This window comes from Hemiscyllium ocellatum, chromosome 8 (genome assembly GCF_020745735.1).
Source record: "Hemiscyllium ocellatum isolate sHemOce1 chromosome 8, sHemOce1.pat.X.cur, whole genome shotgun sequence".
Lineage (NCBI taxonomy): Eukaryota > Metazoa > Chordata > Chondrichthyes > Orectolobiformes > Hemiscylliidae > Hemiscyllium > Hemiscyllium ocellatum.
The window spans coordinates 104,184,189-104,245,211 of NC_083408.1; the positions used below are offsets into that span (position 1 = coordinate 104,184,189).

A 61,023-nucleotide genomic window follows, 5' to 3' on the forward strand; every position below is an offset into this window, starting at 1 on the left:
GCACCACTAATCCAGAATGTGGAATTCCCTGCCCAGTGAAGTAGTTGATGCTACTTCAGTAAATGTTTTTAAAGCTAAGATAGATTGGCCTTTGAACAGTAAAGGAATTAAGTGTTATGGTGAGAGGGTGGGTAAGTGAAGCTGAGGCCACGAAAAAGACCAGCCCTGATTTTATTGAATGGTGGAGCAGGCTCGATGGGCCAGATGGCCTTTTCCTGCTCCTAGTTCTTAGGTTATTATTACAACTGATGTGTTTCTGCAGTTTGAGGATTGGGTCGGTGAAGGAGAAATGGAAAACAGATGCGTTATTTTTTAATAAACGGTAGAGACGTGAAATAAAAAAAACTTGAAAATCCGTAGTTTGGTTGGAAAGATGTGTCTGATCAGGAGCACAAGCGGCCTTGAAGTAAAAGTCACCGATGCTACACGGGATCAATTCATCGACGCACCTATTGTACAACAACACAATATATCCCTGAAGTGAAACTCTGCCAACGATCCCGTCATGGAAAAACAATAATAAAGAGAGAGAAAGAAAACAAAATCCAGGTTTCGTTGTTGCTGTTTAAATGCGACCTTTCACTTTCTTCTCATGTTCCTGGATAGTGGCGACCGAGTTCTCACTGCGCCGGAAACCCATGTCCTCGCAAGGGCTGACGGGGGTTGTAGTCCACGGATCCTGTTGGAAACTACAGTTCCCGGCGCCCCTCGAGTGTCGGTGCATGCGCATAGCTGTCGAAGATACTGCCAGTTCCTGAGGGGCTGATGCTGGGAAGTGAGTGAGTTCAGGGGTGAGTGAGGGGGGGGTTAGTGCATTCATTTACTTTAGGTAAGCACTGGTGTAAGGGAACAAACAAAACATGTGTACCTGGTGGTGTAAAACAGAAAGTGGGGTCTCTGTTTGAGCTGTTAGCCCCAGACCTCCACCAAGTGTGTGAGCCTGAGTGACCAGCTGTCAGTCTGTGTCCTGAGATTTGCTGTTGACCATCAGGAACACAGTAGGGCAGCTAAGGCCCTCCAGAGGGTCATCTTCCAATATTCAACTGGCATTGTTTTATGTGAGCAAGTGTTCTCTGCTGACGTTGTGTAATTTGCATGAAATCAGGTCCCAGTTTACTTCCTCTCCCTCATTCAAAACGTACCAGTTTCTATCCAACCGATTTTCAGCTTTCTTCCCCCAGAAACCAACCTCCCCCCCACCCCCAACATTGGACTGCAGTCCTGCAACTTGCCTGCTGATGTCATGTCCCAAGTTATTGTTGTGGAGATTTACAGCACAAACAAATGGTCCAACTCGTCCATGCAGATCAGATATCCTAAATTAATCTAGTCCCATTTGCCAGCACTTGGCCCATATCCCTCTAAACCTTTCCTATACAGCACAGAAACAGACTCTTTGGTCCAACTCATCCATGCTGATCAGATATCCTAAATGAATCTAGTCCCATTTGCCAGCACTTGGCTCGTAACCCTCTAAGCCCTTCCTATTCATATCCCTATTCATGTGCCTTTTAAATGTTGTAATTCTACCAGCCTTCTCTGGCACCTCATTCCATACATATACCACCCTTTTTGTGAAAAAGTTGTCCCTTAGGTCTCTTTTAAATCTTTCCCTTCTCACCCTAAACCTATGCCTTCCAGTTCTGGACTCCCTCACCCCAGGGAAAAGACTTTGTCTATTTACCCTATCCATGCCCCTCATGATTTTATAAACCTCTATAAGGTCATCCCTCAGCCTCTGAAGCTTCAGGGGAAAAAAGCCCCAGCCTATTCAGCCTCCCCCTGTAGCGCAAACCCTCCAACCCTGGCAACATTCTTGCAGATCTTTTCTCAAGGGAGAACGTGTCAGGTAGTGCCCTTTTCTGGCAGAAGTGTGGATTCTGGTCTGCCAGAAGTGGTGGCAGGTAGGCGATGTCATGATCAATGACATTGTTCTTTGTTGTGTTTCCATTGCTGCCTTGCTTACAATGAGCTAACCAGGCTGGTTAGTGCATCCCTTAAAAGTCACCAGTGAACTCGGGCAAGAGACTTTGCAAAGAACAGCAGAAACCTCAATATCGTTAAACTTGGGGACCATTCCTGTATTGCATAAACATTGTGATTTATTTTCATCTTTGTTTTCAAATCCTTGTATGGCCCAACCCTTACCATCTCCTGCAATCTCCTCCATTTCGGGCAGCACAGAGGGTAGCACTGTTGCCTCACAGCACCATGTATCTAGATTCGATGGGTCAGGGTAGATGCTGCTCTTGCGAAGATTGATGTACACTCAATGGGCCAAATGGCCTGCTTCCCCACTGCAGGGCTTCTGAGATTCCCACAGCCCTCTGAAACATCTGCATGCATCTAATTTAAGCTCCTTTTGCACTCACAGTTCTAAAATATCCACCATTGGTGGCTGGATCTGCAGTTGTCTACATCCCAGGCTCTGAAATACTCTCCTGAAATGTGGCCATCACTCTTGCTTTCTTCCTTTAACATAATTTGAAAAAGCTAGCTCTTTGACAAGGCTTTTAGTCAGCTGATCTATTATCTTCTTATATGTCAGGTGTCCTACTTTATAATGCTTCTGTGAACTACCTTGAGTGGTTTCATTACATGCACTATGCAAATATAAGTTGTAAATGCAACTTTTTCAGTTTTTCTATCATATTTGCAGATGAACAGAACTAAAAATGATGAAGAAGATTATTGGAACAGTACTAAATGCAAAGCTTTTGTATTTGACGATGATGATGAATTTACAGAGGTGAGTACCTTGCATGCATTTAAATTTGCAAATTAAGTTTTTGTAAGTTGCTTTGAAGGTACTCTTTGCTTACAATCCTCTTTTTGTCGGTCGGGGCGTGATTCTTGTCATATCTTCTCAGGCCTCAGGACATTCCAAACTCCTTGCAACCATTGAATTAATTAGATTAGATTACTTACAGTGTGGAAACAGGCCCTTCGGCCCAACAAGTCCACACCGACCCGCCGAAGCGCAACCCACCCATACCCCTACATACACCCCTTACCTAACACTACGGGCAATTTAGCATGGCCAATTCACCTGACCCGCACATCTTTGGACTGTGGGAGGAAACCGGAGCACCCGGAGGAAACCCACGCAGACACGGGGAGAACGTGCAAACTCCACACAGTCAGTCGCCTGAGTCGGGAAATGAACCCGGGTCTCAGGCGCTGTGAGGCAGCAGTGCTAACCACTGCGCCACCGTGCCGCCCAATCTCTGTAGACAACTAGGATACCAACCTTTGTGTAGCAGGATCCCACAACTATCTTGAGATAATGCTCTCTGGTTCTAGATACTCCCATAAGGGGAAACATTCTCCCAGCATTTACCCTGTCAAACCCCTTCAGAATCGTGTATGGTTCTAGGAAGAACAAAGAAAATTACCGCACAGGAACAAGCCACTCCAAGCCTATCCTGATCCTCTATCTAAACCTGTCACCTATTTTCTAAGGATCTGTATCCCTTTGCTCCCTGCCCATTCATGGATCCGTTAGATACATCTTAAATGCTATCATGCCTGCTTCTATCACCTTCGCTGGCAATGCCACCCTCTGTGTAAAGAACTTTCCACATATCTCCCTTAAACTTGTCCTCTCTCACCTTGAACTCGTGATCCTTTGTAATTGAGTCCCCCACTCTGGGAAAAGCTTCTTGCTATCCACCCTGTCTATACCTTCCATGATTTTGTAGCCCTCAATCAGGTGCCCCCTCAGCCTCAGTCTTTCAAATGAAAAAATCCTAATCTACTCCATGTCTCTTCATAGCTCACACCTTCTGTTCCATGCAGCATCCTGATGAACCTCCTCTGCACCCTCTCCAAAGCATCCACATCCCTTTGGTAATGTGGCGAACAGAACTGTGTGCGGTATTCCAACTGTGGCCAAACCAAAGTCCTATACAACTGTAACATGACCTGCCACCTCTAGTATTCAATACCCGGTCTGATGAAAGAAAGCATGCCGCATGCCTTCATGACCTATCTATTGACCCACGTTGCCACCTTCAGGGTACAATGGACCTGAACACCCAGATCTCTCTGTCCATCAATTTTCCCCAGGGCTTTTCAATTTACCATATAATTCGCTTCAGTGAAATCACCTCTCATTCTGTTAATCTCCAAAGAGTAGAGTTCCACTCTGTCGAGTCTAATCTCTTAAGAAATTCCTCCATACTGGGGATCGTCAAAGTGAATCTTCACTGAACTACCTCCAATGAAAAGATATTTTTTCTTAAATAGGGGGACCAAAACTGCATACAGTACTCTTGATGTGTTCTGACAGCACCTTGTCGAGTTGTAGTAAGGCTTCCCTATCCTTGTGCAACAACATTCCTGTACCTACTGCACCTGCGTTCTAGCTTTCTGTGTTTCAAGCACATGTATACCCAACACCCTTTATTTGAGGCTTTCTGCAATTTCTCTCCATATAAATAATATTCAGTTCTTTTGTTTTCCCTTCCAAAAGAACAGTTTTGCACTTACCTATATAGAGGAACCTCGATTATCTGAACGAGATGGGCGGGCACTATTTCATTCAGATAATTCATTATTCGGTTAATTGAATCATGCCTTTCCGCTGGGGCTTGGAGTTTTCTGTTAAGTCCGCTCCCTGTTCAGGAGATGAGGCAGCAACACACCGCGGGCAAGAGAGAGAAAACTGTTGGTGGTTTAACCTGAGGGTCACCACGCCTCAGGCAATGGCAAAGGAGAAATTGCGAAGGAGAATCCTTTATGGTAACCTCAGCCATTGCAGTACTACACTGTTGATGTTACGCTGCATCAGAAACCAGCATTCAGTGACCACGTGACATTTGAATATATCCGGTTTCGTACAATCTGACTCACCAACTCATAAAGAGCTTGTTAATCTTGTATGACAGCTTGCATTTTGTATTGTCACTTTAGCTGAAAGAGTCCAAGCGAGCAGTTAACAGTCTTGCTGGTATCGTGGATGATGATGATGATGATGTGGAGAAGGTTAGCTGGAGTGGGGAGCCTGTGGGAAGTAAGTATTGGGGGTTTCACTCACTTTACTACAACCTAAAACCTTTTTTTCCTCTCATTCTGCCACTAACTGTCCATATTCATACTTCCTCCCCGACTCTTGTTCACTGTCTCTGACACACACCAACTCTGTCACTTTCTCCCCCACAATTGTCTTATCTCTTCTCTAAATCTCTCAGCTTTACCCCCTCCAACTCTCTTGTCCTGTTCCCCCATCACCACTGTCCTGTTTCTCCCCTCCCGTACTCTCTTGTCTTGCACCCCTCCAAGTCTTGCGACTCTACCCATGTTCCTGCGTCATCTTTCCCAGCTCCACCCCCTGTTGTTGCTCTCTGCCCTGTCTTGTTTCCCCTCCACTCTCTCATCTCTCTCCACCCCCACACTCTCATCTATTCCCCCCCATCCCTCTCACCCTCAACTCTTTCTCAACTCTTCCCCACTCTCTTGTCTGTTCCTCCAACTCTCTTGTCTCTCCCTCCCAACTCTCTTCCCCACCCCCCCCCACAACTCTCATTTCACCTTCCTCAACTCTAATCCCTCCTCTTACTTTGGTGTAGCCATAAATACATTTTCCAAAATTCTTTAGATTTTAGACCTGTTGCAATGGATTGGAAGTTAAAATTGTTATTCAACGCAGTCAAGGGACGTCAGGTCAAATCAACTTGATTGAATTTTTTGAAGACGTGACCAGGTGTGTAGATGAGGGCAATGTTTTTGATATAGTCTGCTTGGACTTTGATATTATTTGCAATTCTGGAATCCACATTATAGGAGGTTTGTGATAGCGCTGCAGAGCGTGCAGTGGAGATTTACTAGGATGCTGCCTGGACTAGCGATTTTCAGTTACGAGGAGAGGTTAGACAGGCTGGGATTGTTTAAAAACTGAGAAGGGACATTATTGAGATATATAAAATTATCAGGGGCATAGACAAGATTGACAGGAAGGAATGTTTCCCCTTGATGGAAGGGTCAGTAACCAGGGGCATAGATTTAAGGTAAGGAGCAGAAGGTCTCAAAGAGGTGTGAGGAAAATTTTTTTTCATCTAGAGTGTGGGAGTCTGGAGCTCACTGTCTGTAAGGGGTGGTCGAGGAAGAAACCCTCAATTGTTTAAGAAATATTTAGATACGCACTTGTGATGTCAAGGCATAGAAGGCTATAGGGGAAGTGCTGGCAAATTAGATTAGACAGGTTTTGACTAGCATAGACACAGTGGGCCAAAGGGCTTTTCTCAGTGCTGTAGTTCTCTATGATACTTTAAAACATAGGGATAGTGTAAACAAGCGTACCTGCTTTCAGTCATCAGGGAAATGTTGAAACTTATTTTAAAGAGTTCTTTTTTTTAAGATATTTTTATTAGAAATTTAACATTTTTACAAGTTTACAAAAATAAACAAAACTCTCAAATACAAACATTGATATACAATTAAATCAAATATACAATAGTCAAAATTTAACAAAGGAAAAGAAAATACCGAAATAGGAAAATAACAAAACTCAACTTTCTACTAATCTAACCTACAACTAACCAGAGTGTATACTTAAGTCTCTTACATGCTCGGAATGTATTAACATCAAATGTAATAAAACCCATATTCGTGCGGGATTCCTCTCCTCAGGGGCCCCCGAGCAGCCAGGTTTGTAATCTCCATTAAATAAAAGCCCTTGTTAGGATGGCCGAAACATCTGCATTTATGTAATTCAAGAAGGACTGCCATATTTTATAAAATAATTCATTTAAAGAGTTCTTAATGATGTGCATTATTTTGCCCTATTTTGTGGAAAGAGTAAATGTGTATGCCAAATTTTGAGAATTTTACAACGAGTACATGAAAACAAATCAGTAGATGGGGTATTTATTTTCATTTTCTAATTAGTCTGTTCAGAAAGATGTTAATAAAATACCTCTGGAGCAGGTAGTACTTGAAACTGGGCACAGTTGCTTTTCTGACAGACGTTTCATAAGGTGCCATATGACCAGTCAATATAGTAAAATATGGAGTGAGGGATAATATTTTAGCTCAGACAGGAAGCAGAAAGTAAAACTTAAGCAGGGCATTTTCAAACTGGTGGGTACCAACAAGTATTGGGGCCTGAGCTATTTACATTCAATGACTTGGATAAATAAATTAAAAACCAGAAACTTTGGGAGACAAATTGCACGCTGATCTCTCGAACCCATCAAATTTTGAGTCAGACAGAGCCGGTTTAGAGAGGTCAGGGATCACCCTACAGTGGGAAAAGATGGGGATATAAAGTTGATAACTAGTCAGTGCCAGTGCAGTATCGAGTTGCACAAGGTCAGTTATTTTACTCATTTAAAAAGAATCAACCTTAATGACACCTGATAAAAATGTCTAGTTTCCAGATGGCTAGATTTGAGACAATGTTGCATTTAATTCTATTGACAATGCAAAATTTGTTGGGGATCCTTGTTGTGAAGAGGATATAAAGAAGCTGCAAAGAGATATATTGTTGGCAGATTAAGTGAGTGGGCAATGAAGTATCAGATAGAATGTAAGTTTGGAGATTGGACAGACTGAGGTTGTTTTCCTTGGAGCAAAGGAGTCTGAGAAGGGACATGATTGAGATGTATAAAGTTATTAATGGGCATGGATTGGGTAAACAGGAAGGAATTTTTCCCCTTAATGGAAGGTTCACTGACCAGATGGCATAGATTTAAGGTAAAGAAAGTTTAAAGATGCGAGGAAACTTTCTTTCACCAAGGCTGATGGGCATCTGGAACTTGCCTGTAAGAGTAGTGGGGCAGAAACCACTAAATACTTCTCAAATGTGCACTTACGGTGCTAAGTCATACAATGGTATGGTCCTCGGGATTAAAACATTTAGGTATTTGTTTTTTGATCAGTGCAAACTTGATGGCATGAAGGGTCTTTTTTTGTGCTCTCGACATCTGTGGCTTCTCCCCTCCTCTGTCACTTTTTCTCCCTCTCAGTTTTTCTCTAATCCCTCTGTGCTCCCTCCCCTGTGCTCTTTATTCTCTCCCCACCCATCCCCATGCGCTCAACTGCCCACCGTTTGCTTCCTTTCCCCAACCTGATTACTCTTCCTCTCCCCCGACTCGAACAGTCTCCCCTCCCTCACATTCATCCTTTCCCGTTCCCCTGACCTCTTTCTCCCACATCATCCCCATTCACCCTTTGCCCTGCCTTTCAAATCCCCATGTCAAGAATGCATCAAGAAAAGACTTTTTGGCATTGCCTTTCAAGACTTCAATATGTTCTAACATTTTACAAGTGTGAAATTACTGTTACCAATATAGAAAGCAGAGAAAAATCCCGAATGTGAAGGGATTCAAATTCTGATTGCACTAGGAAATGATCTGAATGTTGCATTGGAAATTGGCGACAATGTATTTAAAGTGTCTCAAATGCAACTGAGGTGAAGGCGATCTTGGCACCCCTATATCAGTACCTGATGCACTTCTGAATTATATATTTCTTTGTCCTCAGGTATCTCCTGGTCAATCAAAGAAAGCACAACAGGAATTCGGGCAGGTGACATCCGAGACTCCACTCCTACCAGGTCTTTTTCTGATGCAGCACAGCCGACTATTTCCAAGCCTGCCTCTACGTATTCCCTAAGCAGCTTCTTTAAAGGTAGTAACCACCATTTGGGCATTCACTGAGCTTGCTACACTGCAGATGAGCACACAAAACTACTGCACCAGGGTGGCACGGTGGCTCAGTGGTTAGCACTACTGCCTCACAGCGCCAGAGACCCGGGTTCAATTCCCACCTCGGATGACTGTCTTTGTGGAGTTTGCGCATTCTCCCAGTGTTTGCGTGTGTTTCCTCTGGATGCTCCAGTTTCCTCCCACAATCCAAAGATGTGCAGGTTAGGTGAATTGGCCATGTTAGGTACATTAGTCAGGAGTAAATGTAGAAGAATAGGTCTGGGTGGGTTGCTCTTCAGCCCAACAAGTCTGCACCAACCCTCCAAAGGACCTGTTTCCATACTGTAGGAAATCTAAGCTAATAAAAAAGGCCAGGTGGTCAAGCCTGTCTTTCCCTTACAGTTGTGGTTGCTGGAGCATTGTGTATATGCATATCCCACTGTTAACATAGTGCCTGCTCCACAGATGTCTAATCTCCTTAGATAGTGGGGAGGAGGACTCAGGATTGTTAGCAGAAGAAAGGATACTGGAAAATTACTCTCTGAAGACCACCCCACTTCCCCATTTAGGCTCCTGAATTGCTGAGTTTTGAACTGCTAATCACCTTGGCAACTGTGCAGTGATGAACCATTCATCTTTGAACTGTTCCATACCCTGAAACAAGATATGCTTTAGCAGTTTCTCCCACCCCACATTGAGAGGTGAGTGAATTTGACTGAATATGGCATCAAGGAGCCATAACAAAACTGTAATCAGTGGGTATCCACTGTTTGGAGTCATACCTGGCATGTAAAAATTGGTTGTAATTGTTGGAGGTCAGCCATCTCCAGAACATCTCTGCAGGAGTTCCTAAGGATAGTATCCAAGACCCAGCCATCTTCACCTGCCTCACCAATTACTTTTCCTCCATCCTAAGGTCAGAAGTAGGGATGTTAGCCGATGGCTAACAGTGTTCAGCACCATTTGTGACTTCTCAGATACTGAAGCAGTCCATGTGCAAATGCAACAAAATTTGTACAATATTCAGGCCTGTTAAGTGGCAAATAATATTCACCCCACACAAATGCCAGACAATGAGTATCTTCAATAAGAGACAATCTAACCACTGCCCCTTGACAGTCAATGGTGTTACCATCAGTGAATCCCCCACAATCAACATCCTAGGGTGACTATTGACTAGTAACTCAGCTGGCTTCACCACATAAGGACAGTGGCTACAAGAGCAGGTCCAAAAGCTAGGAAGACAATGGCGAGTAACTGTCCTCTTGACTCCCCAAAGCCTGTCCACCACTTACAAGGCACAAGTCAGGAGTGTGGTGGAATAGTCCCCACTTGCCTGGATGGGTGCACCTCCAGCAACACTCAACCATCCAGGGCAAAACAGCATGCTTGATTAGTAATACTGTACATCCATAAGCATCCACTCCCTCCACCACTGATGCTCAGTATCAGCAGTATATACTGTCAACAAGATGCACTGCAGAAATTCACCAAAGATCCCCAGATGTCATCTTCCAAACCCACAAACTCTTCTATCTGGAAGGACGAGGATAACAGATACGTAAGAACACCACCACCTGCAAGTTCCGCTCCAAGCCACTCGCCATCCTAACTTGGAAATATATCAGCATTCCTACCTTGTTGCTCGGTCAAAATCCTAGAATTCTCTCTGTAAGGACATTGTGGGCCAACCTACAGCACATGAGCTACAGTGGTTCAAGAAGGCAGCTTACCACCACCTCAAGGGCAGCTGTGGATTTGCAATAAGTCCTGGCCAGCCAGTGATGACCACCTCCCAACAGGGAATAAAAAAAGATTGACCATTTCAATCCCTTTCAGTCGTGCTAGCTCTCAGTGTCTTCCAATATCCCAACTCAAGATGCTGTCCTTTGTGTGAGTCCGAATGTTCACTGTATTCAAACAGTAATGGGAACCAAAACCTCATTGCCAGTTCCCTTTGCACCAAGTCCCATTCCTCCATCTACCTTGTGCTTGCAGACCTGGATTGGCTCCTGTCTGCCAACATCTTGACTTTAAATTCTTGTTCATGTGTTTAAATTTTCCTGCTGTATCTGTGATCTGCTCCAGCCTCACAACCCTCAGCACTGACTTAATTCAGGTCTCTTTCTTATCCCAATTTTCATTGCTCTGTCATTCCCTCCGAAAGTTCACTATCTCTTGATTTATCTGCTCTTTTTTAATATTCCTGAGAACCTGTCACTTTTAACTAAGCTTTGGTCACTTTTCCTAATATCTCCTTGTGTGACTGATGTCACAAATGTTTGAATGTCTTTTTGGAAACTTTTGCACTTGTGAAGTGTATTGGAAGGTTTTTCTCCCTTAAGGGCATTGAATGAATTCAAGTTATTTTCGACAACATGCAGGCAGTCACACCTCAAAAGTGCTTTGTATATATCATTCAGCAAGAGGAAATAGTTGAGGAGGTTGATCTCCAATGTATACTAATTGTGTTTAATTGTATGCAGATAGAGCATTAACTGGGAATGCAGGTAAATAGTAATGACTGAAACAGTGGTGATTGGGTTTGGAAGTGCATGCTTGGAATGTGTATCTCTATGAATATAAGCTTGTAAAAGTACATAAAGATTTGCTCTCGTTCTATCCTTCATTGCCTGGCTTTTCAGAATAGATTGGGATGTAGAGTCATCAATCTGTTTTTAAGTGGAATCCTTAATGTACTTTGAATGCTGTGAACTCTGCTTTTGGCTGTATGCTAGCTATTTCAATTTCTATTCCTGATGCCAAAATCACTAGATGTAATGCAATTGCAGTAGATCTGTGGCAAGCAGAGAGTCACTGAACACATTTTAAAAGCACGTGCATGTGTTTTATCACCAGAAAATGTGATATTCCACTAAAGTATAAATCCAGTTAAATCTCAAAGTCTGAAAGATAATGTGACATTTGTTCCTGCCAATCTATTCCGATGATGGATAAATCTGATTTTTGTAAAGTGAGTGTAATAAGTGATAGTCCTGTGCTGTATTGCATTCATCTGACTTTGGACTTATTTTATTTCACAGGTAAAAGGGATTCTTCAAGTGCTTTATTTGGGGTTGGTCGGCCTGGGAATTTCCAGTCACTTTCTGATTGTAAGTTTGTCCAGTGTTTAATTGAATTTAGATCAGTTGGTCCATTTTGAGTTTATTTTGCATGTAAACTTTCTCCCGTCCTTTTCAATATAACACTATTGCCAAATTCTATCCCTTTCTCCCTTGTATTTATCCATATTTCTCATACGAGTTTCTACGCTCATTGCTTCAACCAAATGGTAGCGAGTTCCACATCCTAACCACTTCACAATAAAAAAGTTTCTCTTCCTAGGTTTATTGGTGACAATCTTAGATTACTGCCCCTAGTTTTGGCTCCCTTTGCATTCAGAAACACTACATCTACTCTATCAAACCCTTATATAACTTTAAAAGCCTCTATCAGACCAGTCTGGAGAAAATAGAATAAAACAAAGAACTGTGGATGTTACTGATCTGAAGAAAACACAAACAGAAATTGCTGGACAAACTCAACAGGTTTGGCAGTATCTGTGGGGCGAAGACAGAGTTAATGTTTTGAGTTCAGTGACCCTGAATGGGTCTGACTAGTTTTGTATTCCTGTAGAATGTAGACCCAGCTTATTCATTCATTCCTGATTAATCTAAGTTCTTCATATTGTGTACTTGAGATCTTAATAATTTCCCCTAGTTGCCAGCCTTTACTTATGGCTTCACTACGGAGCTTGCAAAACTCTCTGTAAAATTATTTATGGAATCAGCTTCAAAAACTGCACTGGCCATCCTGATCCTTGACTCAGCTCTCCCCTCTTTTGAAGTGGAAGAATTAAAATGATGTGGAATGTTGGTGAGAGAGGGTGTTGGTTTTTTTTTGAAGACTGCTCATCAGAGGGATGACAGCATGATAGAATGTAGTTTCATACTTGTTGCTTTCTCTGCATGGAATATGTCTAATTTCTGCTGTGCTACAGTGATTGATTATGCAATTCTCTTCTCCCCATCTAAAAGGGGAGGAGGAAGAATTGGATGAAGGGTTGGCATGTTGTTAACACTTGAATTCCACAGAAAAGCAGGAAGCCTTCTGCCATTTCCTCAAGAGTCCCTCTTGGACCCTATGGGAGCCATCCTTTGAGTGAATTTCTTTTTTAAAAAATCATCGTGATGTAATATAAGCCTCACTAACTAGACTGACTTTTAATGCCCATTTGTATTTACACTTGAGAAGGTGATGCTGAGCAGCCATCATTGCGGTCCTCATGCTCTAGGTGGACCAGCAATGTGGTTGACTCTTAACTGCCCTCTGGGCAATTAGGGATGGACAATGAATGTTGCCTTGAGAGTGTGGCGCTGGAAAAGCACAGTAGGTCAGGCAGCATCCGAGGAGCAGGAGAATCAACGTTTTGGGCCAAAGTCCTTCATCAGAAATCAGGAATAAGTGCTGCCTAGCCAGCCTGCCTCATCCTGTGAATGATTTAATTTTTAAAAAAAGGTGCACCCACAGTGCTATTAGGGAGGGAATTCCAGATTTTTCATGTTTCTAGATGTTGTGTGGGGCATTTGGAGGGGATCTTGTTGATGATGGTGTTTCTATGAGTGTTGTCCACACGATTGCCACTGTGACTTGGTGGTGAGTAGTATGAATTTTTAAGGTGCTGAATAGGATGCTGATCAAGAGGCTGTTCTGGGAACGCTGAATGAGCAAGTTTTCGTGGAGGAATTGTCATCTGAGAGACTGCTCAACATTAGGACAAGGAGATTTAAAAACAAATTTGAGGTTGCTTTCTGTTAATATAGTCATGATAGTAATTGCTCTTCAATGCTTCTTTGTCAGCTGTTGTAGGCTCAGCCAACACAAGCTATGCACCTGATCTACGTAAATCAAAGGCCGATTACAAGGTAGGTAGAATTAATTAATTTAATTTGCCTTTGTTAAGTATTAGCTGAACGCTAAACTGATTGTATCACTGTAATATAAGTAGTAACCAGAAAAGAGGAGCATTTAGCCTATTGCAGTTCAAAAAGATTTTCTAAAGTGTTTTAATTTTTTAATTCCACATTACAATCCATACCTGATCCTGTGATGTTCAGACATTTCTTAGATATGTTCATTGCCTGAGCATCCATAATCCTCTGTTGAATTTCAAAGGCTCTTATTCACCTGAGTGAAGCGATTTCTCCTCAATAGCTAATCCCTTATTTATACAATATGATCCCAGCCTGGATTCTCCATACAGAGGAAACTCAGCACTTATGCTGTGAACTACCTGAAGAATTTTATATTTTTCAAATCCAGTAATGGCTATGAATATTTAAGTTAATCATTTTAAGCAATTTTTGGAGATAATGTTTGGAGAACTAGAGATTTATGGTAGCAGCAGACCCTCACTGGTTAACCATAACCTAAGCGGCTTAGAATCATGAAAGGTTATGGCACAGAATGAGACCATAGCAATATAGGAACAAGGGTAGGCCACTTGGACCTTCAGGACAATGCCACCGTTCAATAAGATCTCAGTTCCACTTTCCTCCTTGCACTCCATAACCCTTGCCTCCTTTGTCTGTCAAAAATCTAACCATTGGCAATTGCCTATGTGTCGGCAAAAAATGATCCATCAAGTCTAATCCCGTTTTCTAGAATTTTGTCCATAGCCTTGTAGGTGTGACATTTGAGGTGCATTTCCAGACATCCCTCTGAGTTAAGGGTTTCAGCCTCCACCACTCTTTCAGGCCATGAGTTCCAAACCACTATCATCCAATGGATGAAAAAGGATTTCCTTATCTCTCCGCGAACCTTTCAAAAAGTTACTTCAGCATTGTACTAACTCACTGCACCATCACTGCATTTCTTCTCTCCAACCCACCCCATCAAACAATTCCTCAGTCATCTTGCCAAAATTTTCCACCAGGAGAAAGTGATATCTGCAGATGCTGGAGGTTAGAGACATGAGTGTGGTACTGGAAAAACGCAGCATCAGAGGAGCAGGAGAATCGATGTTTCGGGCATAAGCCCTTTGTTAGGAATGAAGCTTGTGGGTCGAGGCTGAGAGATAAATGGGAGGGGGTGGGGTTTGGGGGAAGGTAGCTCAGAAAGCAATAGATGGATGAAGGTGAGGGAGAACGGGGGAGTGATGTACAGTCTGGATGGTGGTGCTGAGTTGGAGGCTTGGGTATGGGATAATGTCAGGGGAGGGGGAACGAGGCTGTTGAAATCCACATTTATCCCGTGTGGTTGCAGGGTCCTAAGGCTGAATATGAGGCGTTCCTCCTCCAAGCAGTGGGTGGTAATGGTTTGGCAGTGGAGGAGACCCAGAAGTTGCATGTCTTGACGAAGTGGGAGGGGGAGCTGAAGTGTTGAACCATGGGATTCTGGGGTTTGTGCATGTGGGTGTCCCAGAGATGTTCTCTGAAACGAACCAACAGAAGGCGTCCTGTCTCCCCAATATAGAGGAGACCACCTGGGGTGCAACGGATGCAGTAGGTGACATTGGGAGAGGTACAGATAAATTTATGGTGGATGTGGAAGGATCTCTAGGGGCCTTGGATGGAGGGGAGTGGTGTGGGTGCAGGTTTTGCACTTCCTACAGTAGTAGGGAAAGGTACCAGGAGTGGGATGTGGGCTGGCAGAGTGTGTGGACCTGATGAGGGAGTTGCGGAGGGAATGGTTTTTTCGGAACGCTGATAGGGGTGTGGAGGGAAATATGTCTCTGGTGGTGCATTGTATGTGGAGGTTTGTGGGGTGGAAGGTGAGGACCGGGGGGGTGGTTCTGTCCTTGTTGCGTTGGAGGGCTGGGGTTCAAAAGCAGTGGTGCGTAAAGTGGATGAGATGTGCTGAAGGGCATCGTTAATCACAGGGAAGGTTTTCCCACGTTTTTCCAGTAGTATATATTTAGTTTCTAACAATTTGGCCATCTTGGAATTTTACCATACATAAATATGTAGACAAGGTAAATGGTGTTTCTCACTGGACTAGTCATCCAAAGGCCCTGGCTGCTGCTTTGGGAACATGAGTTAAAATTCCATCATGGTGGCTGGTGGAATTTAAATGCAAATACTATGTCTGGAATTGAAAGCGAGTCTGATTTGGTGACCATGACTGTTAATTTGGTAAAAACAATGACTGCAGATGCTGGAAACCAGATTCTGGATTAGTGGTGCTGGAAAAGCACAGTAGTTCAGGCAGCATCCGAGGAGCAGTAAAATCGACGTTTCGGGCAAAAGCCCATCATCAGGAATACAGATTGTATTCTGTATTCCTGATGAAGGGCTTTTGACCGAAACGTCGATTTTACTGCTCCTTGAATGCTGCCTGAACTGCTGTGCTTTTCCAGCACCACTAATCCATGACTGTTAACTTGCCATGCCAAAGCAATCTGCTTTATTAGCACAAACACAAACAATCACACCTTCCACTACTAAACCATGACCACTTCCATCTAAAAGGACAGCAGCAGCAAAAAATGGGAACGGCACCACTTGCAAATCTCCTCCAAGCCACTCATCATCCTGACTTGGAAATATATCACTGGTCCTTCACTGCTGCTGGGTCAAAATCCTGGAGTTCCCTTTCTAACAGCATTATGGCTATACCTACACCAAATAGATTGAACTGTTCAAAAAAGGCACTCATCACTGCCCATTCAGTAGCTTTGCCATTACTATACTGACATGTTTGACTCTCCTCTTTAGACATGCAAACACATTAATGAAAAGTAAGCAAAAATAATGTTTTTGATGTTGTGCATTTTATAATCTTCCATATTCCCCTTTTTCTAAATCAAAAAATTAAACATTTTTAACCACAAAATAACCAAAGCAAAATTTTCTCTTTGTTATGTTAATATAAACTTGTTTGCCACCAGGTATCCCTCTTGGAGGATCTCTCATAATTCCTTTAACTTTTATCGTGAAACATTCTGCTGGTGACCTGCATCTGCCTACTTTATTTTATAAATGACTTTTCTATCTCTCGTTTCCTTTATGCTTGCAAGATGAATCCTCACTTTTTTTCAGTGGTGCCCTTTTGTCAAATAAACATTATCCCAAAAAGAACGGTTTTCAACATAATGGAGATTGCCTCTTGTAGGCAATTTCCTTAGAATACTGGATAAAGACTGCCCTGTATCTACAGCTTCTAATAGCATCAATGTTTCAGCAGATAAAGTACTTTTAACTACCCATTTTATCTTCTTGGTTTCCCAGCCCAATGAACAACATTGATTATTCCTTCTGGCCAAGAATGACAAACGTAGATGTACTCTCATATCTTACCAGAAGATTGACATGTCAAGTATTTGGAAAATGAGCTAGATTTCATACCTGTTGGTTTACCCAAGGCTGGAAACTTGACTGTGCTTTTTTCTGAGCTTAATTTTGTTAATATTTTAGTTGCTGTTAAGACTTCCTCAATGTAGTCTGTCTCCTCCTCATTTTCCTCTCCAATACACTGTAACTAGCATTGATCTAGTCAGAGTGCACAACATAAGACATAGGATCAGAAGTAGGCCATTCAGTTGATCGAGTTTGCTCGCCATTCAATGAGATCATGGCTGATCTGATGATTGTCAACTTCACTTTCTTGCCTTTTCTTTAACCCTTGATTCCCTGTGTAAAAATCTGTCTATCTCAGCCTTGCATGAAAGACTTCCAGAGATTCACCACCCTCTGACAGAAGAAATTCCTCCTTGTCTCTGTCTCAAATATTGTGACCCCTTATTCAGAGATTATGCTCTCTGGTCTGAGCTCTCCTACAAGGGAAAACCTCTTTCTATATCTATCCTGTCAAGTCCCTGAGAATCTTGTGTTTGATAAGGTTACCTCTAATTCTTCTAACTTCCAATGAGTACAGGCCCAACCCACTCGACCTCTCCTCATAATACAGTTCATCCATACCTGTGATCAGTCCAATGAACCTTCTCCAGACTGTGTCCAACCAATATCAATATATCTACACTTAGGCAAGGGGCCTAAGCCAGTTCACAATATACCAGTTGTGGTTGAACTAGAGCTTTGTCCACTTTTAGCAAGACCTCCCTACTTTTTTTACTCTATTTCCTTTGAAATATAGGCCAATGTTCTATTTGCTTTTCTTGTTCTTTGCTGAACTTGGATGCTAGTATTTTGTGAACTCCCAAATCTCTCTGCTGACTAATTTTCTGCAAGTTTTATTTTATTTTGTTTAACACATGGCCACACTTTGTTAAAAGGGAGACTCGCCATAAGCCATGATGGAGTTTTGGTTTTTTTTGTTGATATCACATTTTTCACTGGTGTCCTTTACAGATTTAGTTTCCTCATCTTACTTCTGTAACCTTTAATTGACTCTTTAACCTGTGAGCTGATGCATGGGCAAATTGCCAATGTAACTTTGATATCTTGAACCTTTTTTTCCTTTAAAATCCTATTGCCTGCTGCGAATGACACATAATATTTTGTTGAGAGACATGGGCGGCACGGTGGCACAGTGGTTAGCACTGCTGCCTCACAGCGCCTGTAGACCCGGGTTCAATTCCCGACTCAGGCGACTGACTGTGTGGAGTTTGCACGTTCTCCCCGTGTCTGCGTGGGTTTCCTCCGGGTGCTCCGGTTTCCTCCCACAGTCCAAAGATGTGCGGGTCAGGTGAATTGGCCAAGCTAAATTGCCCGTAGTGTTAGGTAAGGGGTAAATGTCGGGGTATGGGTGGGTTGCGCTTCGGCGGGTCGGTGTGGACTTGTTGGGCCGAAGGGCCTGTTTCCACACTGTAAGTCTAATCTAATCTAATCTAATCTAGTTCACAGGATATGATGATATCCAGATTGTGAAAATTGTAAATGCACTGGCTTGTCAAAAATGATTGCCTTGCTGTGTTCTGTTGCAAGTTTCAATTGAGCTATTTTCCTATGCTGCTGGCTCAGCAATACAGTTATTTCATTTGACACTATGACTAGTGTCCTCCACTCTTTATTATTTAGAATCAAAGTAACAATTTAACCAATCCGCTTGATGCACTGGGACTATGCATCCACTGTCCAAAACCACATCTTTAAGTCTACGACTAAAATCTTAATTATTGGATTGAATTAAGCTCCTTGTAAGTATTGCCCCTGCCTAGTCAGTATCACCACCTCATTGCAAATCTTCTGTGTCTTGCATAATTTCAAAAGCCTTATTGTTCCAATTAGGATTAATTTATCACATTTAAGATTTTTCGTCATATTGACGAAAGCTATTGACTATCTCTGGCCATTCTTGAGGTTTATTCTAATGTTATAGTTCCTTGGTTCCTGCTGAATTAATAAAATTGCTGAATGCATGTCTTTCCTCACTCCTTTTAATTATGATTCTCCTTTCAAATTGGTGATTGCAGTCTATAACTGATAGTTGTGCATTGCTGCCACCATCAAATCTTTTGTGTAAATGTAAATTCCCAGAATTTGCTTTAAAGCTTTGGACATTTCTCCAAAAGCATGCTTCTGTCTGAAAATCTGACCCATTATGCTAGAAATCTGTCCATGTTCAACACTTTAGCACAGCCAACAATTTAAAGACAAGTACTGAGCTGAGGGCTTTCATATACGTTTATTTCAATTTTGAACACTTTGCTTAAATTCCGTTACATATTATTGAATGGAACAGCAATCTAACTTTCTAAGTTTATTGTTTTGAACATGTCTCGTGTGCATTTAACAGACATTCTTATACATTTTGTCCATAAATGTTAATAGATCATCCAAACCATCATCATTATTCAATTTTCCTACTTTACATCTGATCATGCTTCTAGTAGGAGGTGACGGTGCCAAGTTCACATTGTTTTCCGTTGGTAAGGTTATAACCAGTATCTATATTATCGAGTCAGAGTCATACAGCACAGAAACAGACTCTTCAGTCCAACCAGTCATAGAACATTAAAAAGTACAGCACAGTACAGGCCCTTTCACTCTCGATGTTGCAACGACCTGTCATACTGATCTGAAGCCCATTGAACCTACATTATTCCACTATCATCCATATATTTATCCAATGACCATTTAAATGCCCTTAAAGTTGGTGAGTCTACTACTGTTGCAGGCAAGGCATTCCAAGCCCTAACTATTCTCTGAGTAACGAACCTATCTCTGACATCTATCCTGTATCTATTACCCCCTCAATTTAAAGCAATGTCCCCTCGGGCTAGCCATCACCATCTGAGGAAAAAGGCTCTCGCTGTCTGCCCTATCTAATCCTCTGATCCCCTTGTGTGTCTCTGTTAAGTTACTTCTTAACCTTCTTCTCTCTAATGAAAGCAGCCTCAAGTCCCTCAGTCTTTCCTCGTAAGACCATTCCTCCATACTAGGCAATATCCTGGTAAGTCTCCTCTGCAGCCTTTCCAATGCTTCCATGTCCTTCCTATAATGTGGCGACCAGAACTGCACACAATACTGAAGTGTGGCTGCACCAGAATTCTGTACAGCTGCAACATGGCTATGAAACTTAATCCCTCTACCAATAAAAGCTACCACACCGTACACCTTCTTAACAACCCTGTCAATCTGGGTGGGCATGATTTGGAGATATCGGTGTTGAACTGGGATGTACAAAGTTAAAAATCACACAACGCCAGGTTATAGTCCAACAGGTTTAATTGGAAGCACTAGCTTTCGGAGCGCTGCTCCTTCATCAGATGGTTGTGGAGGACACAATAAGACACAGAATTTATAGCAAAAGTTTACAGTGTGATGTAGCTGAAATTGTACATTGAAAACTACCTTGATTGTTTGTTGAGTTTTTCATCTGTTTGAATACCATGATAGTTTCACTTCTTTCCTGTGTAAATCACAAGACCTTTTTTTAAAAGTTGCATTCTCAGGTGAACTGTAACAATTGGTGTTAGCTAGACAATATGTTGAAGGTGTTAGCCCCCTGTGTTCTCTGTCCGTGGCATATGTTTAGACTGATTCTAATCTAAAAATCTGGGTGGGAACTTTTAGGGATCTATGAACATGGACTGATTCCTCTCTATTCATCCACACTACTAAGAATCTTACCACTAGTCCAGTACTCTGTATTCCTGTTGCTCCTTCCAAAGTGAATCACCTCATGCTTTTCAGCATTAAACTCCATTTGCCTCTCTCAGACCAGCTCTGCAGCTTATCTATGTCCCTCTGTAACCTGCAACATTCTTCTGCACTTTGCACAACTCCACTGACTTTAGTGTCATACACAAATTTACTAACCCTTCCTCAACGTCCTCATCCAAGTAAAAATGGTAAACAGTTGTGGCCCCAAAACAGATCCTTGTGGTACACCGCTAGTAACTGAACTCCAGAATGAACATTTCCCATCAACCACCACCCTCTATCTTCTTTCAGCTAGCCAATTTCTGGTCTAAACCATTAAATCACCCTCAATCCCAAGGCTCGGTATTTTCTGCAATAGCCTACCATGGGGAACCTCATCAAACGCTTTACTGAAATCCATGTACACCACATCAACCATTTTACCCTCATCCACCTGTTTGGTCACCTTCTCAAAGAACTCAATAAGGTTTGTGAGGCACGACCTACCCTTCACAAAACTGTATTGATTATCCCAAATCAAATTATTTATTTCTTAGATGACTATAAATCCTATCTCTTATAATCCTTTCCAACATTTTACTCATAATCAAAGTAAGGCTCACTAGTGTATAATTACCAGGGTTGTGTCCCCTCACCTTCTTGAACAAGGGGACAACATTTGCTATCCTCCAGTCTTCCTGTACTATTCCTGTAGACAATGACAACATAAAGATCAAAGCCAAATGCTCTGCAATCTTCTCCCTAGCTTCCCAGAGAATCCTAGGATAAATCCCAATCGGACCCAGGGATTTATTTATTTTCACACTTTCCAGAATTGTTAACACCTCTTTTTTCACCTCAATCCCATCTAGTCTAGTAGCCTGTACCTCAGTATTCTCCTTGACAACATTGTCTTTCTCATGTGCGATTACTAATGAAAAGTATTCATTGAGCACCTCTCCTACCTCTTCGGACTCCACACAGAACTTCCCACTACTGTCTTTGACAGGCGCTAAACTTACTCTAGTCATTCTTTTATTTCTGACATAGCTACAGAAAGCTTTACTGTTTTCCTTGATCCTACCTGCCAAAGACTTCTCATGTCACCTCCTGGCTCTTCTTAGCTCTCTCTTTAGGTCCTTCCAGGCTAACCTGTAACACTCGTGCACCCTGACTGAGCCATCACGTCTCATCTTCATGTCTCTTGACAAGAGGCGGCACGGTGGCTCAGTGGTTAGCACTGCTGCTTCACAGCACCAGGGTTCTAGGTTCGATTCCAGCCTTGGTTGACTATCTGTTCGGTGTTTGCACATTCTCCCAGTGTCTGCGTGGATTTCCTCTGGGTTCTCCGGTTTCCTCCCATAGTCCAAAGGTGGGTAGGTCAGGTGAATTGGCCATGCTAAATTGCCCATAGTGTTAGCTGCATTAGTCAGAGGGAAATGGGTTGAGGTGGGTTACTCTTCAGAGGGTCGGTGTGGATTTGTTGGGCCGAAGGGCCTGTTTCCACACTGTAGGGAATTTAATCTAATCTAAGAGATTCGACTTCTTTAGTAACCCACGGTTCCCTTGCTCGACCACTTCCTCCCTGTATGACAAGTACATATTTTTCAAGGACACGCAGTAGCTGTTCCTTGAACAAGCTCCATGCATACGGAATCCCAAACTAAACTAGTCCCACCTGCCTGCGTCTGGTCCACATCCCTCCAAACCTATCCTATTCGTATACTTCCATAGTGTCTTTTAAACGCTGTAACTGTATCTGCATTCACCACATCTTCAGGAAATTCATTCCATATGTGAACCATCTTCTCTGTAAAAGATTTTACCCCATGTCTTCTTTAAATCACTCTGCTCTCACCTTAAAAATGTACTGCCTAGTCTTGAAATCCCTTATCCTGGGAAAAGACACCTAACATTAACACTATTTATGTACTTCATGATTCTCTTATCAAACCTCCTATGCTCCAATAAATTCATTTTTTTCACAATAATCGGTTTCAGCTTCATGAAACAGTGCTGGAAATATTATCTTGACACCTTTAGATTAGATTAGATTACTTACAGTGTGGAAACAGGCCCTTCGGCCCTACAAGTCCACACCGACCTGCCGAAGCGCAACCCTCCCATACCCCTACATTTACCCCTGACCTAACACTACGGACAATTCAGCATGGCCAATTCACCTGACTTGCACATCTTTGGACTGTGGGAGGAAACTGGAGCACCAGAGATAAAAATTGAACTTGCTGGAAAAGCTCAGCAGAACTGGCCGCATTTGTGGAGAGCAATCAGAGTTAATGTATCTGATCGAGTGACCCTTCCTTGGAATTCCAGAAGGGTGACTCGACCCGAAACATTAACTCTGATTTCTCTCCACAAATGCTCCCGGACCTGCTGAGCCTTTCCAGCGATTTCTATTTTGTTTCTTTGTGTCCTCTGAAATGGCCTTGCAATCCATTCAGTCAAAAAGCATTTAGGGATGGACAACAAATGCTGGCCTAGCCAGAGGCACCCATATCCCACGGAAGAATAATATAAATGTGCTGCATAACTTCAAGATGAAGATTTGGGGAGGACTAACTCTTTTCTCCACAATAGTACAGAAAGCAAAGACCAGATATAGCAACAAAAATGATGATTATTTGTACTTCTATTCATTAAATGTATTCAGGCTAAAAACAACCGATAGATATGTGGAAATGTGCTTTTCTTCCACATACCTTGTCCTTTAAGAATTTATTTTTAATGAATGCTACTTATTGTGGCATTTGTAATGTGGTGATTATTTTACTGGACAATTATCAAACACCTGAACCAATGATCTAGAGCACTGATCTCTACATTGGAAATTTGAATTCAGTTCATCGACAAAATATGGAATAAGAAGCTATTCTACACACAATGGACTGCGCCTCACCACCATCTTCTCAAGAGTATTTAGGACTGGGCAGGAAATACTGGCCCTCCTGGCAACATCCACATCCTGTCAATGAATAATGAAAGATTTGACATTAAAGGAGTTGGCTGCGAACTCATTATGTTTTTGTGTAGCTTGTTCTGTTTTGATTCTGACTGGTGCTTCACCTTGAGTTTCCTGCTTTCTCTTCACAGGACATTTCAATTGATTGGAGTCCACTGGAGACAGTTAGACAGATGCAGAAAGGCAGGGTATGGTGAAAAACTGACAAAAATTCTTTTGCAGTCTACTCCTTTCTTTGTGATACAATGTAATTGACACCAGGGACTTGGCACTCCCTTTCCCCAGTGTCATTATAAACCTATGACACAGTGAACGTTTCCAACCAGAGAGTATCTAACTATTCAAAGGCATGATCATTGCTGCATCCCCACAGTGAACATCCCAGTGGTAACCATGGACCATAAACAACAATATAAGCCATATAAATATTGTGTTACAAGAGTGGGTCAGAGACTAGGAATTGTCCAGTGAGTAATTAATCTCCTGACTCTCTAAAACCTGTCCACCATCTACAAGACATGAGTGAGAAGTGTGATGGAATATTCCTCATTTGCCTGAATGGATGCACTGCCAGCAACACTGAAGAAGTTGAGACCCCTACTGTCTACAAGACGCAATCTGGCAATTCATCAAGACTCCTTTGACACCATTGTCCAAACCTATGACCACTATCATTTAGAAAAATGAGGGCAGCAGATACATGGGAACAGCACCTCCTGCAAGTTCTCCTCCAACCCACTTACCATCCTGACTTTGAAGTATACCCCGATTCCATCAGTGTCACTGGGTCACGATCCTGGAATTTCCTCCCTAATGTCATTGTGGATCTAGCTAAGCACATGGACTGCAGCATTTCAAGAAGACAGCTTGTCCTTCTCAAGGGCACCTAGACATGGGTAATAAATACTGGCCAGCCAATGTCATCCACATCTCAAGAGTGAGTATAAAAAAAAAGTGTAAGCAGGATGCTGTGTGTCTCCAGGAAACATTCTTTTCAAGAGGGATTGCAGGGGGAACGGAATAATAGGGTAGGGTGGAGACCATGATAGCTGAGACTAACCAACATTCACAGATGATTTATTTCCTGGGATTGTTGGTCACATTGTTTCATTCTTGCTTCACCTCCGGAACTACGACCGATTATAGTGAACCAATTGCTGGGGCATGTTGCAGTAGAGAGCCAGTAGGTTGTGACTGAAAACATTGAAAACACAGTACTTAAATTAGTTGGAGAAAGACTGATCTAAATGAAATGTAGTTGCCCTCTTCCTCTCTCAGACATTTACACACACACACATACATTGTTTCTTTATGAAACCAGCATTTATTTTTGCTGATTGTGTACCAATTTGTTTTTCAGATGTACTCCTTAGAGAGGTTTCGCTCCTTGAATGAGAAACTACATCTGGTGGATGAAGCTGTTCGTACACATGATGGAAATGTCATCACTGCAGTGAGTGCTTATTGGAAACACCACTTGGTTTATTATTTCTTTTGCTGAATACAATGTGAATCTCAGTCTGATGGAGAATAGTGAGAGTGTAAGGGATCTTTCGGACTGACTGGGATATTTAAACTTTTCTCACTCACTCTCACTGTCTCTCTCCCTCTTTTCAGATGCACCTTAAAGCTCACCAGTTTAGCCCAACTATCTTTTCCCTGTTTATCTGTTTAAGAGCTCTTTGGTGGGAGAAAATGAGGACTGCAGATGCTGGAGATCAGAGCTGAAAAATGTGTTGCTGGAAAAGCAACCCACCAACCTCCAGATACATAGTATCATCCTTCATCATTTCTGCCACCTCCAAACAGATCCCACCACCAAGGATATACTTCCCTCCCCTCCCCTATCAGCATTTGGAAAGACCACTCCCTCCGCGACTCCCTCGTCAGGTCCACACCCCCTACCAACTCAACCTCCACTCCCGGCACCTTCCCCTGCAACCGCAAGAAATGCAAAACTTGCGCCCACACCTCCCCTCTCACTTCCCTCTAAGGCCCCAAGGGGTCCTTCCATATCCGTCACAAATTCACTTGCACCTCCACACACATCATTTACTGCATCTGTTGCACCGAATGTGGCCTCCTCTACATTGGGGAGACAGGCTGCCTACTTGCGGAACGTTTCAGAGAACACCTCTGGGATTCCCGCACCAACCAACCCAACCGTCCCATGGTGGAACACTTTAACTCCCCCTCCCACTCTGCCAAGGACATACAGGTCCTTGGCAGCCTCCATTGCCAGACCATGGCAACATGATGCATGGAGGAAGAGTGCCTCATCTTCCGCCTAGCAATCCTCCAACCACAAGGGATGAATGCAGATTTCTTCAGCTTCCTCATTTCCCCTCCCCCCACCTTATCTCAGCCCCAACCCTCGGACTCAGCACCGCCTTCTTGACCTGCAATCTTCTTCCCGACCTCTCCGCTCCCATCCCCCTCTCCGGCCTATCACCCTCACCTTACCCTCCTTCCACCTATCGCATTCTCAATGCCCCTCCCCCAAGTCCCTCCTCCCTACCTTTTATCTTAGCCTGCTTGGCACACCTTCCTCATTCCTGAAGAAGGGCTTGTGCCCGAAACGTCGATTCTCCTGCTCCTTGTATGTTGCCTGACCTGCTGCGCTTTTCCAGCAACACATTTTTCAGCTAAGAGCCCTTTGGTGGCTGGTTCTTAAATTTTGTTTCGTGACTCTGCTGCGAAGGTCTTTGTGATGCTTCCCAGTGTTAAAGGTGCATTTTAGGTATGAACAAATTGTTCTTGCTGTGCTTTGGCTCCATGCAGCAATCATGACAAAATCTGATGTCCTTAGACATGTATCTCCACTCAGTTGGTTCTGCTGTAGTCAATGCATAATCAGAGACTGATCACCCAACAACGTCCTGGTTAAGCTGAAAGCAGAGGTGTTATGAGAAAAACATTCATGGCTAACATAAAGGGAAATCCCAATGCCTCCATAAGCATGTAAGCAGTAGATAGGTGGTAAAAGGGGTCAATTAGGGACGAAAAAAGGTATTTACAAATGGAGGCATGAGGCATACCTGAGGTGTTAATTAACACTCCACATCTGTTTTTTAAGTGTGAGCCAGATGCTGCCAAACCACGACGACAAAGTGTCACTGTGTTAATGTGCTGGAAATCAAGCCTGGCTATTCCCAGGGTCATCACAAAATTTAAAGTCATGATTTGGAGGTGCCAGTATTGGACTGGGGTGTACAAAGTTAAACATCACATAAGACCAGGTTATAGTCCAACAGGTTTATTTGGAAGCTCTAGCTTTCGGAGCCCTGCTCCTTCACAATCACCTGAAGGATGGTTGCAATGCCAATGAAGTAAAGAATTTATATAACTGTATTTCAGTTTGCAAGGTGGTATTTGAGGGGAGGAAGGATGTGAAGTAGTGAGGAGCTTGTAATACAGAATGTCCATTCAATGTAATATTTTGAAGGTGAGTGGGATAATTATATTCTCATTGAACAGCATTAGTTCAGTTTTTCGCTCACGGATGATAGAGAAGCTTGTTTAATTATCTGATTTTAATGTTTATTGTACTAGGGTCAATATTTACGAAAGCTTTCTCAAATTATTTCTTACAGGTTTTGATTTTTTTGAAAAAATCATTAAGCAAAGGTATGTGCTTGTTTAATTTCCATGTTATAGTAACTAGGGACCAGTATTGAGAACTGAAATCCTTGGCCAATTTTTATCATCAAGGTACCATTCACTTCTGGTGGCTTAGCAACTGGGCTTATACACACCAGTAATGTTCCATATGCAATCTTAACTTTGCATGGAGTAGGGCAATGTCAACACTGGGAAAGCAGGGAAAGGAGACTTACAATCAGTTTCAATTTTTGCGCGTTTCTAAGGGGGGGGGGGGGGGGTGGTCACAGAGGTATTTAAGCTGAGGTTGGTTAGGATGCCTGAACATTTTTAGTGTCTAGTCACCTTTGTCATGCAAAGGTCAAAGTGAGGACTTCAGATCCTGGAGATCAGAGTCAAAAGGTGTGGCGCTGGAAAAGCACAGCCAGTCAGGCAGTATCTGAAGGGCAGGAGAGTCGATTCTCCTGCTCCTCAGAAGCTGCCTGATCAGCTGTGTTTTTCCAGCGCCACACCTTTTGACTTGGTCATTTAAAGGCAGATGAGCCTGTGTGCCCACCACAGTCCAAACAGGTTACCTGAAATGAACAATGCAATTTGTAGATGAAACTGCATTTACAGTTGAGAGATGTGTGACTGTACAGTGGGACGGTTTATAACAGTACTTGCTTAGAAAGGTTCACGGAATTTACAGGACAGTATTCGTCCTACCCTGCGAGTGAAGATAACTGGTTGGCATGTATCTGCAGTGGCATGATTAAGTGAATTCTCACCTGGAGAGCCTGTACTAAAGGTTTACCAGACTGATTCCCGGGGTGGCAGGACTGATGTATGAAGAGAGACTAGATTGATTAGGTCTGTACTTCTTGGAATTTGTAGGATGAGGGGGTGGCTCTCCAAACATAGATCATCTCATCAAATTCTAACAGGACCAGACAGAGTAAGTGCAGAAAGGATGTTCTCTATGACTGGAGGGAGTCACAGTCTAAAAATGCAGTTAGGCCATTTAAAACTGATTTGACCAGAAATTTCTTCAGAGAGTGGTGAGATGTCAAATTCTCTATCACAGAAAGTGGTTGCAGCCAAAACATTGAATGTTTTCAAGAAGGACTTAGATATAGTTCTTAGGCTAAAAGGGATGAAGGGTATGGGAAGAAAGCGGGAACAGGATACTGAGATGAATGGTCAGCCATGATCATAATGAATGATGGGGCAGGGTTGAAGAGCCCAGTCCTGTTCTTGTTTTCTATGTTTCACTTACTTGATAGAGAGAAAGTGAGGTCTGCAGATGCTGGAGATTAGAATCAAAAAGTGTGGTGCTGGAAAAGCACAGGTCAGGGCAGCATCTAAAGAGCTGGTGTAAGCCCTTCATCAGGAATGTTGGCGGGGGAGGGGGGGGGGACGGTGGAAGGGACTGAGAGATAAATGGGAGGGAGCGGGGCTGGGGGAATGGTAGCTGGGAAGGTAATAGGTCGATGCAGGTGAGGGGGGGTGTGGTGATGGTGACACATCAGAAGGGAGAGTGGAGCAGATAGGTGGTAAGGAAGATGAACAAGTAGGACAGTTCAAGAGGACAGTGCCGAATTGGAGGGTTGAATCTGGGATGAGGTGGGGGAAGGGAGATTTGCAAACTAGTGAAATCTACGTTGATGCAATGTGGTTGGAGGGTCTCAAAGCAGAAGATTAGGCTATCTTTCTCCAGTGGTCAGGTGGCTTCGAATTGGTGATGGAGGAGCCCAGGACTTGCATGTCCTTGGTAGAGTAGGAGAGAGAGTTGGCCACAGGGCAGTGGGGTTGTTTGATGCACGTGTCCCAGAGACGTTCCCTGCAACATTCTGCAAGTTGGTGTCCTGTCTCCTCAATGTAGAGGAGATCACATCAAGAGCAACGGACACAGTAGATGAGGTGTTTGGATGATTAGATTAGATTAGATTCCCTACAGTATGGAAACAGGCCCTTCGGGCCAACAAGTCCACATTGACCCTCTTGATGAAGAGTTTATGCCTGAAACGTTGATTCTCCTCCTTGGATGCTGCCTGTCCTGCTGTGCTTTTCCAGCACCACACACTATTTAAAAGAGAATTATATGAATATTTCAAGCTCATAATATTCTCTTTCCTAATTAATTACCTCAAATGCTTAACCTTAAATTCAGGACTCTATCATGTAAGTTGTTTGAGGATGTGGTCATCGCCTGTTTGGCCAACATTTGTTGTGTATTACTTACTGCCGAAGAGAAGGTGATGCTGAACTGCTTCCTTGACCCACTGCAATTCTTCTGGCATAAGTTAAGCTACAATGCTGTTTGAAAGGGAGTTCCAGGACTTTAAGCCAGCAACCTTCATCATCAATCTTTTCTAAGCCAGTACCTCCAATCATATGATCACGTATCTCATGGAAATGTCTACCTTGCCATGAATTGTCATGCTGCAATGCTCCATTACCGAAGTCAATCAGTAGTGTTGTTAACACTCGTGATAATTGCTAATCCTACTTCCTCCACACAATGGCACTATTACAAGTTAAAATGGAACTTATATTGCAAGTTTTTGTTTTACCCCTAGATGGTGCTGTCAGTTCTCTGTACAAGCATAAATTGAAGCTTCAGGCTGGAGTTTTATCTAGGTGACAGTTATTTCCAGCCAAATTCCAGTGAATTGCCAAAAATTGATCAAATCAGCATTGTGTCAACAGTAAAAAGTGAGGTCTGCAGATGCTGGAGATCAGAGCTGAAAATGTGTTGCTGGTTAAAGCGCAGCAGGTCAGGCAGCATCCAAGGAACAGGAAATTCGACGTTTCGGGCAAAAGCCCTTCATCAGGAATGAGGAAAGTGTGTCCAGCAGGCTAAGATATCTTAGCTTAGCCTGCTGGACACACTTTCCTCATTCCTGATGAAGGGCTTTTGCCCGAAACGTCGAATTTCCTGTTCCTTGGATGCTGCCTGACCTGCTGCGCTTTAACCAGCAATACATTTTCAGCATTGTGTCAACACAACAGTTTCCATTTACATAGTGCCTTTAAAGTAATGAAATATCTTGGGGTGCTTAAGTTGCAGAAACTTAACTGACATTGAGCAGGACTGGCATTTCCTTAAACTTAAAATCAACTAAAACTTAACACCGTCTTATAGAAATTTTAGCTGGAAATCAGCTCTTCCCCAAAATTGGCTGTCCCAGATTGAATTAATCGACATTGTGAGTTTTCAATAATCTCTCCACTTTTCTGGCCTTCAAGGTGATTCTTGGTTTTAATTTTGTGTGCAAGAGCGTAGATAAGCAGGTTTTTAAAAAGCTGGTATGTATTAAAATATTTAATTTCTTTTGAAACTGTTTGCATGACACCAATGAAACTAGTAAGTGGCTCTGTATAGTTTTTACAAATTTCAGTTCTTTAAAATCTGGCTACTTACAGGTGGTGGAACTCAAATGTTTATATTTGGTAATAAACCAATTTTCAGTTATGTCAATAAAACAACACCAGATCATCACTTCAAAATACTTCGGGGAACATTATTTGGAAAGCTATAGTATTTTAAAGTGCTGCCCAATTGTGCTGATTCATGGACCATTTTCCAAGTATACAGAAAAGTTTGAGTAAAATCTTGAACATAGCATAAATGCTGCAGATTTATTCTGTAATCTTGAGAACAATTTGCACCCATAGTGGAAATTATATCCACAGAGTTCAAGAATAAATATACATAACACCCAGGAAACCATTTTGCGCAGGCATGGTGGCTAAATAGCACCCTGTGCGTTTTCATTCTTTGAGAGAGGCTTCAGATACTGAGAACCTTTTCAATTGACGTGGAGAAGGCGGAGTAGAAACAATAGAGGTTATTAAAATTCTGAAGAATTTCTGATGAAGCAAGGAAATACTATTTCCTCTGGTCAAGAAAGCATTGATAAAGAGTCATAAATTATAATTGTCAATGAGATTAAGGACAGAAGCCAGGACATTTCTTTTAGAGGAAATCATTATAAAGTTTGAAATATGTTGCCACAGGGTGTGATTGAATCAGAGATCCATTTAACTTTTAGAAGATTGGTAAGTATTTTAAAATATTACGGGATAAATTTCAGAATAAAGGGATTAGATTGCTGTCATAAGAAGCTTGGACAGGCACATTTGACTGATTGGTATCCTCTGTGCAGCAGGCATCTCATAACCTCTCTCAGGCAGTTGAAACAGATGTAGTTAAAAGACATTTTCACTACTGAATGTGGGTGGAAGCAGAATTCATGTTAATGTTTGAAAGGGGAGAAGAGTAAATATTTGAAAAGAGCAAAAAATGGAACAGGTATTGTGGAGAGGAATGGATGACATGAATAGATCTTTTTGAGAGTTGGCAACTGAGAGGGCCCAAATGGCATCTTCATGCTGTGACATTTTGTGGTTTCACATTTAACAAAAAGGAAATTGATTAATATGTATTTTTAAGGTTAAACTGACTTTTCTCTGGTAGAACGCTGATGGTAAGAGCACTTTTCAAAAAAAATTGTATGATTCAGTAACTAACATTTTTTGTGTGTTGGCAATTTACCATACATATCTGGATTTGTGTGTATTGTAGAAATATTATTTCGAGAGCTGGAGTACCGGCAGGTTGCCCTACAACATTTTATCTACTATCTGAAAGAGACGGGGGAACAGAAACTACTGTTGGAGGTGCTCAAGTAAGGAGGCCTTTTTGTATTCTGCTGTTCTTGTTCATTTTTGGAATATAATCAGTCTGACAATAAAGCATAAAAGACTAATTCAAATGAACACAGGTTAACAAGAAATTGTGTAAATAAATGAGCTCTTAGAGATCAGGAGCATATGGCCAAAATTGAGAACTATGGGTAACCTGGCAAAAGGGCAAGCTATTAGAAAAACTCCCATTCCATCCCACGCTCAAGTGCTCAAAGGCTGTGTGTGTGTGGAATGGAGGCAAAGAATGGAAAAGGAATGATAAATATAAAGAAAGCAGCAAATTGGATAAGTTTGACTCCCAGTCTCACTGCAGCTGATCTGATGTAAGGAAGCACCAAGATGCTTGAATGGGCCTCAGGAATAGGAAAGGTAATGTGGTATTGGCCAGGATTCTCACTCGTGATCAATATCTAGTCATTATCGGGTAGGGATAGAATGAGCTTTTGCCAGATGACATTAGTGTGGCAATAAGTGACAGCTTCAAAAGTAGATAAAGAAGCAAGGTTAAATAAGGATAAAATCTCTGCAAATGGTAAGCAAAGTGACATTAAAAGTCTACTTTTTTTTTAAATGCAGGGTTCTGGGAAGAACAGAAGAGGCTGCAGTAAGTATGGTGCAGCTCAGAGATACAGAATAGAGCTCTGTACGATCCACTCATACATTCACCAATTGAGTCGAGTAACTGTTTTGGGGTGTTGTAGTTATCCAGAAAATATAAATTTAATTTAAAAGATCTGGAAATACAGAGTTGGCATGTGACCATGGAGCTGTAAGATTATTTTAATGTCCTGTAGAAAAATAAACCTGCTATCCATACCTTGACTTGCTTATATATGACGCCAATCCCACACTGACTTGATGGACTCTTAACTACCATATTCTAATAAAATGCTGCTGGGCTTCAAAAAGAGATCTGCTTGTCACCACCAATTTCTTGAGGGACCTAGACATGAATAATCAAAGACTGTGGCACTCACGTCACAAGAGTGAATGAAAATGAAATGTAAAATGCACAGTCAAATCCTCCTCTATACTTTCCCATTGAACACCCCCCAGGTTTAGTGCAGCATTTGTGAGGTTGTATAACCTTCTCAACAGTGTATTGTGGCCACACACCTCGAGTGGCTAAAGTGACTATGTCACTGTTGTTTTGCTGTGATATTTTAAATTCCTACACAGTCATTCTCAAGGAGGTTTTCCCAGTAAAAATGAACAGTAAGTGATTTCAATGAACTGATATGCCAATAAACTGACAGAGAGAGGTAATGGCCATGTCTTTGGGCTTGGGCTGAAACTGAATCCAGGCCCAGAGGTACGATAATGAAGGATTCCCCCAGTTGTTATTTAATCCAGCAGCTGTTCCTGTAATTGAGTGGCATCCCATTAATAACTATTTTATAAATCAAGTGTTCCTAACCCGATGTGATCTTTTACCCACGAAATACTATAAGGAATGACTAAATGACCTCATGGACAGAGTCATGCCACATAGAAACGGGCCTTTCAGCCTTACATGTCTGTGCCAGCCATGCTACATTAATCTTACTTAGCTGCACTTAGAAACATAGAAAATAGGTGCAGGAGTAGACCATTCAGCCCTGTACCACCATTCAGTACAAACATGACAATCATGCAATTTCAGTATCCCACTCCCGCTTTCTCTCCATACCCTTTGCTCCATTTAGCCACAAGGGCCATGTCCAGCTCCATCCTGATTATATCCAACAAACTGGCCCCAACAACTTGCTCTGTAGCCTATTTTGCTTTGGCAGTTTGTGTTCATCCAGATGTTCTTAAGTATTGCAAGATTACCTAACCTCCATCTCACAGGCAGCACATTCCATATAAATGTTTTCTCAGATCACCACTAAACTACTTGCTCCTCCCTTTAAACTAATGCCATCTAGCCTTAGACATGTCTGCCATGGGGAAGCGATTCTTACAATCTACTCTGTTGTATGCCTTTCATAATTGTATATACCTCAATTAGATCCTCCCTCAGCTTCCTCTGCTCTAAGGAAAATAAATCTTCCTAGTAGCTGAGACTTTTCATCTGAGGCAAGTTCTGGGTGAATCTCCTTTCTACCCTCTCCAGTGGAATCATGTCATTCCAATAGTATGACAACTACAACTGCACTTTGTGCAATTTGTGGCCTGAACAATGTTTTATAAAGTTGTCGCAAGATTTCCTTGTCCGTATGTTCTATGCCCCAGCTAATGAAGACAAGCATCCGACATGCCTTCTTCATCACCCTTTGTACCTGTACTGACAGCTTCAGGGATCTATGGGCCCTGAAGGTCATCAAGGTCCCTTTGTTCCTCAGTATTCCTGAGGGACCTAGGTATCTACCATTTGTCATGTATATTCTTCCCTTATCAGACTTCCAAAAATGCATCACCTTGCACTTATTGGAATTAAATTCCTTTTGCCATTGCTGTGCCCAAATTACCAGCGGATCAATATTAGACTGTAGCCTGAGATCATCCTCCTCTGTATCAACAATGCTATCATTTTTAGTGTCCTCTGCACACTTAATATGTATACCTTGAACATTCACATCCAAGTCGTTACTGTACATAACAAGTCCCAGCACCAGTCCCTGTGGTACACCGCTGGCCACAGGCTTCCAATTACAAAAACAACACTCCAGCGTCACCCTTTTCCTCCTACATGTCAGCCTATCTTGGATCCTGCAGGCTGTTACCTTTTGCATCAGCCTTCCATGTGAGACATTCTTAAAGGCCTTATTGTAGTCCAGGTAAACCAAATCAACTGCACTACCCTCATCAATGTATTTAGTCACCTTTTCAAAAGCTCAATTAAATTAATCAGACTGGATCTCCCTCTGTCAAATCTGCGCTGACTATCCCTGATTATTCTCTGCCTTTCCAAGTATTGATAAATCATGACAGTCAGAATTTTTCCAATAACTTTCCTACCACTGACATCAAACTAACTGGTCCGTAATTATCTGGCCTGTCCCTACTGCTCTCTTGAACAGAGAAACCACATTCGTTATTCTCCAGTCATCTGGCACTTCATCTGTGGCCAGTGAAGTATTAATTATATCCACCAGAGTCCCAGCAATCTCCTTTGCTTTCCACAGCAGACTAGGATATGTCACATCATGCCGTAGGGATTTATGCACATCTAGGCCCTTTATAACATTTAATAACACCTCCTCCTTATTAATCTTAAGAATTTTAGAACCTTAGCATCCCAACTGAAATTGCTGGTTACAATGTCTTTCTCCTCTGTGAATACAGATGACAAGTATTCATTTACACCTCACCCTCATCCCTTGGCTCCACACATAGATTGCCCTTTTTAAAAATTCATTTGTGAGACTTTGGTGTGGCTGGCAGGTCAGCATTGATAGCCCATCCCTATTTGCCCTTGAAAAGGTGGTGGTGAGCTGCCACCTTGAATTGCTGCAGTCCACTTGCTGTGGATTGACCTACAGTGCTGGTAGGGAGGGAATGGTAGTATATTTTCAAGTCAGGGTGGTGAGTGGCTTGGAGGGGAACTTGCAGATTGTGGTGTTCCCAATTACCTGCTGCCCTTGTCCTGCAATATGGAATTGGTTATGGGTTTGGAAGGATCCTTGTCTAAGGATCTTTGGTGAATTTCTTGGTCTCTAATCCCTGCTAATTATTTTATTCTTCGTATACTTCTAAAAATCCTTGAGGTTTTCCTTGATTCCATCTGCAAAAGGTATTTTGTGGCATCTCTTTGCCCCCTAATCTTCTTTACAAGCGCCCCCCTACTTCTCTATACTTTGAAGGGCCTCCCCTCCTGTTTTTAATCCACTGTACCTGAAATATGCTTTTTTAGATTAGATTACATTACATTACAGTGTGGAAACAGGCCCTTCAGCCCAACACCAACCCGCCGAAGCATAACCCACCCATACCCCTACGTTTACCCCTTACCTAACACTACGGGCAATTTAGCATGGCCAATTCACCTGACCTGCATATCTTTGGACTGTGGGAGGAAACCGGAGCACCCGGAGGAAACACATGCAGACATGGGGAGAACGTGCAAACTCCACACAGTCAGTCGCCTGAGGTGGGAATTGAACCCGGATCTCTGGCGCTGTGAGGCAGCTGTGCTAACCACTGTGCCACCGTGCCGCTTCTTCCTTTTTCTTTATCAAGCACTCTATATCTCTTACCATCCAGACTTCCCTGGACTTGATGCCCTTGTCCTTCACTCTGGGAAGAACATGCTGACCCAGAATGCTAACAACACTACTTTTAAAAGGTTCCCACTTTCCAAACATAGACAAGTAGCTGCCCTCAGTCCATGTTTGCCAGATCCTGTATAATGATTTTGAAATTGGTCTTCTCCCAGTTTAGACACTTAACTTCTGCACTATACTTATCCCTTTCCATAATGACTTTGAAATTTACAGAGATATGGTTACTATCCCCAAAATGCTTACCCACCGAAACTTCAACGACTTGACCAGCTTCATTCCCCAGCATTAGGTCTCGCACTACTCCACTATCTACATACTGGCACAATACATTTCTCCTGGATACACTTTTAAAATTCCACCCTGTCTAATCCTTTCACACTAAGGCCATCTCAGTTGTTGAAATCCCCTACACTATAATCCTGTTTTTCTCACACATCTCTGTGATTTGCTGACATACCTGTACCTCTATCTCCCTGTAACTGTTGGGACGCCTGTAATAATCCCAGCAAGGTAATCAATCCTTTTTTATTTTAAACCCAACCTGTTGAAACATTGACTGGAGCAGAATTCAAATTGGCGCAACACTATCGTACCAGCATCAGATTCATTACCTGCATATTACTCATTAAAATATGGGATAGTATGTGAGCGTGTAATGTTGATTTGCAGCAGAAGGGAGAGACCTGCAAAAGTTTTGGTGTAAAACCAGAAGGCTATATGAATACAAAACAGGTTCATTAGCTCCTGAAGGGAGAAACATTGGGTTAAAGTTTCACCCAAGATATTTATTCCCTCTATAGTGCCTCTTGTACTTCGTAGAATTTTCTGATTTTATTCCAGAATTCCACTATTTGCGTTGTTCTCTAGTTGTCATCACATTGGTTTGTGTTTTGAGCACAGGGTTGTTAATTTGCTGCCATATGTTTTTCTCTTAATACCTGAAGCAAATGATCAGATATAGTTAAAAAAAATGTTTGGATTCATTGAATACTGTTTATGTCAGCTCTTTGTTGAATTGTTCCATCTCTTGTTGCAGCTCTTGCAGTACAAAGAACATTTGAATATCAAAGGACAAGTGAAAAAAACAGAATATTTAAAAAATTGCATTGGGTAAGTATCCCAAAGAGATACGTACTCGCACCTGATTAGAAGCCTGGAAATCTTTGCTTGGAGTTCATGATTCCTAGCTTAATGTTTCTGTTTTCTGCTTTATTTCCTTTCCTGAACATGTTGACCCCTTGCTATAGTGTGGCTTTTTGACCTCTCTTGAACAAGTACCTCATCCAACTCCATATTATTGGTGTGAGTTGAAGCAAGCTATGTTGAGCATGCAAATCTTGAGCACACGACTGCACTTTCTAGCATGTTCTACTTGTATTAGAATCCTCTGTACACCTCCAGTTCTGGTTTCATATGATCATGGCTGCGATTTCAATCACTCTACCATGACCAGCAGTACCTTCTGATAACTAGGTTGAATTTAAATGCCTTCTTCTCTCCTCTTTTAAAATGCTTCTTTTACTTTGATGAAAGCTTTGGTTACTTATCCTCATACCTCCTTTTGTGGTTTAGTGTCAGATTTTGTCCAGTGACATTCTTGTGAAGTGCCTCGAAGCTATTTTAACTCTGTTAAGGGTGCTATAGACATGCAAGTTGTTGCACCCTGGCCATTTGTTCTCTCTCTCCCTGACCCCAGGTGACCAATCACAAGTCATCATCTCCAGCTACTGGCTGAGATCTGCTCACTCAAGTGTTTAACAGAAATCAAACCTGATACCTTATGGAGAATGTTTTGGATGGAATAGAATAGAATAGCAATTTATTGTCACACTGTATTTATGAAAATAGTGAGATATGGATATGTCCCCACAATCGGGTGCCATTTTATATTTCAGAAATTACAAAAATAAATAATTGAGATAGAGTTAGGACAAAGTTGATGTGTTGTTACCTCCACGGCTCCTGGTTTTCTCAAGGGCCGCCAAAGCTGCCCCTGAGGCTCCAAGCAAGGATTTTCAGACCAGACCCTTCACACTTCCACTTCCGAAACCAATGCTGAAGCAACAGCATCACCGTCTTAGCAAGGTGAGACAGACTGGGCTCACAAAGTCACTGATGCTGTTGCCACTTCAGTCGCCACCCAAAGTCACCACATTGTCGCCATAGCCACAGTGAATGAACTGGAACCACTACTGCTGTAGCCATTACTGAAACAGCCACACCACGACCAGGTGGAATGAACCAGAGCCACCGATGAGCTACGGCTACTATAGCCAAAAGGAACGGACGTCCGGATTCACCATGCTGCCACTCTTGCAATTACCTTTCTCCACCACAGCAGCAGAAAAAAAGAAAAGGTGAACTTTGACGCAAAATAGAAATGAAGAAATGAAACAAAACAAAAAAAAAACTAAGAAGAATGTGGCCAGCTAGGAGAGCAAGAGTGGGAATTTATGGGCACATAGCCCAAACACTTCCTACCCTATCATCGCTGTCATCTTGGGAATCATGAAAAAGAGTCCATCTTTGGTTCTGATTCCTTCCTTCCCCTGTATTCTGATGTAATATTTTGGATTCAGGTCACACTCAGATTGCTCCCAGCTTGGATTGTACACGTTGGGTACATGATGGGATAGACTGAATATTCTTGCATTTCAAGGGCAGGTAAATTCATCAAGCAGTTGAGTCCAAAACATAAACTTCGTCAAGTTATATATGTAAAGAATTTTAAGACCTTGGTGGGATACCATATAAATGATAGACTTTTTTGGTTACTATTTTTAAATCTATGCTATTACAAAAGACTCACTGAGTAAGTATTCTCTTTGCAAATTGTTGTGTCCAGGGTATCTGTTTTAATTCAAGTCCCAAAGAGATGGTGATTCTTGAAGTTTCAAAACAGCCATCCCACATGACTGTCTCTCCACATTTTCTCTTTAGACTTCCACTTGCTTATGATGATTCCACGTTTGTTAAGGACCACTACACACTGCTGGAGAGACAAATTATTATTGAGGTAAGGACAATTTGGAAAATTTTATTTTTTTCTGATAACATTTTGTTACCCTATTTTTTGAATTTCTTGGTTCACATTCTCTGTACCCAACATTGTTTCTCGTTTCCATACCCACTAGTGGTCTCTGCCCATCTGCACAACAATGTGCTCCCTCATTTCTATTCTGGAAGGAGCAGCACTGTTCCTGATCAGCCAATGGCCACATGCTAAATCTACTGCTCAATGGGATTAAGTCTTGGGGTTGATTATAGAGTACAAAATGCCCTCCGAATTTGTCAAATTCATTATTTTTCATGAGCACATATGTTATTTCTCATGGTTGAGCCACACGACCACACAGCTGTATTATTAAAAGGATCAGTGTATATTATTCAGGAAAAGGGATTGTAACTTGTTCTTTCCCTTCCCCTCAGTTGAAGGCACCCATACTGCTGTTTGCTTCTAGTTAAAGACTTTGTTGAAATAATGAAAAGAAAATCTGGAAGACTTCATTAAACATTGGTATTCTAATATAATATTTCCAATCTTTGCTGTTTGGGAAATGACAGCATTGTAGCAATACCACTGGATTAGCAATACACCACAGCAACTGATGGAATTTGATCTTAGTTAAATATAGAATATAAATCTTGTCTCAATAATGATGACCTTGAAATTATTTTTGATTGTTGGGAAAACCCATTTGGTTCATCAATTGCCTTTATAGGGGAAATCTGCTATCTTTGTATAGTCTGACCTAAATATGACATCATGCCCATAGTATCAAATGTCAACTCCTCTGGCCCTGAAAATGGATCTTTTCAGAGTTTATTGGAGATGTCTTTTGTTTTTTTTCTTACTCTTTCCATCTATCTCTTGTTACAACACAAAGGTGAACCCTTCCGATAATTAAACCAAACACCCAGAAAAGCTAATTTCACCTTACAATCTATTAAAATATGAGTGACAGAGAACTCCTATGATTTAAAGAAAATAATATCAATTTATTCTTTAACTCTAAAAGTGAACATTAAACAACAACTATACATAACTCCAAGCCCCCTTTCCCTTAACTGCTTATTACCTGTCTCCATACTTTATATCAATATACTGATCCAATAAAACACTTATTAAAATTCCAATAACTTAATTTCAAAACCCCAAAGTGGCAGTCAACTTTGGTGCCTTTCATCCTTCAGCTGAAGATCTCCCTGGGTTGTCTTTTTTTTTGCTACAAATAGTTTTCATATGAAAAGTTACCTTTGACAGCGAGTGTTTCAATATTTTGGGTCTTTCTCGATGGCAATTATTCTGTCTGACCTTCAAACTGCCTGCCTTTTTTTATACACCAACATTAGTTTGTCTCATTGGTTTGATGTTGGCAAAATAATAAATTCACACTCGATTGGCTTTTAGTATCCTGGGACGTAATTTAATCTGGTTAAGTTTGAATTGTTGTCAATACAGCAAGCAACTTGGGTATCTATTTATCAGCCAAATGTTACATATTTTCAATTTCCAGTACACTTTTAGACTGCTAGTTAGTCATATGATATGCTCTCAGTGCAGAACAGCATTCACTCTCTCTTAAAGCACAGTACACGTCATCAACTTCATAACACTCTTGTATTCACATCTTGTTTATTTCTATCTTTAAATCTTTTTATTTTGCTTTTTAATTTAAATGTAATTTATAATTCCTGATTTATACTTCTTGGTTTAAACTTGAAGTATTTGACTGGTACTTTGAGAAGATTTGTGGCTCAGGTTGAGGTTTTGGATGTAGGTTTGCCCGCTGAGCTGGAAGGTTCATTTCCAGATATTTATTTACCCTACTAGGTAACATCTTCAGTGGGCCTCAGGTGAAGCAATGCTAAAAATTCCTTATTATTGTTTATATGTTTGGGTTTCTTTGGGTTGGTGATGTCATTTCCTGTGGTGAAGTCACTTCCTTATCCTTTTCTCAGGGGGTGGTAGATGGGTTTAACTCGATGTGTTTGTTGATAGAGTTGTGGTTGGAATGTCAAGCTTCTAGGAATTCTCGTGCATGTCTTTGCTTGGCTTGTCCTAGGATGGATGTGTTATCCAAGTCGAAGTGGTATCCTTCCTCATCCGTATGTGAGGATACTAGTGAGAGAGGGTCATGTCTGACTGGAGATTATTAAATCCAATTCATTGCAAATGCTAAACGTTGCTTTTCCTACATTAACATTCCACAGATCTTTATAGAGATGGCCACATTGTGTCAGAGTCCTGATGATAGTGAATCAATGCTCAAAAGCTAAAAACCTTTGCAGGCAGCAATCGACTTTGTCAAGGCAGCTCCTGCTCCTTTGCCACTGATCGCAAAAACAGGGCTATTGTATATTTCCTAAGGCCTGAGTATACAATCCAGTGATGAAGCAGTGACTTTAGCTGAACAGCAAACTTCAAAATTTAAATAGAGCATTTCATATGTCTAATTTCTTTTGTAACTCAGCCTAACCGGGATGTATTAGTTGCGAAACTGCATTTAGAGTCACAGATTACCCTATTGCTTTGTATTTTTCAGGAGAATGACAAACGCATTGAGGCATCTGGACAAATGGAGGTCTTCAGGAAACATCCCAGGAAAGCCTCCATTCTCCTCATGCCGCTAGTCACAACACTTTACTATTCCTGCTTTTATCATTACGGGGAATCTGAAGTGAGTCGTTTCTTGTATGTATATGTATATTAAATGCGATAAAGTTGATAGTTGGAAGGAATTGCTTTGCAGTGTTTTGCATAGAAATACTATCACCTCGAGTCATAGCCTCAATTCCATCAGTGCAGGTACACGTTTGGATAATGAGCATAAATTAACCCACACCATCCTCAAATAAATGTATGCAGAAATAAAGTTACTCATTTTGCGTGGCAATAAAGTAACACTGGTCTGAAAGAATCAAATGAATTTACAACACCTTCTTTTCAACCTCATTTTAGCAGTAAATTTAGATACCTACCTTTTATTGAGGCACTATCACCAATGAACAGATATACAGCATTCAGATTAAAGTCTGTTACCAGTTCTTTCCCAGTTATTACTACCAGTGAAAGGTGCAGCAGCACCTTTTGAATTCACCATGACCTCCATACTCTGTACTGTCCCTAGTTAATCTTCATTGGGTAAACATCACTGAAATCCCTTCTTCACATTATTCTCAGAAATCATCACAAGATGTATTACAGTATTTGAGGGGGAGGGGGGGTTCATCACTGACTTCTCAGGGTGCTTGGTGACAGATGCTAAACTGAGCCTTGACAACATGGTCTCCATCCCAGGGTGAATATTTTTTAAAACATTTCACAAATCACTCTGAATGCAGTTGGAATGCTGCACACCAGTGAGTAGGTTAGCTAATTTCCTGTTGCCTGAAGCCTTCAGAAATGTCAGCTACAGATTCACAAACTAATGTTACTTTATTAAGACATCAATTCGTAGCAACATGAACACATAAAAAGTACTTAGTATACTTGTGGAGATATACCATTCATTGGTGTAACTTTTTGAAGGATCAAACTGTTACGACACGGCGATGAACCCTACTGCTAATTAAGCCAAACACCCAGAAAAACTCCTCTCCCCTTATCATCTGTCAAAGTATGAGTGACAGAGAACTCCCAACTTTCACTATTTCAAAGAAAAAATATCAATTTACTCTTTAACTCTAAAAGTGAACATTAAACAACAACTATTTACAGATCTAAACCTTTTTTTCTTTTAAATGCTTGTTATCTACTTCTCACTCTATAGCAATATACTGATCTAATAAAAGCCCCTATTAAAAGTACATCAATTTAATTTTCAAAACCAGACACGGTGGCCGTCTCTGGTGTCTTCCTTCCTCTGGCTGTAGGTATCCTTGGGTCGTCGTCTTCGGTATTTTGCTGCAAAGATGTTTCATATGAAAAAGGTACCTTTGATAGAGAGTGTTTGGCTGGCCTTTCCACTGACAATGGCAGTTGGCTGCTCTCTCTGGCTAACTCTGAAAATGCTGGTTTTCATATACTCCAAATATCGGATCATCTCATTGGCTCAATGTTGACAAAACAATAGAATTCAAATTTGATTGGGTTTTAGTATCATGGGGCATAATTTAAACTAATTGGTTAAATTCAAACTGTTGTGAAAACATAGCAACCAAAAGTCATGTATTTGTTTCACAGTCAAATATTTTCATTTTTCTAATGCACTCTGAGACTGCTAGTCAGTTACATGACATGTGCCTGCAAGCTCTCAGTGCAAAACAGTCTTCGCGCTCTCTTAAAGATACAGCAGACACCTTCAACTTCATAACAAAAAATAGTAAAATGTATTGCTGTAACATCAGATGGAACACAGAAGAATACAGAATAAGGCTACCACTCTTGTTCAGATTATATAAATTGACACAGCTGTTTTAAGATTGAAGATAAACATAGAAGGGGAGGTCAGAGTACCTCTGCTGCTGCTGCTACTGTGATAGGGAGTATCAGTAAATCATGAAATGCTGTGGTTCTTGTTTAAAAGTGAATATTTGTGATCCTAACGGTGTTCTCATTTTGTTTCTTTGTAGGGAACATTCAGTAGTCCAGCCAATTTGAAAAAAACTTTCAAAGTAGGTACTATACAGTCAAGCATTCATTGAGTAACATGTTGGTCCCAGGTAGTGTTTGTGTTTCAGTGGTCACATACGACCTACCTCATCACTGATTCCAGCCTCCCTATTTAATCCATGAATAGAAAATGCTTGGAATTTCTCCAAGCCCTCCTCAGTTTTATGCGTATAAATTCAGTGACATTTCTTTCAAGTGAAGAATGTCGTCTTCCTTTCGAGGTCACCCAAGAATCAATAATCATCAGAATATTATCATAATGTAATTTCATTCTATTGTCAAAATGAGAAAAATGAAACCAGATGGACAACTCGGGGTTACCCAAGGCACAGGAAATGGCAACATCACATATAGCTCTCTACATCTCATAGAATCTTCCTTATAACATATGGGGATCTCAGACAAAATTCAAGAGAACTGTCTATGAGCTAGTCAAGCCAAAGCTGAATTATCATACTCCTGGAATTGTACCTTACAGACAATGCCCCAGAAACCATCATCACCATCCTCCAGTATATCCTGTTCCATAGCAGAGGTAGCAGTACAGTGGTTAAGCAGTCAGGACAGATTTGTGCTGGGAGATCCACTTGTAATGGCTTCTGTTTTTGAGCTGCGGTTGAGGAGAAGAACATATACCATGTGTGTTACTGAGGTCTCGGCTGATGATACAATAGGGCATCAGATTCCAAAATGAAACCTGGCTTTGTATTTTTTGTAATTACTGAAACATATTCACACAGAACTTTTGATTTTCTTTAACAGAACAGCAATTTATAACACAAAAGAAAAAATTTCAACAAGAAACAAGCTATCTAAAAGTGTACCACAGTTAAAATGATCTGAAAACATATTACAAAACAACATTTCAACCCGTTTCTCAACATTATCTATTATAGAGAGATTACTCCCTGTATTTTTTTTATAGTTCTAACTGACTCCTGACAGTTTCTCTGCTGTGGACTGTGCAGACAATTTTTGGTCCTTTCCAAATCTGATGATGGAACTAGTCCACAAATCTGATAACCTAAACTTTCTCACTTCTGAAAACCTGTAGATTTTTAACCAAATACTCTTGGGTTCAAAGTTTGACAAACTTAATTCTTGGAGATGATAAAGCATGGAGCTGGAAAAAGCACAGCAGGTCAAGCAGCATCAGAGGAGCAAGGGAGTCTGTCTGAAGTCTAGGGGAGATAAGCTGACTATATAGGCAGGTGCTGAGGAAGAACACGTGGTTGTAGTAGCGGGTGTATTTCAGGATGTGGTGGAGGAGATGACCAGGGGATTGTTTGATGGTGTTTGACCTATTGTACTTTTTCCAGCTCCACACTTTATTGATTCTGACTTTCCAACATCTGCAGTCCTCACTATCTCCAAAACTAAATTTTTGTGCTGACTTAACTGGTGTTTGAACTGGCCTCAACTAATCATAGGAAAGAAACTAAACTGGCTCAAAAACTCTACCTTGGTGTCTTCTGAACTGAACTGAACTGAACTGAAATTCTTGCTTCGAACTGAACTTTTAAAAAAAATTGCTCATCCTAGATTCTTTTGAACTGAAAACAAATCTAATGGCTTGTTATAAACACAATAGTATAACCATCTTTTTATTAACAGCACAAGGGTCCACAGTCAGTTGCCCTCAGACTAAGCTTTGAATTTAAAGCACCACTTCAAAGGTGTCTCTGATCTTATTCTTTTCAAAATTAAGAATGCTGTTCATAGAAGTAATCAGCACTTATATGTCACTATTTTGAAATCCAAACTGGCAACAATATATGTGTCAATCATACAGTTTTACCATTGTAGTTATAATATAAGTAGTGATAGTGGATGCACTGGGAAGAATCTTCGAAGAATCTTTAGATTCTGGAAAAGTCTTAGATGTTTGGAAAAGTTAATATGTAATGTTTTATTCAAAAAGGGAGACAAAAGAAGATAAGTTAGTTTAGTATGTTATTGGCCAGTTAGCTTAACAATTTTTTTATTGGGAAAATGTTACTGTTTATTATAAAAGATATAATGGATTATTTAGAAATACTTAATATGATCAAGCAGAGTCAGCATGTCTTCACAAAGAGAAAATCATGCCTGACAAATTTATTCAAATTCTTCAGAAGGTAACAAGCAGGATAAGGATAAGAGAAGCAATGTATGTAATATATTTGGATTTTCAGGAACTGTTTGATAGATACCACACAAAATTTGTGAGAAGATTTGTAGCTCGGGTGCTCGTTGTTGTGGTTCTGTTCGCCGAGCTGGGAATTTGTGTTGCAGACATTTCGTCCCCTGTCTAGGTGACATTCTCAGTGCTAGGGAGCCTCCTGTGAAGTGTTTCTGAGATGTTTCCTCCAGCATTATAGACCTGGGGCCTCAATTATTTACAATATATATCAACGTGGATGAGGAAAGTGAATGTATGATAGCCAAATTGTGGATGACACAGAAATAAGTGGAAAGACAAATGACACAAAGAGTACAGAGGGATTTTGACAGATTGGGTGGGCAAATGCTTGGCAGTTGGAATATAATGTGGGAAAATGTGATATTACACACTTTGGCAGGAAGAGTAGAGCTGAATATCATTTAAATGAAAAGGGACTGCAGAAAGCAACACTACAGAAGGATTTCAGAGTCCTTGTACATAAATTACAAAAAACTAGAATAGAAGTTCAGCAGGTGATCAGGAAGTCAAATGGAATGTTGGGTTTTATTTCAAAGGGAATGAACTATAAAAATAGGAAAGCCTTGATAAATTGTGCAAGGCACTAGTTATAGGCACCAGGAATATTGTGAACAGTTTTATCCTTTTAAACATATCTTGGCATTGAAGGCAGTCCAGAGAAGGTTCACAAAGTTTATTATGGGTATGGAGGTTTAGTGGAATGAGAAGAGATCTTATTCAAACATATAAGATTTGAGAGGGTTTGACAGAATGGTTGGAGAGAAGATTCCCCTCGTGGGAGACTCTAGAATCAGCGGGCACAATCTCAGAGTGAAGAGTCAACCAATTAGGACACAGTTGATGAGTAATTTCTTCTCTGTGTGTGTGGTGAAAATATGGAATTTCTCAACAAAGTGGGCTGTAGCAATTGGGTTATTAAGTAGATTCAAGGCTGAGATGCAAGATTTTTAATCAGTAAACGAATCAAGTCGAAATGGTTGGAGAGTGACGTTGAGGATTGTTAGATCAGCATTATCTCATTGAATGGCAGAGCAAACTCTGGCTGAATGGCCTGCTTCTGCTCCTTTATCTTGTACCTTATGGTGTGAATGCAAATGTTGGGCATCTTGAATTGGAGTTCCAAAAATAAATGTTAATAAGGTCAAATTGAACACCTTTTAATGTTGAAAATTATCTCTGTTTCAGAAGAGTCAAGAGGTTGGAATAGACTATTATTTGTAGATGCATTTTATCCTGTGTTGAATCGTTAGAATCTGGATATATTTGTGTGCAGTAGAAAATTATTTCTGCATGTGTTTCAGATTTCAGACAAGCAGTTCTTACTCACTACACTCGCAGCTCGTGCCAAACTAAAGGCTTGGAAAGATGTTGATATTCTATTTACTACAAAGGTAACTTGTTTGTATCACTATCAGTCTGCAGTTGCAGTAGAATGGGATATTTTGGTACTTTAACCTTCTTATGTGTTCGTTGGTAAAATGTTGCATTTTACTAATGTTATGACTGAGGTTGGAAGAGTGCATGTCTCCTTCTAGTTCTGCGCTGGTCATAGGATCTATTTAGATATTCTACTCAGTTATGTAAATGGCCAGCTGCAAATTTTGGGTGTATGTATGTGCCAGTCACTCAGTTGGCTCGTCTGCGATGTTAACAACATGGGTTGAATTCCTGCATCGGCTGAGGTCCCACCTTGTCAATCATGCCCCTCAGTTGAGTGTGGTGACCCTCTGGTTAAACCATCACAAGTTGTCTTTCCCTGATGAGAAAGCAACCCTAAGGATCAGGAGGACTATGGTCACTTTACCTATATATAGAGAACAAATAATTAACCATGTTAGAATTGATGTGAGAGAGTTGAACTAAAATTCTAATTAGAAAACCATATGTCTGGTTTCTGTTTAAGTAACATTTTCACCTCTAGTGTTTTCCAATGCTGAGGACATTTACAAATAATTATATTTTGCCCCCAACATTCAACTTTTGGCCAAGAATTGAGAAGTAATTTTCTCTCCAACTTTATTTTCAATCAAATCATTCAGTTCCTGAGGTATGATAAGATACAAATTATGTTAACAGACAAGTAATTCTGAGGCTTTGATTACTGATCAGGAGACATGGGTTCAAAACCCACCATGGTTACTAGGGAATGTAAATTGAGTTGGATTTTGGATGAATAACCAATGTTAGTGGTAGTGTCTATGAAAGTACCTGATTGCCATAAAAGCCTGTCTGGTTCACTGGTGTCCTTTAGGGCAGATAATCTGCCACCTTACCTGGTCTGTTCTACATGTGACCCCTGTTATAACCAGGTAAAGGATGATGAGTCAGTTTCCTCTTTTCAGGATCTGCATTTGGTTGTAACAACAGTTTTATATTCTTTTTAGCACACAACTATTCCTAACAAAAGTGTAGTTACCTAGTGTCTGCCATAATTAGGAGCCAATTACAAAGTTTTGTTGAATGAAAGAATGAGCAATTTTATATTCTGTTAACCCTGAAAAAATAACGAAGAGCCAATGTCTAACATTACCTATATAATGGTATAAATTTAAAGGGGGATAGTGTCCACTATGAAAGTTATATACAGTTTAAAGTCCATGATTCCAAAGATCTGCAAGTTAGGTGGATTTGCCATGCTAAATTATCTGTCGTGTCCATGCATTTGCCATGGGAAATGCAGAGGTTACAGGGTTAGGCTCTTCAGACAATCAGTGTAGACTTGATGGGGCAAATGGCTTCTTTCTGCACTGTAGGGATTCTATGATTCTTAGGGTGTTGTTGTGGTGTAAAGATTTTACCTCAAATCATGATTGATTAACTGATATCTTGTAACTTTAATGGTGGCAAATATTGCAGATTCCTTTAATTTCTCATGTCCAGGTGTTTCCAATTTGTATTGTCATCCAGGTACCTTGACCTTCGTGAAGCAGAGACAGCAGTTGTTCCTGCTGCTTCCATTCACAAATGCACCTTTCTGTCCTACCAAAAGCAGCTAAAATACAAGCTGGTTTGTCTGAGTTTACAGCTCACAACTTGATAATTGCAGATGGTAACTTACATCTCCAATATGTGAAACGTAACAGGTGTAAATCATAAAATGGATATAAGGGTTTCTTCAAACTTGATTGGGTGGACTTACTTCTGTGTCTTTTGATAAAATGTTAATTTCAATTCAAATTATTTTTGTTTATTCCATGTTAGGTTTCGTAAAGGTTGGCTAATCTGTGTGATCAGCTGACTACGGTGGTCATTTTAAGTCAGTGTATTTATTTCTTTAAAACTGCTTCAGTCTTTGGAGGTCCCACGTATTAAAATCATGTGATGGAATGAGTTGATAGTCCATGTTTTACCACAGTCATGATGCTTCAGATCCCAACAATGTAGTTGAGTTCTGAAGGGTCATAGAGTCATACATATGTACAGCATGGAAACAGACCCTTCGGTCCAACCCGTCCATGCCTACCAAATATCCCAATCCAGTCTAATCCCACCTGCCAGCACCTGGCCCATATCCCTCCAAACTCTTCCTATTCATATACTCATTCAGATGCCTTTTAAATGTTCCACCACAGAACACACCAGATGGCCTCCTTCTTTAGAGACCGCAATTTCCCTTCCCACGTGGTTAAAGATGCCCTCCAACTCATCTTGTCCACATCCCACATCTCCGCCCTCAGACTCCACCCTCCAACCCTAACCAGGACAGAACGCCCCTGGTGTTCACCTTCCACCCTACAAACCTTCGCACAAACCAAATCATCCGTCGACATTTCCGCCACCTCCAAAAAGACCCCACCACCAGGGATATATTTCCCTCCCCACCCTTTTCCGCCTTCCACAAAGACCGTTCCCTCCGTGTCTAACTGGTCAGGTCCACACCCACCTACAACCCACCCTCCCATCCTGGCACCTTCCCCTGCCACCGCAGGAACTGCAAAACCTGTCCCCACACCTCCTCCCTCACCTCCATCCAAGGCCCTAAAGGAGCCTTCCACATCCATCAAAGTTTTACCTGCACATTCACTAATATCACTTATTGCATCCGTTGCTCCCGATGCGGTCTCCTCTACATTGGGGAGACTGGACACCTCCGAGCAGAGTGCTTTAGGGAACATCTCTGGGACACCCGCACTAATCAACCACACCGCCCTGTGGCCCAACATTTCAACTCCACCTCCCATTCTGCCGAGGGCATGGAGGTCCTGGGCCTCCTTCACCGCTGCTCCCTCACCACTAGATGCTTGGAGGAAAAACACCTCATCTTCTGCCTCAGAACACTTCAACCTCAGGGCATCAATGTAGACTTCAACAGTTTCCTCATTTCCCCTTCCCCCCCCCACCTCACCCTAGTTCCAAACTTCCAGCTCAGCACTGTCCCCATGACTTGTCCTACCTGCCTATCTTCTTTTCCACCTATCCACTCCACCCTCCTCCCTGACCTATCACCTTCATCCCCTCCCCCACTCACCTATTGTGCTCCATGCTACTTTCTCCCCACCCCCACCCTCCTCTAGCTTATCTCTCCACGCTTCAGGCTCTCTGTCTTTATTCCTGATGAAGGGCTTTTGCCCGAAATGTTGATTTTGCTGCTCCTTGGATGCTGCCTGAACTGCTGTGCTCTTCCAGCACCGCTAATCCAAAATCTGGTTTCCAGCATCTGCAGTCATTGTTTTTACCTTTTAAATGTTGCAATTGTACCAGACTCCACCACTTCCTCTGGCAGCTCATTCGATACACTTTCCACCCTCTGCGTGTGTAAGTTGCCCCTTAGGTCCCTTTTATATCTTTCCCGTTTCACCCTAAACCTATGCCCTCTAGTTCTAGACTCTCTGCCCCCAGGGAAATAACTTTGTCTATTTATCCTATCCATGCCCCTCATAATTTTGTAAACTCATATCCTCCAACCCTAGCAACAACCTTATAAATCTTTTCTGAACCCTTTGAAGATTCACAACATCTTTCCGATAGGAAGGAGACCAGAATTGCATGCAATATTCCAACAGTGGCCTAACCAATGTCCTGTACAGCTGTAACATGACCTCCCAACTCCTGTACTCAATACTCTGACCTGCAAAGGAAAGCATACCAAATACCACCTTCACTATCCTATATACCTGCGACTCCACTTTCAAGGAGCTATGAACCTGCACTCCAAGGTCTCTTTGTTCAGCAACACTCTTCAGGACCTTACCATTAAATGTATACGTCCTGCTAAGATTTACTTTCCCAAAATGCAGCACCTTGCATTTATCTGAATTAAACTCAGTCTGCCACTTCTTGGCCCATTGGCCCATCTGATCAAGATCCTGTTGTAATCTGAGGTAACTCTCTTCACTGTCCACTATACCTCCATCTGCAAACTTACAAACTGTACCTCTTATGCTCGCATCCAAATCATTTCTGTAAAGTAGAGGACCCAGCACCGATCCTTGTGGCACTCCACTGGTCACAGGCCTCCAGTCTGAAAAACAACCCTCCACCACAACCCTCTGTCTTCTATCTCTGAACCATTTCTGTATCCAAATGGTTAGTTCTCCCTGTAATCCATGAGATCTAACCTTGCTAACCAGTCTCCCATGGGGAACCTTGTGGAACGCCTTACTGAAGTCCATATAGATCACATCTACTGCTCTGCCCTCATCAATCCTCTTTGTTACTTCTTCAGAAAACTCAATCAAGTTTGTGAGACATGATTTCCCACACACAAACCCATGTTGACTATCCTTAATCAGTCCTTGCCTTTCCAAATATATGTACATCCTGCCCCTCAGGATTCCCTCCAACAACTTGCCCACCACCGAGGTCAGGCTCACTGGTCTATAGTTCCCTGGCTTGTCCTGACTACCCTTCTCAAACAGTGGCACCACATTAGCCAACCTCCAGTCTTCCGGCACCTCACCTGTGACTATCGATGATACAAATATCTCAGCAAGAGGCCCAGCAATCACTTCATAGCATTCCACAGAGTTCTAGGTTACGCCTGATCAGGTCATGGGGATTTATTTACCTTTATGTGTTTCAAGACATCCAGCACTTCCTCCTCTGTAATATGACATTTTGCAAGGTGTTACCACCTATTTCACTACTTTCTATGTCTTCCATATCCTTTTCCACAGTAAATACTGATGCAAAATAATCGTTTAGTATCTCCCCCATTTTCTGTGGCTCCACAAAACGGCCGCCTTGCTGATATTTGAGGGGCCCTATTCTCTCCCTCGTTATCCTTTTGTCCTTAATGTATTTGTAAAAATCCTTTGGATTCTCCTTAACTCTATTTGCCAAAGCTATTTCATGCCCCCTTTTTGCCCTCCTGATATCCCTCTTAAGTATACTCCTATTGCCTTTATACTCTTCTGAGGATTTACTCCATCTATCCTGTCTGTACCTTACATCTGCTTCCTTTTTCTTAAGCAAACCCTCAATTTCTTTAGTTATCAAGCATTCCCTATACCTACCAGCCTTTCCTTTCACCCCATCAGGAATATACTTTCTCTGGATTCTCGTTATCTCATTTCTGAAGGTTTCCCATTTTCTAGCCGTCCCTTTACCTGCGAATATCTGCCCCCAATCTGCTTTTGAAAGTTCTTGCCTAATACCATCAAAATTGGCCTTTCTCCAATTTAGAACTTCAACTTTTAGATCTGGTCTATCCTTTTCCATCACTGTTTTAAATCTAATAGAATTATGGTCGCTGGTCCCAAAATGCTCCCCCATTGACACCTCAGTCACCTGCCCTGTCTTATTTCCCAAGAGTAGGTTAGGTTTTGCACCTTCTCTAGCAGGTACATCCACATACTGAATCAGAAAATTTTCTTGTACATACTTAACAAATTCCACTCCATCTAAACCCTTAACACTATGGCGGTCCTAGTCTATGTTTGGAAAGTTAAAATCCCCTACCGTAACACGGTGGCTCAGTGGTTAGCACTGCTGCCTCACAGCGCCAGGGTTCCAGGTGTGATTCCGGCCTTGGGCGACTGTCTGTTCGGAGTTTGCATATTCTCCCCGTGTCTGCATGGGTTTCCTCCGGGTGCTCCGGTTTCCTCCCACAGTCCAAAGATGTGCAATTGCCCATAGTGTTAGGTGCATTAGTCAGTGGGAGATGGGTCTGGGTGGGTTACTCTTTGGAGGGTCGGTGTGAACTGGTTTGGCCGAAGGGCCTGTTTCCACACTGTAGGGAATCCACAAAAAAAAACGCCCTATTATTCTTACAGATAGCTGTGATCTCTTCACAAGTTTGTTTCTCATTTTCCCTCTGACGATTAGGGATTCTATAATACAATCCCTTTCTTATTTCTCAGTTCCACCCAAATAACTTCTTTGGATGTATTTCCAGGAATATCCTCCCTCAGCACAGGTGTAATGCTATCCCTTATAAAAATACCACTCCCCCTCCTCTCTTGCCTCCCTTTCAGTCCTTCCTGTAGCATTTGTATCCTGGAACATTAAGCTGCCAGTCCTGCCCATCCTTGAACCATGTTTCTGTAATTGCTATGATATCCCAGTCCCAAGTTCCTAACCATGCCCTACGTTCATCTGCCAGGGTCACTGGACCTGAAATGTTAACTCTGCTTTCTCTCCACTGATGCTGACAGACCTAGAGTTTTTCCAGCAATTTCCGTCTTGTTGATGGTTGATTTTTAACAGCCCTCATAACTCAGTTGATTATATTCAAGAAGATAGTTCATTAACAAGTTCTGTTGAGCAGTAAATGCTGACTCTGTTACTGATACCAACATTCTGCAACTGCATTTTGTAACCTTCTATCAGAGCAACCTGTCTCCCTCTTAAGAGATGTGTTTTGTTTTATTTAGAATTGGCTAGGATATACCAAGAAGAAAGCCCCAATTGGATTTCATAGAGTTGTGGACATCTTACACAAAAATAATGCACCAGTTGAGGTAAGATGCTAGTCGAATATTTGGAGAATAATTTTCCTCCATTCTGCTCCATTGGGTAAACAGATCACTATCTTGGAGAGGTTTGAGAATAATAATAATCCTTCAGGATGTCTTTAGTGTACAAGAGTGGATCAGCAGAATGCATAAGGTGGGAACACCAATAGATACTGTTCCACAATACTGAAAATGTGTTGCTGGAAAAGCGCAGCAGGTCAGGCAGCATCCAAGGAGAAGGAGAATCGACGTTTCGGGCATGAGCCCTTCTTCAGGAATGAGGAAAGTGTGTCCAGCAGGCTAAGATAAAAGGTAGGGAGGAGGGACTTGGGGGAGGGGTGTTGGAAACACGATAGGTGAAAGGAGGTCAAGGTGAGGGTGATAGGCCAGAGTGGGGGTGGGGGCGGAGAGGTCAGGAAGAAGATTGCAGGTTAGGAAGGCGGTGCTGAGTCTGAGAGATTTGACTGAGACAAGGTGAGGGGAGGGGAAATTAGGAAACTGGAGAAATCTAGGTTCATCCCTTGTAGTTGGAGGGTTCCCAGGTGGCAGATGAGGTGCTCTTCCTCCAACCGTCGTGTTGCCATGGTCTGGCAATGGAGGAGTCCAAGGACCTGCATGTCCTTGGTGGAGTGGGAGGGGGAGTTGAAGTGTTGAGCCACAGGGTGGTTGGGTTGGTTGGTCCGGGTGTCCCAGAAACGTTCCGCAAGTAGGCGGCCTGTCTCCCCAATATAGAGGAGGCCACATTGGGTGCAGCGGATACAGTAAATGATGTGTGTGGAGGTGCAGGTGAATTTGTGGTGGATATGGAAGGATCCCTTGGGGCTTTGGAGGGAAGCAATGAGGGAGGTGTGGGCGCAAGTTTTGCATTGCTTGCAGTTGCAGGGGAAGGTGCCGGGAGTGGAGGTTAGGTTGGTGGGGGGTGTGGACCTGACGAGGGAGTCACGGAGGGAGTGGTCTTTTCGGAATGCTGATAGGGGAAGGGAGGGAAATATATCTCTGGTGGTGGGGTCTGTTTGGAGGTGGCGGAAATGACGATGGATGATATGATGTATATGGAGGTTAGTGGGGTGGTAAGTGAGAACCAGTGGGGTTCTGTCCTGGTGGCGATTGGAGGGGCGGGGCTCAAGGGCGGAGGAGCGGGAAGTGGAGGAGATGCGATGGAGGGCATCGTCGATCACCGCCTTCCTAACCTGCAATCTTCTTCCTGACCTCTCTGCCCCCACCCCCACTCTGGCCTATCACCCTCACCTTGACCTCCTTCCACCTGTCACATTTCCAACGCTCCTCCCCCAGGTCCCTCCTCCCTACCTTTTATCTTAGCCTGCTGGACACACTTTCCTCATTCCTGAAGAAGGGCTCATGCCCGAAACATCGATTCTCCTGCTCCTTTGATGCTGCCTGACCTGCTGCGCTTTTCCAGTAACACGTTTTCAGCTCTGATCTCCAGCATCTGCAGACCTCACTTTCTCCTAGAAGACTGTTCCACAATAGGTCAGTTAGCCTACTTCAGCACAGTATTGTTCTCTCAGTTTAAAATACACTGCCCTTGCTCCTCTACATTGTTAGGTTTTCTTTAGCAGTTTATTAGTGAGTTTGTCAGGTAAATGTCAACAATCTAAGTTGTAATGTGATTGTATTTTCAGGTTTGGGTGACTATCACTCCTGTTTTGTTTGAGCAACATGACATGGTCACTATTAACATGAGGGCTCTCATTATCGCAATGACCCAGATCTATTTTCCATGCATTTAAATGCCTCCACGAAACAAAATGATATATAATGTGATCTCTCTATTCAATTTTTTTCATGTAAAAATGACAAGTACCACATCACCCTAAATGCTCAAGCAGAAATCTTTAAGTCATTGAGAGGGTTGCTGGGAGAAATGAAATTATTACATAGGTGATATAGGAGATGGCAAGGTGTAATGGTGAGGTTGGAGTCTATCCAGTTTGTTTTGGGTGCACTGCACTTTCTATCTCAGCAGTTCAGGCAGCAACTGTGGAGAGAAAAGGAAGTTGTTGTTTTGAGTCCAGTGAACCTCTTTGGAATTGCAGAATTTCAGTCCTGAAGAAGGATTACTGTACTCAAAATTTAACTCGACAGATGCTGCCAGACCTGCTGGGTTTCTCCGCCAATTTCTATTTTGTTCCAGAATCTGCAGTTGTTTGTATTATTTTGTATCTTGGTCATCTCATTCTGATATATGTGCGCTTGATATTGTGAGAAATCCATGATTATCCGTCTCTAATATCTCTCATCGCAAATAAATATTGGGTTGGAAAGAGATTTCAGAATAAGGTCAAAATTCCCTCAAACTGTGTGATGGTGACTTGGATATCAGCAAGGGGGTATCAAGCCTGCAATGCAGTCTCTCTAATACTTTTAAGGAAGAAAGTTTCATTGAATTTTGTCACATTTTATTCATCATGCCTCTTTTGAATTTTTTTTGAAGCTACTTGACTGGACGCACTCACTTGCTCTTTCCTTTCAACTGTTTACCGTCTGAGTATTTATCTAATTTATTTCTGTGAATTAATATTGAATCTGCTTACAGGCAGTGCATTCCACAGTTTGCTGTGGTTAAAGAAAAGTCTTCCTCAAGTCACCTCCAATTTTTTTGTCAATTGTGTCATTTTGTTTCTACAGGTTATTCAGGAATATGTTGCTTTAGTGGACAACACAGAACTGAGGTTGAACCTTGCCTCAAAGTACAAGTGCCATAATATTGTGATTGATGTAAGTATAAGTGTGGATTTATTTTTGCTACAGTAGAGAGAAACTGACAAAAAGACAGAAGATAATGCACTTATTGCAAGGTGTCTTTGCTGACTATTTTATATCGTGAGTACAGCCAAGTCCTGCTGCTCACATGTCCATCTTCTGTGATTTTCTTTTATCTGTGTAAACCTTGCATTGGGTGAAACAGTGAGTCTAATCTTCACTTATCTGTGGTTTCGAAGAAAAGGAATTTTAAAAAATGTATTTCCTTGAGTAGCAAGTGTGCAAGTACATGTATCTATTACTGTGCATTCTGAGTCTACGACATTCACGATTGGCGGAAATCCCCAATCATGATATTTTTGAAGAAGGTAACTCCACAAATGGAGTTTCTTCTACTCTCAGAAGTCCACATGAGCAAGTTAATGTCAAAAATTGTATGAATTGATTCAACTTCTGGATGTCCCCTTGCTGCATTTATACATTCCTGATAAAGGGCTTGTGCTGGAAACATCAACTCTCCTGCTCCTCAGATGCTGCCTGACCTGCTGTGCTTTTCCAGCACCACGCTTTTCAACTCTGATCTCCAGCATCTTTGTCCCACCTTTTCACTTCAGCAGACTTCCTGCTCCCAAACATTTCGTTCATGCTTTACAGAGACACTCATCTTGAGGATGTGAGGTCCAAATACACTTGAAAATAAATTGTGATCTGAGAATGCAAAACTCTGCTCAGCCCCTTCCTATGTTGCACAATTTGTTGCCCAATTCCTAAGGTTGCTTCAGCTGGGAGGTCATGATTGTTTCTGGAATTCCAACTTATAAAAGGAGGATAAAATCAGCCACCAGCGTCTGCTGACACCCAGTGTTGTTTGCAACACAGGTGGTCTAATCCAAAAATGCGCATGCACACAATTCCAGAAACACTACTTCATCCCATAGTAAAGTCCATCCTTTTTAAATGTGCATGTGCGAATTGAAGCAGTGCTTAGTGCACATGTGGGGAATGGTGGGTGTCAATAGACATTGCTAAATCAGTCCTGTTAAAAAGATGAGAAATGGAAATTACGTTGCAATCGAAGTGTTTAAATTGAAGTTTTATATATCACTTAGGATCACAGAAAGTAAATGATGTAGTGATTTGTAAAAGTTGTTTTACATCCCTTTTCTTAACTCGAATTTAGACCTACAGGGACCTTAGAGATCGACAACAGCTGGTTCTGTATAGAGACAAAGTGGAAAAAAACTCACAAGATCAGAGGAAGATTGACTATATCCTGAGCAATTCTGTAAGTTGAAACTGCATTATTATGAGAATAGATATGTGAATGTTTGAATTAGGAACGTGAGTATGCAAACCATGGCTGAGCTTATTGTCCTGATAACTTGACTTCTCTGTCGATCCCTGGAACTCTTAGATTCTTGACCAAAAAGGAAATCAATCGACCTTTGTGTTAAAAATATTCATTGATCCCATCCCCACTGCCTTCTTGGGAAGAAAATTCCAAAGCCCCTCAATACTTGGAGGGAGAAGACTTCTCCTCATCTCTGTCTTAACTGGATGACCTCTGATATCCCCGAGCTCTAGTTTCTCCCCCAAGGGAAATCTTTGTCTCAGCATCAAGCTTTTAAGTCGGTTCAGAATCAGATATATTTCAAAAATATGACCTCCAATTCTTCTAAACTATGAGTTTAGGTCCTACCTGTCCAACTTTTCCCTTATGAGGTAAGTCTGCACCCCCCACCCCAACCCCCCCACACACCACCCCAGTATCAATCAATAAATCTTTTCTGAACTGCGTCTAATATATTTGCATCCTTTCTTAAATAAGGAGGCCAAACTCTATACAGTACTCCAGTAGTGGCCTTCCGATACTCTATACAACTGCAGCAAAACTTTACAACTAAAACATTCCCCTTGCAATAAATAACAACATTCTGTTTGTTTTCTGAATAACTTCTGTACCTGCATGCCAACCTTTTGTGATTTTTTACCAAGATATTCAGATCCTTTGTATCTCAAGTACTTTGTCTCCATTTAAATATGTTGCTTTTCTGTTCTGTCTGCCAAAGTAATGAGTTCACTTGTCCCCTTCACTATGTTATACTCCATTTGCCAACTTTCTGCCCACTAACTTAACTATCTATATCTCTTTTCCCTTTAGAGACAGTTATATCCTCTTTATAATTTACTTTTATACCTGTCTTTGTCATCAAATTTAGCAGTTGTATATTTGTTCCCTTAATCCAAGTCATTGGTATAAATTGTAAGTAGCTGAGGTCCCAGCACTGATTCTTATGGCACTCCAATCTTGCCATCTCAAAATTTATTTATTTATATTTATTCTGTTTCCTGTTAACTAGCCAATTGTCTTTCCATCTTAATATATTACATCCAGTGCTGTTAGTTCTTATTCTGCATAGCAAGCTTTGGTGTACCTTGACATGTATCTTCTGGGAAAGGTTCCTCTTTGTCGTGATGTTTGTTACCTCCTCAAAGAACTTCCTCCTAATAGCTGTTCCTTCTAATAACTGTTCGCTAACTGACTTGTTATTTCCTGCTGTTTGGCTCCTTTCTTTCTTGAATAGAGGAGTCAGAGTCACTATTTTCTGGTGAGATGGTGATGTAAGCATGATTAACAACAATACCAGTAGTCATGTGTGAGACACTGTGAAGAAAGGATGGAATAATCTGTATACCTGTGAGATGTAGTTACTCAGAACATTATTATGCCCAACATCGTAAATAAGAGTTTGCAGAACCTGCTCAAGTCAAATTGCAGTTATTCATTAAAGACCACAAACTGAGTTAGGCAGTGAAAGCTGTCTGTTAAATGTGCAGAACAGAACCTGAACCACAAGCCTTGTGGTAACATAAAGCAAAAATGATGCTTTAAACCTTAACTTCCCAGAATGGAATGTGTGAAGCATATATAACATCTGACTTCAGTGATCTGGCCAGGACTGATGATATCAGTCCACAACTTAGTATTTTTAAGGCAACAGCCCATTGTTACACAAATAGAGACCATCACTGAACTGTAAACGCATTTGCGTTTTTTAATTGCCAGAAGTGAGATCTACATAATATAAAAACAAGTAAATGAAAAATAAATATAATCGCTAGATTGGTAATAGTAGTTTTGAATGTTGTGTTTTGCAGCAAATCAGATGGAAAAATTGACGAACCAAGACTTCTGCAGGAATGTCTTCTGATTATTAAGGAAGCTGGAGGTCAGAGGGTTGATGATCCTAGCATTCAGCAACAAGGAAGAATGATCAACATCCATCTTCTGAAAATTGCAGACGCTCTTCTCCCTCGTGATAAAAATGAATCCTTATATAGGAGCTTATAAATTAAGTGTCTGAGCCATACATTTGTATATTTCATATGTATCAAGTTGATCAATTGCAAGACTATGACTTTTAAGGAGGAGGGGCAGGATGGAGTGGGGTAAGCTGAAGGAAGTATGACTGGTGAATGACAAGAGCAAAGTCCAGATTCCCCCAGCTAAAATTTGAAAATGCTGAGGACAAGAAGGGAACCTTACCACAGAAATCTTGGAATTTGTTTTTAAACCACAATGTTGCTAGCTGGCCTTATGGATTATATCTAGAGATGGGAATAAAATTGTATTAGAGAATAGTTCATGTATTTACTGGATCCTTCTCTTACTACTCTCATAATTACACCTTAAAAATATAAGTAGTATAATTCCTGACTATTACACCAAAATGAGAGGAAATAGATCTGTTGTACAGAAACTGAAAAACAAGTCGCTCATTAAGAATACTTTTTTGTAATAAAATATAAAACTTTGGTAGCTTTCTATGTTGCATTTCATTTATTTGTTCTCATAGTTTATTATTTTCTTCCTGGGCTTGGCACCACTTTGGGCCTATCTTGGGTCTTAAAAAGAGAAATTTTGTTTTCCTTTTGACCCATCACTATAGGGAGATTCTTCCAATACTATGGAGCTGTCTGGGTTATAAGGGCTATGATTATTAACTCAAAATCCAATAAACTTTGTTTCGCACACACTGGAATTTTGATGTGCAAGGTCTGACCTTCAGATTAGCAATGTTGCAATCTCTCTTATCACGTTTCTCCCCTGTCTCTTGCCGCTGAGCTTTGGCTGTCAATTATTGACTGTAGGAGACTCCTGGGCCATCTGGGAGGGTTGGGAATCCCACTCAAAATGATGCAAAGTCAAAATGAATTATTTATTTGGAGAAGCCAGGGCCTTTATGTCCAATTTAGATCCTGGAAGTTGAACCAAAGCAAGATGTAGCATGATTAGTTTTGGATTGTTGCATAAAATGGACAAAGTAACGATGGTTTTCACCTTATTTCCAGTAACAGCACTTCAGTAAAGTGCTTCATGAGTTGCCAATAGTTTTGGAGATGTTTCAAGGTCATGAAAGGTGTTACCTAGATGCTG

At 41.5% G+C, this 61,023-nt stretch overlaps 1 protein-coding gene across 3 annotated transcripts; it reads left to right on the forward strand.

The window, feature by feature from the left end:
• Positions 1–717: 717 nt before the first annotated feature.
• Positions 718–60,350, forward strand: vipas39 (VPS33B interacting protein, apical-basolateral polarity regulator, spe-39 homolog). Of its 3 annotated transcripts, none has more exons than XM_060828574.1 (20): positions 718–775; positions 2,660–2,749; positions 4,915–5,014; positions 8,485–8,631; positions 11,693–11,761; positions 13,509–13,573; positions 23,804–23,860; positions 25,033–25,125; positions 27,266–27,299; positions 31,843–31,945; positions 32,541–32,568; positions 37,206–37,279; positions 39,110–39,185; positions 41,716–41,850; positions 43,745–43,786; positions 47,268–47,357; positions 53,781–53,867; positions 56,511–56,600; positions 57,766–57,870; positions 59,745–60,350. In XM_060828574.1, exons 2-20 carry the CDS (start codon positions 2,660–2,662, stop codon positions 59,763–59,765), a joined length of 1,506 nt encoding a protein of 501 aa, XP_060684557.1. In that variant the 5' UTR covers positions 718–775; the 3' UTR covers positions 59,766–60,350. The 3 variants fall into 3 exon arrangements, with proteins under 3 accessions (XP_060684557.1, XP_060684558.1, XP_060684556.1); XM_060828575.1 differs by having other exon boundaries at positions 734–779; XM_060828573.1 differs by having other exon boundaries at positions 735–791.
• Positions 60,351–61,023: the final 673 nt, after the last annotated feature.

What these genes read in the sequence shown, in the direction of transcription:
- vipas39 (XM_060828574.1), top strand. Translation starts at nt 2,660, where the DNA reads ATGAACAGAACTAAAAATGATGAAGAAGATTATTGGAACAGTACTAAA. An exon ending in AGAGACAAATTATTATTGAG is followed by an intron (nt 39,186 to 41,715) that starts GTAAGGACAATT and finishes TGTATTTTTCAG; the next exon opens with GAGAATGACAAACGCATTGA. An exon ending in ACTATATCCTGAGCAATTCT is followed by an intron (nt 57,871 to 59,744) that starts GTAAGTTGAAAC and finishes TGTGTTTTGCAG; the next exon opens with CAAATCAGATGGAAAAATTG.